The following is a 66,333-nucleotide window of genomic DNA, read 5'->3' on the forward strand; positions in this document are numbered from 1 at the left end:
TCTTTATAAACAAGCATTGAGATTATTCAAGATGTTTTTCTAAAATCTTTTTCATAGGCTTGATAGACTTAGTGAATTTCTATACAATAGCAAAACATCAAACAACGTCCTCAATTGAGATCTAGTTTGTATTTTTGATGCCTCTTCCAAACATTGTTACTACTTCCTATCATCTTCAAGCAATCTTAAAGTTGTACATGCACTTTTAAATATTGGATGGAAAATTCCATGAATAGTCTTTAAGTACTCAAATGATTGTAGACCTTTAACGAGAATTAACAAAAGTCTCAAATAATATCTTTCTTCCTATATCCTTACTATCAACAACCATTCCTCAAATTTCAAATGTTCTTCTTTCATTTTTTTGTCAATATTGAGGATATCCATCAATATTTATTATTGTTTCTCCTATAAATAGCTTTAAATACTTCTTTGTATAATAGCCATCTTCCATGCAAGGCGCTTGAGGATTTTGCATCTCACATTAACCATATACCATGCATTATAGAATGACTTCAAATAGCTCTCAATTTTTATCTTTATTTAGAATTTTTTCAAATATTATATGATTCACATCTCCAATGCATCTAAACTTATTTTTTTTTATCTAAAAAAATCAAAATTTGCATATGAGATAGACTTCTCTTTTGAAACTCAATAATATAAATATGTGCAACAACATAACCAAAGACATCTCCCTTCTTTATATCTTCTATGATTGCACATTTCTTGAATTCAAATATACAAGCAACCAAATTTGGCCAGTCACTTACTCATTGTCCTTGAAGCAATATATTTTGGATTTCAAACTATCTTGGATTTGATGTCATTGTCATAAAAATATCAGGATGTTGATAAAACCTTATAATTACCATATAGTCTTGAAGTATTTCTATCATATGTCTTGCACTTCCAATATATAATGATGGAAGTAAGATCCTACATCCTAAATTATTTAATTCAGATTGTCCATATTATTATTATTTAATAATTATATTATATTTTTATAATATTAAATAATATTATAAAAAATATGTATCACCTTGGAAAATCGAATCTAAAAATAAAATGATAATAGTTATGATAGTATTAATGGTCTTATTTAGTCAATATAATAAAAGGCAGTTTAAAGAATCATTGTCTACTAAATGTGCCTTGATATATTTGGTTCAAGTCATAAACATGATTGACAAGTATCAACATTATACAGATTCAAAATTTTCTTTTAAAAAAAAAAAAAATCATTTTATTGCTTAACAAGAAGGTTTATCAATGAAAGTTGACTCTTTGTATATTTATGATATATCTACATGTTAGTCTTTTGTTTTGTCCAGTATTTGCCTTCAATAACTGCATTTTTGAAGAGCATCAACAAGTTTTTTAAAAACTTATTAAATTACAAGACAAAAGAAAAAAGAAAAGAGAAAAAACAATCATGCTTGTTTCCTATATTTTTGCACTAGTTAAAAAGAAGTAAAAAAACCTCTGGTTATAATTTTAGAAAAATAACCTCTCAAAAGAAGGCACCAAAATCTATGTTGCTATGAAAAAATAAAAAAATAAAAAACAATACATCAATGATGAAAAAAGAACTTTCTGAATTCTGATTTGAATTGTTTTACTGGTGCATCCCTTGTCCTTTTTATTTTTATTTTTATTTTTTATTTTTTTCTTTTTCTTTTTATTTCCTATAAAAATCTCCAAAAACAGTTAGTTGATGATTAATGAGTAAGGCAAAATCCAATTAAAAGTTTCCCACTCTTCAAAAAATACCCAGAAAAGGCAATAAGAAAAACAGACACCATTGCAATCAGTTACCAACAAAAGAAAAGTAAGTGTCACACCTTCATTGATACCCTACCCACAAGTTTTAAAATTTATAAGAAGGCAAGTGAGCACAACAGAGTAAGGCATCCAAAGATGTGACCCCAAACCTGCAATACAGAATACAAGAGCCAGGTGCACAGGATGGTGTTGTTATAAGGGAACAATGTACTTTGCAATAGGGAGGCTAGACTCATCCTTGCTGCCCATGAAGGGAATGTGAGTTTAAATTCCAACAACAGGCTGTGAGGAGCACAAGGGTACAACATACAGTGGGTGGTTCAGGTTCAGCCATAGCCAACCGTGCATTGCTCCTGCACAACTGGGTCTGCTCTACAATTGCAGAGTATGCAAGTGTCCTGGTTTATTTGTTGTCAAATATCCTGCAAATTTCTTGTACCTGGTTGCATGCTCTCTCTGTGGGTGTGTTCATTTCCTGGGTTTTGTGGCTGGTTCATATTGTGCTGTGCAGAGTATTTATATCAATATAAGTACATATATGTATGTATGTATGTAAAAGAAAATGAGGGATGGGGGAAGGGGGAGAAAGTCATTCAAATAAGTTTTTCTCTTTTGAGGAGTTGCAAGTTTGGTCCTCTGTAAGGTATGAATTTATTAAGGGGAAGGAGCATAGTTTGTGGTGGGTGGATTGCATTGAACTGTTTTGGGGACCACTTGTCCTTTGCATGCTTGCTACAACATGTGGTTACTTTTGCTTTACTTCTCTCATATCAAATATTCAACAAACAAATAAAATTGAAACCAGTTTGGATCCATTTGCTCCCTGGGATGAGGTTTCAGAGACATGCATCACTCCAGACATCAGCAATTGAACTGACCCACAAAAGAAAGAGGACCAGTTCATTTTTATTGCTTGCTCTTTGGATGGGATTCCATAGACATACATCAATCCAAACATTGGCAAGCAAACTGACCTAACTATTGAAGGGCAGGAGAAGAAGAAGCAGTGTCTGGATATATTCAAAGTGGAAGGAGAAGTGTGTATGGCTATAGTGTAGGTGCATGGAGTACTTGTATTGTACTTTGAAGTTGACAATGGAAAAATTTCTAATGAAATAATATATTAATTAAACAAATTTAAATATTTTCAAAGAATACTGCAATAAATCACATTAGAAATTAATTGACTCATGCATATATATATTACAACGCTTCCAAGTTTTTTTTTTTTTTTTTTTTTTTTTTCAAACCTTCTCCTGCTACAAAATGTAATATTAACTCTCATGGTACCATTTGAAATAAGTTTTAGGTACATAGAATTGGATTTCTTCTCAAATAATGTTGTAAAAGAGGATTTCATGTTGGCATGTGTCAATTTGTCTAGTAAAGATATATTGCAAAGCTTAACATATGACTGTTATGCTATCCTAATCAAAATGTTTATCAAGCAAGAAGTGATAGTAAGTTGGTATCCAATAGCTTGTAAATAAAATGTTCTTCCATAGTTGATACTTCAAAGGAGACATTCAAACAAAAACCAATAACAAAAATCCAACTTGTTTGTATACTTTAAGTCTTTTCAAGCAATCATGAATAGTAGGTTGCAACATGAGTAAGTCTTTACAAAGAATGGTGAATAGTAGGTTGCAACATAAGTAATAGTTAAATTTGACATGGTGTTAAAAGTCTCAAGTTTGATTTTTAGCACAACAAACCAAAAGGTATTGGACCTGCCTAAATTCATAAATACAATACTATTTGATGATAAGTTTTAGTAATTGATCACAATGCATAGAATTGATTGTAAAATTGATAGTCAATCCTTTGCAACAATCTATTTTAAATGTTTTCATTAAGGATTATACAAATAATAATATTAATTAAAAAAATATGATGCAGAGGCCAACTTTTGCAACATGCATGTTTTTATCATGCTTGTAAACGATCAGCAAAAGAAAGTTAAAGAGTATGTATTACTCTCTCATTTCCAATTATTTTTTATTTTAATATATTTATAATTAATTATATTAATTTTATTTTAATATATTTATAATTAATTATATTAAAAAATTTCATTTTAATTTATTTACATATCTATTGTTGCATATGTCATTGGAAAGACTTCATAATTATTATAGAAATAGAAGCCTCACTACTACACCCCAAAAATGCAATTTGAGATGTATATTACTGCAACTTAATCTACATAATCCTACAAAGATCACAAATGTTTTTCTTCTAAAAGTGTTAAAAAAAATGAAAATTGCATACTTCTAAAAACAACAAAGTAACTTCACAACTGCATTTTTCTTTGTAAAATTGTCACTTGAGAACATATAAGGTAGACAACCCATTTCCAATAAATAAAGTATTTCAACATATATCTAGTAGGTGTAAAAATGGAAAAAATACCTCCATGTAGGAAAATAGAAATTATGTTTTCACACAATTTGGCCCAAAAACAAAATTTATATAAATATTTTAGCTTATCATTCTTTTTGACCCATTTTAGATATATAGGCCTACTTGATTTCGACTAGTGGTGGATTACATAACCAAGAATCCAACTTTTACAAAACTATGATCTATGGCATCTATTAGTGCTACCAAAATTCACCTAATTCCGTGCCACCTATGGATGTAAATGTATGGATGAAGCAACAAATATTCAAATATTTGGCTGCAAGTAATTCACCATGTTTGAGTTGGATTTTTGTCACGATTCTTCCTTGTTTCTACTCATCTCCAAACAATATCTCACACATCTTCTATCTATGATCCTACTCCAACTCTCTAATTTTCTGATACATAATCAATTACCACATATGTGTAACTCCACTAATGTAAAAATTGATTTTTGACAATTCATGCATACCAATTCTAAAAGCAATGAATTGTTTTAGTGCTCATACTTTAATATCATTTTTATTAGACCCTTGACCTATTTCCAACTACAAAATGTCAAAACTAGTCAACAACAAGTCACCAACCTAGCAAAAATACTCCACCTCATAGGATGGAAATGGAGATAGTCAAAAATGGGTCGGCTATCTTAGACCTTCACAGTGAAATGCTTGAAGGGCAAGTTGATACAAATTTTGTTTTCATCAACATATTTTCACCATCTATGCTCTTATGTGGATCTATAATAGATAATGTGTGTATCTATTTTTGAAATTCCCCGAGTGGCTGAATTCCAACTGTTAAAGGGTGACTACTAATTTCAGTCAATCCTCTTTTTAACTAAATTCCAACTTATATATGATTGGTTGAATTTTTCAAATATTTGTATTCATGGTTTTTTGAAATATTTGGGAATTCTTTTGAAGCATTTGGCAAAACTCATGAACATGAATATTTCAAAAAATTATACCACTTATGTATCAATTTTTAACAATTTCTGCAATGATATTGTAGTCTCTATAATAAGGATTTTATAATGATATTTTTCAATATGGATATATTGAATAATTTTGTACAAGTGTTAGCTTTTGGACATAATAATTACTTGGTGATGTTGTGTGTGTATTATTTTATATTATTTTATTTTTACTTCTTATTTGACATGTTTCATTTTTGAGAAAAATCTCTCACAATTGATTATTTTTGAAAGATAAAATTTATATCTTGTATCTACGTTGTAATGAACCAATTAATGATGCACCAATTTGCAGCTACAACCAAGCTTGCAGCACCTTCAAAAGCTTGCAACACTTTCAAACCTTGAAATGATTGTTTTGTACAATACTTGCTCACATTGTCCATGTAAGCACTGCCTTATAGATCTTTTAACAGACTTTAAAGTGGTGATCTGTTCCTCAAACAGTTGTGAGCGATGTGTATACAAACTTATAATGTGCTTGAACTATTTTATTTATTTATTTCTTTTGTTTCAAACCACATGAAACATAATGTTTGCAAAACAAATAATGAAACTCTTCGTCTCCATGCTAACAGCACAATTCAAAGATTCAATTGGACAACGAGGGTCGGGTTACTAGGTGTCAAACCACTGCCAATCCTCTACAAAAATGACAAATGAGGTTTGAGATCTATGTGTAATATATGATCAGAAGACTATCTTACAACTTCAAATCACCCCCACTCCACCAAATTCCATCATGAATTTACGAATCAATAACTTCTTCAAATCCCATTAAAATTTAGAAACTCAAACAGCACATGCTTCAGCTAAGAACAACAAAAATTCTCCAACTTGCCACTGAGACTGAAACCATCTGTATATATCACCCACGGTTAAAACATTTATGCATATGTCAGTTCAAAAAAGTGACCCAAAATTGAACGCCAGATTCTTCCTGCTAAAGAGCAAAAACTATGTTTTTTTTATACGGGGTTTATTATATTAAACTGGCTATGTACATCTGCCAAGAGCCCAACCAATTGCAAGGTTTCTCAAAACTGAACTCCTCAAAAGAGATGGAAATAGACAATGAATGTCTCTCAGCCCATAGACATGACCACCTCCTTCAGATCAACTTCGAAGCCCTTGCCTGTTGCTCTCCAGCGATCCGAGTTGGGGTCCAGCGTCATTCTGGGAATGTCTGCACGATTGTGTTTCCGTGACGAAGACGAAATTCCATACATGGCATCTCGCTTATCAACGCTGTCGTTGGGAATCCTGCCTGGCTCCTCCGCCTGGGGCGACATCATAAGAGCCGGCATCCCCATGGGCAGCACATCACCTGTGGTTCATCAACAAATTTTGGTCACAAAGTACTTTTGAAACCTTTAACCCTTAATTCACTCAGGTTTTAATGGATGATTTGATTTTTGGTCTTCTTCAGCAACAAGTATTAGAGATGATGTGTACCTCGATCGAATTGCCAAGTGCACCAAAACTTTCCGTAGGTGTGCGCCAAGCCCTTGACCTCCTGCTTCTCCACCGTTTCGGGCACGCCGGGATTCACCCATAGCCCCTCTCTGATCTGTTATCATCCCCGTTCACACATCAATTAGTGAGAGCATCTGGAGTGCGATAACGAGCTTTGATTACTACCGGCTGCTCGTGTACCAGATTGGCTTACGGAAACTTCATCGTCTTTAATTATAATCACAATGACTGCATGGTCGCAAAGAAGCTACTTACTTCAAACTCGTGGGAATGCCACAGCTTCTTCTCTTCTGGCGGCAGGTCTTTGAATACATTTTCCGATACAACATACTCCACCCCTGTAATTTATTCAGAGATAGCGGAAGGCCTTAGCTTCTGGGCTGACCAATCAAAACACTCGTGGATGTGATCAAGATCAAGGAAGTACTAAATGACCACAGCGGAGTCAAAACTGGAATAGCCATGGCTTCAGATTTACTAACTTGGAGCTAATGAAACCCGTAGGAATCACAACAAATTTTGAGTATAATTAACTAAGTACCCTGAAAAGTATGCTTAAGAGGGGTCGAGACAGTACCGATCAAGCGAGCATTGGATTGATCGGAGTCGTAAACAGCACACTGCAAGAAATCGTCATTGAGGCGAGCAGCGTGATGGTGTGTCTGAATTTTGCGGTTCATGTCGTGGGAGAAAATCGCCCACGTGCAAACATGCTGTTCAATGTGTTCACACCCATACCCCAAAAATCGTCACAAGCTTTCATGTGTAAATCACAACTAAAATTGTACGACCCTTGGTTGCTACAACATACCCAATTATAGAGCAGAGAAAAGGCATCACCCACAAACAGTGGCGAGTATCGAACAGAACGTTTAGTTTAAAATAACAAAAACGGGACTCACCTGCTGGAAAGCTTTAATCGGTTCCAGGCTCTGCAACATGGCTGCTCCTGCATCTACAGCTTTCGCAGTGAGCGTCTTGGCTCCGCCGGGCACATCCTCCGGTGCAGATGGATGGCATCCATGGGAATGGCTCTCACTCATGGCAATGCCCGACTCTCCACAATCGAAACTCAACCCTCCAATTTCTTCGTCCGTCACCTCCCGCTTCAAGATCACCTGCTACCCACTCACAGAACCAAACATGGTCGATTAGAACTCTTCCAAACAGAGCAATTGCGCGAAGCCAGGAAGAAACATAAAAACATGCATGTCATCAGAGCGCGCAATTGATACAAATCCCACTAAACGAGAAATTCACGGTAGAACAGCAACCTTGAAGACAGAAACAACCTTCGCAAGAAATCCAGAGACTCAGCGAATCCTTCCCGCAAATGTCAGATCGTTCCGCAGGGACTTGAATCAAGTGATTAACTCATGTAGGCTAGAACAGCGCCGTTCTTGGGCGATGCTTCCTTTTGCATTGCGAAGGCTGCATACTAGCTGCCACTTGGACCCTGCCATGTCATGCTTCGCACGGCAAACATGACCGGTTATAAACTGGATATCTTTAAAAGAAAGGGTATTTAGAGACGCAAACAGAATTACGAGTAATTGTTGCATTGTTAGAATTGCATATCATACATGATAATGTCAAATTGTCTGCCAATATTGATTATAGTAGCATATTCATGAACCCAACTTCTGTACGAGCTTAATGTTCAGTCCATGAGCTTCTGTTCAGTTGATTATCTTTGAGATAAGGGGCAGTATGGGTTTCGTGGGATATTCCTCCATAAGATACTTCCAAGTACACAAGTGAGCGGGTAATCGCGTCACTTCCATTCTCTCACTTGCAATTCTAAGCAGAAAATCCTCTCTGCACACCATGATCCTGACCGAATTAATCTTGTGGAAAAACTGCTTTAATTGTTCAGATTCTACACGAGATTCCTGTATGATTTCAGATATGAAGCCCCACTTGTTTCTACTTTATATTTTTATTACTGTGCATGAATTGTACATAACTGGACCTAAAGCCACAGCTGATTTTTGTCTCAAGAGATCATTCTACGTAGACCTCGGGTTTATATACTCTGAAGTGCCCAAGCCAAGCAAGACAGCCACGAAACGCTGCAATGAACACAGTGGTTTTATTTACAGAAATCCACACTAGGATCAGCATATGAGGGCCTTGGGAGATGAAGCAGCTTGCGTAGTCTTTCCGCTCGAATTTTTATTGCCCCGTTTCCGCTCTGGAACAACCAACAAATAGACCATCTATTAGCAGGAAGAACCCTAAATTTTACTTCATACGAAAATGATGACTAAGTAAAGTTCTTTCTAGAAATCTTCCTGTACTTACTTTTGCTTAAGATTGATTGCCGAGTTAGCTCCAGGAACTCCTCCCATCGCAGAAGTTGCAGCTCTTGCTTCTCTGCTTCAGTCAACTCGAAGTTCGGTTCTCTCCCACACAAGTAAGCGGCTCTGTCATACCCAAGTACTCGGCCGTTACAATGTTAACATCGGAATTTCATATAGAAGTTGTATAATCACCTGATATAGTATGGAAACGAACTGATGAGGATGAGATGGATTTGCAAGCGGGGAGAATTTCTAACCGGTCGTACAGACGCGCTGCCTCTTCCTGGGAGCTCACAGTGCCCAAATGGACTTGTTTCTTCTCGACCTTTATGGCAGCTTGCCATTTCATGTTCTTGAAGTATACACCTCGCATGACACACGATTCTTGGTTCATCTGATGTTTTCTCCTTTGCCGTTTCCTCTTTTTCACTTCTCTCTCTGCTTGATCAAACAGTGCAAATTGCACTTCAGAGCTTCAACGACATGAAGTGGAAACTTGACAGCAGAATGCTGCTGAACTTTGCGAGGTTTGAAACCTATGGTACAATTGCATGCTTTGACTTCAACATGTTATGGTACTTCAGAGGCTGAGCAATATGCTCTGAGGACTGCAAAGACGTAGCTCAGGGAAACAACCTTTTGGTAAAGAAACTGGATTGTACAATTGATGCAGCTCCCGAAAGGAAGGTATTGCTGGCAGGGTTGCAAATCTAAATCTTGATACGGTCACCTCCTGCAGGGTATCATCTCCAACACGAAGTATTTAAAAATATGTGTTGAGATTAGTAACTGCAGTTTTTTTGTAGGAGTTGGCGTCGTCATCAAAACCAATCTCGAACGCTTGAAGATGTTGGCATTAGTTGTACCCAAAGTGGTCATTTCAAACTTCAACATTGCTACCGAATGACACATATGAGTGGAACCGTTACGTGTTAATCTAGACATAAGAATGTAGCCTTTCATATTTGTAGACTTCACAAATAGCTGCACACTTTCATGAATACCTGTTTGAGTGATGAATCCTTGTCGGTGTTCAAAGAGCCTGCCGGAATAGCAGTTGGCAAAGGATACGAAGAATTCCTGTAAGCTTGTGATTGACTTTTTTTGTCTGCGAAGAACTTCTGTTAATTTAAGATGCAAATCTCAGAAGAATACATTAAAATTCTTGGCTTCCCGTCTTAGGTTTAGGCATCTTAGGTATCAGGTTTCACGATTCTACTCCAGTTGCTCAATTCATTCTGGTTGCAATTCGTACCTGGAGAAAGTCCACCATGCCGCCGTTTCCTGATGCTGACCATGCTGGATGTCTCGTTTTATTTCACGTAGCCTATCTATTTTTATATTATTGGAAATCGGAGATGAGTGATCTCCTATCACATTTCTCAGATTCTCCTAGCTCACGAAATATACCCTAAATAATGACGCCTCCTTGTCACTCCTTCGTTCAATAGCAACGTATTCTCAAGGGAGAAACTATTTTCATGTATGATCTGCACAGCGCTGCAGCAATTAGATGAGTTCTGGCACAAGATGGGAAGCACAATCTCTACACTCTGCAAATTATATAATCAGCAACAAGCCTTCACTCACAATAACCAGATCATTCCGCAAATGAAGTTGAATGTCCTCAGCCTTGTGAATGTCACAAAAATCAGTGAACTTGTAGCACAACATTCATCGTTTCGTCATAGCGTCACCAGAACTAATCACTTCAGTTGACCGATGATGTTCACTAAGTACAAAATATTCTTCCCCTTCTGAATTGAAAAGATGAAATGTGTAGGGATAATGCGATAATCCAAACAGGATGTGCTATGTAGAATGTATCTGAAGACATTGTCCAATTCACCACAACGAGTAGCAAGCTGAAGAGGTTAACACTGCAGGGATGGCTTCTTGTTGCTATGAGGATAAACATAAAGTTCGGCTTCCTTCGCACAATACCTACGGCGCGAGATTGTCAGGCAGAAAGAGTTTTCAAGTTAATGAGAAGAATCCGAGTTTTTATTTTCGCCTCTAGCTCGCGCAGTCAACCTGCCCGCTGTCATCAGTTTCATGCTCTCATCCCGCAATCTTTTACCGCCAAATCTCTGTAATCATGTCCAATCCACTGAACATATATCACCCTTACTCACGCTCTCAATTCCCTTCTAAGCTACAATCTTCACTTGAACCATGCGCGAAAGAAAAGTTTCAAACTTCGTGGAAAGTCCAATTCAGTCCTGAACTCGCGTGACATCGCTTTGAGCGCATCCAAATTCTAAACCGAGGCAAATTCATTAACCTTACGCGACCAGTACAGCAATCAAGATCAACCCATTTGTGCAAACAAGTTAAAAGACCAACTCACCTCTTAATGTCTGAACAGAGAAACATTCTTTGCCACCTTTCTTGACACGGCGACTTCGTCTTCGCCGCACCTACACGAAACGCTCAACTCAAAACCAATAGTCCCTGTAGAAGCCCCCTACCATCCTCCTGCGGCCTGCTGCTGGAATTCTTCCTCCTCAACCCACTCAGCTTCAGCAAAGATCAACAAAAACTCGATGCAAACGGTGCCCGTACTCAATCTAGAGCCGCGAGGATCTTGCGAGGACAAGCATCATGGGGTCATTCAATGGGTCGGAAGGAGTCACCCGCTCGCCACCAGGGTGGTACAGAAGGTGATAACCGAATCAGCTTGTTAGGGAAGAATTGTTTTTGGATTCGTTTCCATTTCCTCTGCCATTATTGTTAATATGTGCATCAGCAAAGTCGTCAGGAGCATAGATCAACTTGTATCTAACTTGGACCTTTCCGTCAGATCAATACCTTGTTTTAATCCTCAAGGCAAGAACTCATTGCACGCGGTACCTACCATTCCACCTCTTAGAACCAGAGCAACCTAGGTCAATATCTCCCTCTCCACTTCTTCCTCATTGTAGGCATCCTGACGCGGAGATCCCTCTTTGTGGGGCCTCGGTGAACAGTTCCATAGGATTTACTAGAGTCAGTCGATAGGGTGGAATTCGGCGACAAAAACGATGTATTTCGTCCTGCTGCTGGATGTACGAGATAGGTGTGGGGTGCCAGAAGTGGTAGCTCTGGGTGCATGCTTTCAACTGATACCGAGTTGTTGTGTGTGTGAATTCACCAGCTGGGCTTTAACAGGCTTCGCCATTTCAGCACAAGGATTCTCACAGCATCATGCATGGTCGATATACTAAATCATCTCGTGCACGGAGAAGTGGCAGGGTTTGCTTCGCTTCTTAGTTTGATCGTGTGTCATGAACTTGCGGTGGCTTTGCTTGCGGGTGATTTGATGTGCAATTTTGGAGTCGAGGGTTAGTTGCGTCAATTGGGTCAGAACCGTTGCCTGCACTTGCTTCTTGTGGTCGCAGTCTGAGCTGCCGCTGTTCTTTAACATAACTTCCACAAGGGTTTTTCTCGCTAGGTTTTCCAACCATGTCGCCAAGTATTCTGTCTCGTGAGGAGCTTTGAGCTGAAGACACTGTCACTCTTCGATCATTGGACGAACTCTTTGTAAGAGAATTGGATAGCTGTGAGTTGTTTACTTTGTTTCTTTCACTGCGTGTTCGTCCTACAATCTTCCGCAGAACGTCCTTTTCTCCGAGGGCTCTTGATGGTTTTTGTTCATCTTTTTTCAAGAAATAATTTTAAATCAAACGAGATTTTACATGAATCTTTGTCTTCAGACTGTGGTGTCCTAAAAGTTATCATTCATTGTACAACGTGTCCGGCTTTAAAAAATGCACGGGAAAAAGGAGTCAATTCACATGTTACATACTTTCTGCAATATGCGCTCGAAATTCTCTCAAATTAATGACAAAGTGCGACGTTGCACTTGTTTTTTACCATCCTCCTGAGTACTCTGAATGTGTACTCTGAATGTTATTTGTTGGTTAGTAGCTTCTACGTTTTGGAATCTAGAAACGAATGTCCCAATCCAACCTGTACCCTTGCTGCAGTAAAGCTCAGTCACTCAGGTTCGGTTTGAAGTTGAAATTCTGACTTCTCGTGGCTTTTCAAGTATAGAAACGAGGTCTTAGCTCTTAATGAAGGGTGGAAGCTGTTATGACGTTAGTATCGTGTACAATTATCGTGCGCATGGAAATTCCTGAGGTGCAGTGATGGGAGAAACGTGTTCTTGTGAAGAACAAAGAATTGCGGCGGGGGTTAGAGAAGTGAGCTTTGTCATCTCAAAGCTAAGGTTCGTAAATGGCGACAGCCTGCTTCGCTACTTCTAGGTGACCACAGCTCGAGTGACTTGTCCAGCTCGTCGCAGTACTTTTATACTCCGGCAGTCTTCACCGCAGGAGAATAGGGACTTCACTCATGGTCGTCCGCAAGGGCGATGGTTATTTCGATGTGTGCGCAACGGTTTTACACGGGTATGGTGAAGAGTCAACTCCTGGTAAAAAGACGCAATCGAGAACGCCTGAAGGAACATAGATGGGACAATCGTGTCCTCTCTAGGACAGCACCCTCGCTGCAACCGCCGACAACGAAAAACAACTTTCTGAAACCTTACACTGTTGAATTTAACCAGTCATAGAGAAAATAGTAGAAATGAAGACCTTCAGAGAAAAACGATGAGATACGGGATGTGGGAGGCATGAAATGACCATCGAAGATAGACCAAAAATAGCAGTCACAAGCGATGATTGTTTGGTTTTGGGTCATGAAGGCAGAGTCAGGCTGATCATTCGTTGAGGTACGGAACTCTCACAGCAGCATGGACTCTTGATAACCACTAGTCAGTAGTACGTTCCCAAATGTGACTCGCACTCGCATCAGTTAAGGATAGAGATTGATTCTTGCCGCACGTACATAAGCTTCACCATTATGCTTCGTAAAGAAATAATACTACCCAAATGAGACCTAATGTCAAACTCTGTACCTCGTCAAGAAACAGTTCTTCTTAAGATGGAGTTCGTCATTTATGATCAAGAGCGGCGCCACATTGCTGATAAATCAAGACAAGGCAACTGGAGACAGGGGTCTTAGGTCGGCGATTCGTGTATGTTACCGAAACTAGTAGTGACAGAAAACCTGAACTCACAACTATTAATCAAAATCCGCACACTGAACATTCAGAGTACTAGGTCTAGGAGGGGCAGTGGAAAAAAAGGAGGAGAAGGGGTCTATGACAAAATCAGTGAGCAACTCCAAATACAAAATCAGACGGTAGAATTCCCCAACCAACCACGTCTTCCAACATTCAAAACCCGGTGTTCAAGATAAGAAAATAGTACTATAAGAGTACGAAATGCGAATTGCGGAATGAACCCACCCCGTTTAATGTGAAATAGTAGTGGATCTTAAACAGAAAACATGAACACATCTTTTCTGTTGCGAAGAAATGTGATAGACACGAAACAGAAACAATCATAGATCATCGCGCTTGCGAAAGGCTTCCATGTGTGGCACACTGTATTCCTTTTCATCCAAAGTGGGCCATAGTTCATCCTTTTCTATTGTAACCCTAAATGTCGCTCCGATTCCACAGATGGTCACTTGGGTTTGGAAATTTTCTGTGTCCTGGTGGTTCTGGGTTGTTTGGATCATTGGCTGACGAGATCAGTCTTAACTAGGGAGAGGGAGAGATTTGTGGGTACAGGTTTGCCGGAAGCGGGGTGGGTAGCGGTGAGTGAGGTTTGGTAGAGCCATGGAAGACGACAAGTATGCCCGCATGGATCCAGACGAGCTTCGAAACCTAGGGGAGTATGACACTGTCGCGTTCAGGACGGCCAGTGCGGCCGGGTCGAGTGGTTTGGTGGGCATGATTTTGGGCGCCATTACGGCAACATGGCAGGATGTGCCAGCCGTGGAGAGAAACGTTGCATTGCCAGCGTTGAAGAAAACTGGAAAGATTATGGGCAACTACGGGTTGACTTTTGCAGCAATTGGAGGTCTCTTTGCGTTTACGGATGCGGTGGCGGCATCGATCCGCGGCAAGAAGGATATCTGGAACTCTGCATTGGGAGGAGCTGCCGCTGGGAGTGTTATCGGTCTTCGAGGTTAGTTAGCTGTCTACTTTACTTCCGAGAAACCCGAAAGTGCTTTTAATTAGGGATGCTTTGTAATGCAATCTATTGTAGTTTTTGGGATGTTCGTGACAAGGCTGGTCAAACAATTTTTTTGTTTTTTTGTTTTTTGGGCTTCCTCCTAAATCCCTCTTCCTGTCTCGTATCTTTACATCATCATAGACTTAGACGCAAATACAGGATGGCTTTTCGGTGATTGGAGAAAATAGTAGTATTTGAGGTGGAGATGGCCACGGTCATGAACACACCTTTAAACGATCGAACTAGAATTTTTGGTCGGAAAACAGGTGAAGAGATGGAACTGCACGCATAGAACTAGTTTCTTTCTGTAGAATTGGTTGCGAAATCTTTGAGCATATTCTTGATAGATAATTTATTCTACTAGGACGGTAATGGAATTGCGTGTCTATATGCTGAGTAAGCAAGTCCAATTAATGTAGGGTTGATTGCGTACTATTTGTTTGTACTGCCTTGGATTTCTCTGAGGTATACAGATCTGTAGGGGTGAACCTAACGTTTGTGAACAGAATAAACTGTCCTGAGTGTAGAGTGTGCAACTGTGAACCTGATGACTATTGCCCCATTTTCTAAGATGATAATCTACAATCCAATGATGTAATGCTAGAATTCAGTAACGAGTGGTCTTCAGGATGGCTTGTCTTTCTTCGAGCTGGCTTATTTTGAAGGTTGTTGCCGGCCTATCATGTTGTGGACATCGCATGGATTATCCTGTAGTGAAAGAGTCAGGTTGATATGCAGTAATCCCCTGTTTTGATGTTGTAGTTAACTCGTGTTGTGCTGATTATTGGTATTGCACTTGCAGCTGGGAAGTTGCCTGTGGGTATTGGAGCAGCGGCAGCTCTCGCAGCCTGCGCTGTAATTGTTGATGCTGGAGGTCAAACTGTGAGGACACCCACCGGACGAGAATACTTGCCGTATCCGAGGATCAACCCAGATCTTTAGATGTTGATTATATTCTCTTTTGTTTTCAAGAAGAGGGGATGTTCATGGGCAAGCAAATGGGACATCTTTCTGCAGCTGGTGATGCATCCGTACCCTACTTGAAGCGTTTTCTCTTTCTCAGGGGTGACGTTATAAGCTTGCTTAATAATGTAGGGCAACCAATCGTCTCAATGGTGAAAGCATTGAGGTGATCATCTTGTTGAATAGGTTCAAATTCAGAGTTCTCTTGTAGATATTAGTTGATGCGTTGTGTACTTGTGACGTGGTGGGTCAACTATTTCCAACTGTTGGTAGAAATGTCTGCAAGATATTTTCCTTTGACAACTTTCAAGTTTTGAGAGGCTGGTTGGCTCTGGTGAGTACGATCTGTTTTCGAGCTGGTGATTAGAGCCAAACAATACTGTATAAGTTACATTCTGGATGAGCCAGTATGTTTGAATGGCACTAGTTAGAGCAATCACTGCTTCCGCCGCTTCAAAACAGTCTTCCTTTTGCGGGGAATGTAAGATTTTAGGCGTGTGTGGTGGCAGTTTTGTTTTGAAATATTTGGTGTTGCCAAGGCAATGAAGTTGGTAAGTAGTGAGGTGCTACTTATGCAAGAGAGGTGGATAACTAGTGCTCATCTGCATTGTTCATCACCAAACAACGGAGGGCACGAAAGTGATAAAGTCGTTTGCTGCTACTTACAAACCGTGCTGCAAGAAACTCGAAATGGATTGCAACAGTTCTTCTTGTCGTGGTCGGGGGTGTTATCTGGATATGTTATTGAACAAATGAAGGCTGATTTTAGATTTATGATTTCCAGGTTGTCTGGATTAGTTATGAGAGAAGTTTGCTTTGTCAAAACAAGTATATAAATACCCAGTTCTTGAAATCAACTGGTGGCATCAAACGTTTTTCAGAACATCTTTTGGAGAAACTTTTGACAGAGATGGCTCAAACCCACGAAGGCACGTCTGCCAAGTAAACTCCAAGTTTGCGTGACGTTGTACAATAATGAGATCCAAAATTTACATGGTAAATGTTGGTATACCAGTGTGTACAATGTTACCGCAGCTTCTGCTATGTTGAGACGGCTAGGCCTGCAGAACCTTCTAACGAGCTCAAAACAACGAGTTGTAGGTCCACATGGTGCTCACAACGGCGAAGATACAAATGATCAAGGTGGGAAACATCGTAGCATTCAAAAGCACGTCTTGCCCAAGGTATCCTGTAAGAGTGATGGCGCAATCAGCAACAACACGTGCTAACGTCCCTGCCTCCGTTGACAGGAGGCCCCCGTTATAAGTTCCTCGCGACAAGCGTGACGACATGACTTTGGATAGTAGTGACAAGTTCACTCCTGGAAATCAGAACTCAATCAGAACAAAGAAATTTAACATAAGTCCTACTTCAGGAAAGTGAATTGGCATCGAGCATTTGAAACTTGACAGAAAGCTTCAGATTTTTGATAATACATTGATAGCTAGGGAGCCACTCAAAGTGCATTTATGTGACCTACCTTCGAGAACTTCGGCAGACACAAACAAAATGAAGGCTCCAGTCACGTATTGAGTGACAGAGTAAGGCAGGATCCCGAAGTCAAAGCTGATAATTACGCCAACGCAAGTCAAAATTTCTGAACCAACAAGAAGTTGTCTGCATACAAGAAAACAGTGTGGTCTCCTCAGTTTAGTAATAGAATCCTCCAATACCAGAGAACACTTCAAATCAGTTCACCGTTAATGCATCCGCGAAGACTGTCGTCTATTGTTCTGGAGATATATCTAATCGGTTTGCAATTGACAAAAAGTAGTGAGTCGTACCGGTCTTCGAAAATATTGCTCGCGTAGCTCCCGACCACCCAGTTGACAGGTAAGACGGTGAGTCCTAGAAGAGCCAGGAAAAAGGCCACGGAACGCGTACCCCAGCCAAAATAGTACTGGGTGACAACACTGGATTCTGACAACAAAATCTCCATTGCGAATTTTAACATGAAGTAAACATAAAGCTGGACCTGAAATGAGAAATCTCAATGACGATTAGTGACGAGAGAACAATTCGGTTCAGTTCTTCAGACTTGACAGACACAACATCATATAGGAGAACTCAAATCTTTGAATCATCTAGCTATTGCATTTTGACCGCACTTCAAATGTTGCACATGCCCATACTCGTGTTAACCATTCTGTGCGCTAGTGGGTTGATTCCAGTCCGAATGTGAAACTGAGGTAGCCCATTTCGTTCTTCGGCGTCTACCTTCGCCAAGAAAAAGGTCAATATGCGCAAATAATTAAAAGTATTCTTACCTTCAGAGGTCTTGCAAGTAATCTGGAAGCTTCCAGAAAAGACGTTGCTGGTTTTTTGGACTGTTTATCATTGCTGCTGTCCGATTTTAAGTCTACAGGAATCAAGTAAAAAAATCAGTAAAATTTGGTCAACAGTACATTGACAAAATACGATTTTCTTTTCTTTTCTTTTCGACTGAATGTGAAACAAACTGCATCTCTCCAAAATGAGAATATTGTGAGTCTTTTCGTATACGATTGATTACCTGCTCTTTCAGCATTAAAGTTGGAAGGTTTTAAGGATACAGACAAAAGTGGTTCCAAGGCGTCGTGTCGATCTGTACCCTTTTGGCTCTCTTTTTTTCCCAGTTGATTGTCTGTAGTTTCAAGAAATGTTTTACTGAGGTAATAAATGGCTACTCCAGTAACTACAAGTTAAACAAAGCTCGAAGGAATAAACTCAAACGTGAGCTGGTGTGAATATCATCAAGTTAAATTCAACAAAACATTACCTATTAATCACTTTGGACATTAACTAACATGAATTTTTCTATTACGTTCAATAACCTGCAAAAGAACTTGATCGTAGCTTAAACGATCAAAATTCACTCGGATGATGAAATCGCTGACCTTTTGAGGTCAGATTACAAGAGGTCCTGGAAGTGACAAACAATATGCTAGTAAAGAAATGCTTTCCCCCAACATGCCATACCTTGAGATGCTGACGAGCTGGCTTCATCAACTATCAGATGTTCGTGGGAAGGCTCTTTGAAGCCAATGACAACCCAAATGAGGTAGAGAAACCAAGCAACTGCCATAATCCATCCTGGCAACGTATTTGCATTAAAAGTAACCCCGAATGCTGTGTACTTGAACTCAAGCAGACCTGCCAACGCAGGGCCAGAGGCCATGCCTAATGCGCTTGCACTCACAAATGCAGCTGATGCTTGCAGTCGAGATTTCTGAGGAACACAATCGCTGATGTATCGTCTGTTGACTGCTCTGGCTGATCCCAACCTGACCACAAACCCTTTATTAGTCAGTTCTGTAATGGTTCAGAAGTAAAGTTCCAATGAAAGATCGTATTATGGTCGAAAGGTCAGGAGATGCAAGGACCAAATTCCTCAAATCATACAGAGAAATTAAGTCAACTAAAAATCATATATTATATTACTAAGATCAATTTTTTTTATGTTAGTCGTAATCGTCTTACCCACATAACAAGCGACCAATGAGGAGAATGGTGACGGAGTTGAAGTTATAGGCAACGGCATAGAGAAGATTCCCAATCCAAAGAATAAGGCTACTGAAAATTAAGGGTCCGTAATAGGACTTGTTAGACCAAGCACTCAAGTAAACAGATGAAACTAATTGAGCCACGGCCATTGAGCCAATTATCAATCCACAGAGTGTTGGTGCAGCCCCCAAACTCATAGCGTACTTGTCCGCTGTTGGGACGATAATGTATGTGTTTACCTGAACAGACATTCCAATCAAGTTCAACATGGTAGTGCTCCACAGTATAAAAAAAAGGTTTATTAAATATCACACAGTACTGTCAACACACAACTGACTCTGTGAAATCGATGCAAACGTCTAAGTACAATAAGGATCGTGAGCTTGTAATTTTATATGGTCATGCTGGATATAGCTGACAGGAGGAGCTCTCTTAGATTTTCAATTAATCATCAAGTACTTGTAGTGAAGAAAAGGTCTGAAACTTCACGTCATTATAGCTCAGCTTACTTAACGAAATCGATTAGTTTGTATAAGGCTATTAAGCTCACCATATAAAGGTACGTGTTCACAAGGTTAAGCACAAGCGACACGAAATGATAATTTTCCTCTTCGCGTTTTTCTTCTTCCGGCAATTCCTCTTCCTCATTAATGAATTGCTGACCGAGGAAACGTAAAAAGCTAGCTGAATTAGTGAGTCTGTCCTCTGCCCTTTTTATCGACTCAATAATCGGATCCTGCACAATGGATCAAGGGAGAGAGGTTCTTGCATCACCTTTTCCATAAAGGACGATATCAAACCCATACATTCAATACTTGTATGATAACTTCATGTGAGCATTACAACCTTGTTGTGGGGGTGTCAAGTCCCACGTACAGCCACAACAGGGAGATATGATTTGCTAGTCTCTAAAAATAACAGAATCGGCTTACTTGAATTCCTAATTTTGACCTTTGCTCATATATGGAAGTAACAGGCTGTCCTTTGTTTTCAAGCTCAGCAAGATTCCGAGAGATTGTAGCGACCATCGATCCGATACCCTACACAGGTATGGCAGAGAGGTTTAGTATGAATGTACCATCATTTGTCTAAGTCAAACAAGACTGTGCTGGACACGGCAAATTAGCATTCTATTCAGTCAACGTGCTTGAGCGGTTAGTATCAACAAAAAATCTGGAGCTAGCATTCAAACTGTCAGAAAGACTAATGAAACAGAGGAATCTTTATGCACTAACCACATGGCGGAAGATGTGTTGGAGCTGAGAGAAAGGATGATTCGAGCGGGTTGCGACATACTCGTCACTCAGGCGGTACCCAACACGTTTGTCGAATTTTTTCAGAATTTTACGCAGCCCCGTAGCATTTAAATCCACAAATTGCAGAAGTGCCAGTAAGTCCTCTCCAACTGCATGGTAAGCGTCGCGCAGCCTGCTGATGCGCGCGGCTTCATTAGCGCCTTCAAGCTCGGTATCTTCAGCTTCACGTTCATCTGCCAATTTTGAGAGTTGGAGGGCTAGCTGCCCTTGCTTGATCAGCAAAAATAGAACCATCTTCTCAACCTGAAAGCAGAGGAGGTACTCATGGTGGTAAGCAACCGCAGGTAACCTGAGATCACTACATGTAGACATTTAAGAAATTTGGAACCTAGTTCAACAGACCTGACGATCTAGCATATCCGAAAACTCCTTGAGGATTCGCTTGCGTTCTACTTTGGAGCCGCTCTTCAACTCCTGGCCAAAAACGTTGACCTTCTCCTTCATCATCTTGTAAGAGATATAATACCTGAATCAAAAAAGAATAACAAGATCTGATCACCGATGTCGGAAGGCCAGGAGTATGCAGGCTAGAAAAATGTATTGATACTCGGATAATTCAAGACAGGAAATGCACAATGTTCGATTACACTTATATTCTCAGCAATCCCTTGGTGATTTTGGGATGAAACGTTAATTCTAATTCCCTTAACAGCCTGTCAAACATGAATAAGATTTGTGCTTCAAAACACAAAAATTGTCTGTTGATGTAAGCCGTGGAATTGAACAAAAATTGAACTTACACTTCCCATGTTGGGACTCGTGCCTTCTGCAGCTTCTTTCCAAATCCTACCATTGCTGACCACCACATCAAAACGAAAAAGAACACTCAGATGTGACATAAATCATCTTCAAAGCAACTAATTAGTTTAATGTCAAGGATTGGGGTATGGGTGTCCAAGCAGCTATCATACACCCTGGCATTGATGATCACGAACAAAGTAACCATCAATTGGAAATACAGGAAAAATTTCAACATGAAAGCATTGATTTACACCTTATCACTTTTATAATCGTTCTTTGCAGTCAAGCTTGAAACAAACCTCGAAGAAGAACTCATACATTAGAGTACATTGAGTACCCTACAGAGGACCTCATTGACATTGGTAGCGTTAGTACAAAAACAAGCCAGTATCTTTTCACCAGTAGTTTGTAAAAAGTGCGTAACTTGCTCATTTTATCACCACAGGTTGAGATCCAAGATGACCTTGAATTGCACAAATTTTCTGAAATATTTCACATCATGATCCGAGTTTTCAAAACCCAACATAAAGAGGTTCAAAACTCCAAATTCTTTGGATGAGATTCTAACGCTTAAAGGAGCATTACGACTGGACTTTCCCATATTATTCAAAGCCAGACGTCCCTCCAGCGGCAATTACTCAATTCAAGCCAAACAACGCGGAAAAAGCAGAGCAGATGAAAATAAAATCAACAGTACATGTCTTTCACATTACCAACAAAGTAATGAGGTTCCACAAATCGTCAAGTATCTTCAAAACAACGCCCGTAAAACAACCGCACACAAAAAGGAAAAAACAGAAAAAAAAGAAGAAAGAAAACAACAACAACCACACCACCACCACTTCAAACCACCAACCAAGTCCCACCACCAATCAGTTGAATGCAAAAGCAGCCGGACCCTTCCCAAGCAAGATCGAAAACCACCATCACAAAAACACCAGTTTCTCTCTCTAGCAAAGAAAGTGCCAACAAACCCACCTAAGCATGGCGACAGCAGCAAAGAGCGACCCACCTGTAGATTACGACTTAATCTGCTCCCCTTCTCGAGTCTGATTCGCAGAATTGTCAGAACAAACCAGACACAGTGAAGCATTTCGACCTCTGCATCTCTATCTCTCTCTCTCTCATTACACAAACTTATAACCTCAGTCCCATCAACAGCAGCGACTCATCACCACTCCTCCCTTCTTCTTCTTCTTCTCCTTCTTCTACTTCTTTTTCTCCTGCTGCTGCTGCTGCTTCTTCTTCTTCTTCTTCTTCTTCTTCTGTTTCTGTTTCACATCTCCCTCGGTGACTGCCGGCTGCGAAGGATGATTCCAGCTGCCATGAAGGAAAGGGAAGAGAATCGGCCCCTCGGAGATCCTGATGTGGGGCACCCTGATCTCCCTGGCTCCACCACGATTCCTGCACTTGCTAGGACTCCATAACAAGTGTCACCCTTCTACCGTTCCACTTGGCTGTGCTCTGTAGATCGCAGGCCCTGGGTTGCAGGCCCTGATCCGAATCCTTCACTGTTGTGATTGCTTTGTCAAGATCAGATGGGTCCCATGATTCCTCTCAGGCTTGTTGAATGCTTCAAAAGCTAAAGTATAGCAACGTTGACACCTGTCATTGATTTTACGCCCCTGCAAATTAATTTACATGCTTTGTGAACCGTAAGAAGCAGTAACTTCTATAAAAAGGTCTAGGGATCAGGTTTAGGGTCCACAAATCAGGCAAATATTTTCGTAAAATAAAATAAAAATCTTAAGAACACATGCAGAACTGAAGAAGACATATGGATTCTTGGTTTCAAAGATATCGTGTTAATGGCCACGATGCAAATTCATGCAGAGTACACAATAGACTGTAGAATAACTACGTTTGATAAAAGACAAAGAAAGGAATGGAAACTGATTGCAAGCAATTGAATCACCTGCAAATGTCAAGTGGCGCTCACGTGTAGCAATTTTAAAAGCTATGCATCAGTTTTAAGCAAGTGACATTGGTCTGGTTGCCACCTCCAGAATAGTTACCTCCCATGAGACCATCCATTTGTCAAGGAATTCTTGTGTTGAATAAATTTGCAAGCACAGTCGGTACATTGCGGTAGACATGTGCCAGGAACCCAGCTACCTTAAAACAAGTCACAGACCTCCGCAGTACATGCATGAAAGTAGTTCGTTGGAGAGGCGTAAGAAATGGGATAGACATCTCTTTCAGAAAGCAAAAAACTGATTTAGAAATCAGAACCACCATACTATTTACGAGGGTCACTTCCTGAACCAGAAAAACAACACAAGGCATGCACTTCACGTAACCCTCATTGTTATCACATCAGAGTATTTTATGAACAGACACCAGTAGCTTGTGTATGCCACCAATGTTTAGGGTCTAGGGTATGGGTATATTAAGATAGAGAGTACCAACATCTACTTTCCAGGTTTGTGGCATTGGTGAGCTTCGGACCCTCCACTGGAATGACCCTTGGTTCACATTGTTGAACATCCAAAGTACCATCTGAACTCTGCTCATTCTCGACAGGTGAGGCATTTATATGTAGAGGACTTGAGTTCATAAACTCGACCAGTACGTCACTAGCATCGTCTTGCTGAGGACTCTCCAAAGCACTTGTTTCGCCAGCAAATGCACCAGTTTCTACGTCGGACCACCTCTTCCACCTTCTCACCCTTGGCTATGGCTTCTGTGCTTTCTTTTGCGGAACTCCTGTCAAGGTTTTCGCTGACGTCCTCAGAATCTTCTGCTTTTCCGTTCAACTTGAGAATTGTTTACAATGTACCAATGCTTGATAAAGATGTCTTCTTACCTCCCTGTAGGGATGCCCACCCACATGCAAGTTTATCAAACAATGACCTTTAATTTGCGTGCTTTGTTCGAAGCCTTCAAAAATGAATTCGGCGTGCGACATGCGGCATACCTCGAGAGTTAAAAGACTCGACAAGGGCTTTTATGTGAATAACAAATCATGCAATCTCTTGAAGAATCTGTAGTGTTAGAGTAGATGTAGGGAAGGAAAATCTGGGGAGGTACAATGCAATGTGTGGTTTGAAGAAGTACGTGGCAAGAATATTCTACATTTGCTATTGTTGATGAATAGACTTTTGAAAGACTAGATCAAAACATTGTCAACATAAATTTTGAGTTTCATAAAAAGAAAAGAAGGAGATATCTTTTTGAGGTATAGTTCATAAATCAATTTGTGCTAAATCCTTAATTTTAATGGTTCAAGACAACTTGCATTAGTAGAGTTGTTAGAAAAACTTGTGATTAGACTTTGGTATATAGGATACCATACTTAAGGCATTATACATCAAGAGTTGTATTGCATAGAATGTTAGCAAAGTTTCAATAATAGAAAGAAATATAGGTTATTTGTTTTACAAGAATTTTTCAAATATAAAGTTTAAGGCAATAGATTTAAAATCTAGCTTCAAAACAATTGTATTTAAAATTTTCACTTATCTCACAATTTTAAACAATCAAGGTTATAACACTATAAATAATACAAGTTGATTTTATCTTAATAATTTTTTTATTTTTTTATGTAAAAAAGAAAAAAGAAAAGAAGAAGAAGAAGTATAATGATGCCTTATATTAAAGAAAGAGTATGTGTAGTACAATAGTGCAAGTGTATCATAACAACACATTTGATATAGACAAATTAAACCTTGTAAATTTTCAAAGTATATTAGTTATAATAAGTAAAGATCAACTTTTTTTTATTGCAGCATTTTCTGATGATGTAACACACAAAACATACCATCATGTTAACATTTATATTTTATAGCATTCTAAATACCACATGTAGTCAGATTTAATAATATTAATACCACTTGGTTTTTTATATCCTAACCTTCTAAATTATTTATCAATACAAGCTTTCACATAGAAAAATATCTTATTTTTTCCATTTATTTTTATTCAGTGAATTAAACAAAAAGCTACACCATTGCTTGCTTATTCTTTCATAATTTTTTTTTTGTATTATTTTTATTATTATTTTTTTTTTGTTTTTAAGTTTTAATGAAAAAAAGTTGCATACAAAAGAAAACCTACATCTAAAAACTAATTGTTCAAATCAGTGTGATATAATCAAATCATATACATATATATATATATATATATATATTACTCTATTCTTTTAGTTTTTTTTATAGAATATCAGGCTGCATTAAAGCAGTACAAAATCCTATTTAATTATCAGATCAAAAGATTCTTTAAGTAGAATTTTTATAATAATTTATTTCAATTCTTTAAAAATGTAGTCTTGTTTTTTGGTTGTTTTTCCATCTTCTTACAAGTCTCTCTTCAAATTATTTGGCTATCTTATACTAAACCAAATTAGATCAACGCCTATTATAGAGGTCACTCTATAATTTTTTCTTCAAAGTTAAAAAAACACATTTTCTTCAAAACATATATTTACAAGCATAAGATTTGCCAAAAAAATTAAATAAAACAAAGACACTTAAACAAAGGTAGGATAGAGCATGCAAAAATTGTTTGTTCCTGTAAAAAGATATTCCAAGCTCCTAATTCTTAGAGCTAGAGATTAGCTTATAATATATATAAATATATATATATAAATATATATATATAAATATATATATATAAATATATATATATATATATATATATATATAGTCCAATTCCATATAAAAAAAGCTTAGAAGTATTTTTAAAATTTATATAAGTTATTTTTTAGATTGTATAGCATGTACATTTAATAATGGATGTCAATATTTAAACATGATTTTTTTTTCCATGCATTTACTACTACACCTTTACATCACATGAAATAATTAAATATAGATTCTTTAAGTGCACAAGATTTGGTTAATGGATCATGTCATTTGAACAAGAAGTTTGATTCTAAAATAGAATTCTACTTAATAGTACTTAAATTTAATGCACAAGACGTTTGATATACCATACTTTTGCTGATTTTTGCTAAAAAATTATTATTTCTTATTGAATTAAGCAATCATGAGATTTATTAATTAAACTAAAGAAAAGATTGATTTTTTCATTATTTTTTAAAATTTTTGATTTAAAAAATCTCTTATATATTTTTAAAAAACGTTTTAACTTAAATTCAAAGAAATCAAATTGATAATGTTTTATATTGAATATTATTTTTTATAAAAAAACATTATAAATTAAGTGCCAATGTAATAAATTTTGATTTTGAATATTTAAGGAGGTAAATCAAAAATCTTATTTTATCTCTAAATATTGATTATATGATTAGAAATCTATTTTGGAAGGTTTATTATTTTATGATGTGTATAGCCAAACCTATTTATAAAATTCAAATAAAAAAGCTTTGTTATATAATAATAATTTCTATAGTTTTAGAAAATAGTAGTAAATTATATTTCAAAATTAGCCACTATATGTATGAAATTTTAATAGTAGTTTTTTATTGTTTAATGGTAAAACATAAAAATAATCTTTAAATAATTTTTTAATTCTTTAAAGAAAAATTGGATACAAGATGGTTGTTTTTTCAAAATCAATGTAACAATCAATGAATGGAAATTTTAGATACTACCACATGAATCTATTCTATACTTCATAAAATAATTTGAGAGATTTAAAGTATATGAATAATAGTATTAAGTTTCAAATAAAATATTTTTTTCTAAATTTAGAAATATATGTGATCCAATTATTATTAAAAATAAGAGCTTAATTATAGTTAAAATATAATTTTCTTATAGAAATTATTTTAAAAAATATTAGTTTATACCTAAGAAATTATTATATTTTGGCATATCTATATTACAAAGTATACATGACTTCTTTTGCTAAAATTTTTTTTTAGCTTAATTAGGATTAATAATTCTAATGCTTCTTTTTTCTTTAAATTAACAATATATTGACTTTACTACTATAAAGTATATTAAATATATCATTTTATTTTATAAAAAATTCTTTATTATAGTCTTGATTATACAAGTATCTTTTAAAAGGCCAATTTATATAACAAGAAAAAAAATAAAAGAAATATATTACTAACTATAATAAATTATCTTATTATGTTAAATTTAATAGAATACAAATTCTTAAGATTCAATTCTATTCTATCTCTCAAAATTTTATCTAAATCTTATAATTGTAAGAATGACCTAAAAGAAGTACCTAAGAATCAATTTATATTTGTAGGTAAATTTTATGTATATCCAAATATTTTTAATCCATACTAGTATAAATTTAGGAATATGTTAAGTGATCCATCTATTTACAAAATCAATCCACTCTATTGTAACCATCATTAAAAAAATATTATCTTAAAAAATCATCATTACAATCATAGCTTTTATCTCAACTTCTTTTGTTCTTAGGCCCTACTGCCTCCATTCCTAGCATTCATCATTCCAATGCTCATATTTCCCTCCTTTGTTCCTAGTTCTCATCCCAACCTCCTAATTCTTCTTCGTTTCTCACAATAAGATGGATCAATTTAATAAATAAGTGGGTCATTTTAACATCTTTCATATTCTTATAGTACTAATAAGAAATTAATTTAGACCAATTTATTTCTAAATCACCTAGTAAATTGAATTGCATAAGGATTTATATTTTATAGTTGGAATAGATAACCTCTATTGATACAAATTAAAATCTTTTTTGAAGTAATTTTATGTAGATTTTATAAGAATTATTTAATAAATTGATTAAACTCCATTTTTATTTTTTGTTTATTTTATTTTATTTTTAAGGAATCAATAAAAAAAGATTCACAAGTGTTTGTTTGTTTTTAATGTTTCTTTTTTTTCTTTTTCTTTTTTTTTTCTTTTTGCGAAATACAACCTGTTATTGAACTATGTAGAAAATAACCATTAATAATATCTTAATTGATTATCTTCATGTAACCTTTGTACATGCTGTTACAAAATATTTTGAAGATATGCTACCAATGTCAATGAGGTCCTCTGTAGGGTACTCAATGTACTCTAATGTATGAGTTCTTCTTCGAGGTTTGTTTCAAGCTTGACTGCAAAGAACGATTATAAAAGTGATAAGGTGTAAATCAATGCTTTCATGTTGAAATTTTTCCTGTATTTCCAATTGATGGTTACTTTGTTCGTGATCATCAATGCCAGGGTGTATGATAGCTGCTTGGACACCCATACCCCAATCCTTGACATTAAACTAATTAGTTGCTTTGAAGATGATTTATGTCACATCTGAGTGTTCTTTTTCGTTTTGATGTGGTGGTCAGCAATGGTAGGATTTGGAAAGAAGCTGCAGAAGGCACGAGTCCCAACATGGGAAGTGTAAGTTCAATTTTTGTTCAATTCCACGGCTTACATCAACAGACAATTTTTGTGTTTTGAAGCACAAATCTTATTCATGTTTGACAGGCTGTTAAGGGAATTAGAATTAACGTTTCATCCCAAAATCACCAAGGGATTGCTGAGAATATAAGTGTAATCGAACATTGTGCATTTCCTGTCTTGAATTATCCGAGTATCAATACATTTTTCTAGCCTGCATACTCCTGGCCTTCCGACATCGGTGATCAGATCTTGTTATTCTTTTTTGATTCAGGTATTATATCTCTTACAAGATGATGAAGGAGAAGGTCAACGTTTTTGGCCAGGAGTTGAAGAGCGGCTCCAAAGTAGAACGCAAGCGAATCCTCAAGGAGTTTAAGAAATTCTAAAGAAACCACAAATAGAGTTAAAGAAACCTTGAATAAATTCTAGTTGAATCTAACAAAATCTTAGGTAAATCTTGAAGATATTCTAAATAAATTCAAATTGATTTCTAATCAAATTGCAAATAAAATTTAAAAAATTCTAATCAAATCCTTAAGATATTCTAAGTAAATTCTATTGAAATTTTGATAAAATCTTAGTTAATTTTAAACAATGCTAATCAAATCTTATTGCATATTTAGAAACATCAATAGTTATTAATTTAAGTATTGATCTTGCTTTAAAATATTTTTGATTTTCAATATACTAAGTAACAATAAGGGTACTAAATTTGAAGAAATCTAAATTTATAAATTGAAAGGAAAAGCTCTTAATTGGCTTGGACATTGACCAATCTCATTTTTTAATCTTGATGTCAATCTTTTAAGGTGAACATTTTTTTTTTTTTTTTTTTTTACTTGTTTTAAAACTTTGAAAAAATATTAAAAACTAACTCAAATATTATTTTACAAAAAAAAATTTCAATCTAGATTGCTTAAAATTATAGAAATCCATATTAGCTTTCAAAATCCAGTTTCAAGATTTTAATCTACTTGAATTTAAATACAAATTTATTTCATAATTTTATGAAGTTTAAATTTACAAAAAACTTCAAGTATAATTATATTCACATATCCACAAATTTTCATTTATAGATCTATTACAAAATTCACAAAATCATCTAAAATATAAATCTTTTTTATTTCACAAAATCTACAGTGATCTATAATAATTTTAACTTTGCAAAGATTTCACAAAGCCATTTTTCATTAAAATATTTTAAAACCAATGCTCAAAGAAACATTATCTTTTTCTTTTCCTATCTCACTTTTTAATCAACAAAAAAATTCCAAAATTGCCATAGATGCATTGTTTTATATCTCAAGATCTTATTTCAATCCCTTTTCACAACTAGTCCTTTTCAAGTATTAGCCTAAAGATTTTTCATATAATTTTTATTGAAAGATACTCTTTATTATTACCTAAAGATGCATATAATATTATTTTTTCTAATCTATCTTATTTTTTCTTGTTTATGGCCCTAAAAAATATTATATATATATATATATAATAAAAATATAAAATTGTTATTAAATTCTATACTATTTCTTTATCTATTATTTATATATTTTTTAAAGTAATATTTTACTATTTTTTAATCATGCTCTTTTATAAAATAATTATATATATATATATATATATATATAATTTATCTAAAAGCCATATTATAACATAATATCTATTCCTTCTAAACTTGTTATATTCATCTATTTTTTTTAAACTTGTTTACAACATAACATCTATTCCTTCTAAACTTATTACATTTTCTTTTGGATTGTAAGCAATAATAATCAATGATAACTTAACATAAATATTCTATAGAAATCATGAGTTTCTTATATATTTAATTCTCTACAATTTGCAATGATATTTTTTATATATCCATAGTCACAAAATTATCTTTAAGAAAAAATCTAGTATAATTTTTCTTAATACTCTATCTTCTACTTGATTTATTAAATCCTTTCAAGTCAAGGCTAAATACATCATTTTTTGTAATTCAACACATATAATAACTAGTTAATAAAAAAATATAACATCTTATCTACTTATTGTCATTCTATTTTAAACAATTAGATTTGTAATGTATAAAAAGAATTTATATAAAAATTAGAAAAAAAAATATTATATTTTTAAAAAATCTATAAAACTTATACACCTTTAAATTTTTTGAAATAAAAACTAGAAATTCTAATAATTTTATGTTTTTAAAAAATGCACAAAAAATTAAACTATCTTAATTTTTATTTTGTTGTAAAAAAATAAATACAATCTATTATTCTTGTCTTTATACAAGCATGTATTGAAACATTGCACACATCTAAATATAAGAAAATATACAAATTATAACTAAAGATTTTATATAAATTATAATATTATCAAAAATATACATCTACTACTATAAAAGAGATTTGGAAGAATTTTTTTCTTTTTTTACATGTATGAATATATTTGTATTCTAGAAAGCCCAGATGAATTGAGAAATTTAATAACAAAGCTCAAAACTTAAAAAATTCCCCTCAATGAAGTTTTGACATCTAGAGAGCATGAAGGAATTCTAATATCCACCATTAACTTTGCTTTTATCCACTCAAAGCTAACATTGTGCAAAGTGGGACTGTGGTACATCAGATGACGTTGTTGAAGTAAGTCACTTAATAAAAGATATTACCTTAGGTAAGTTGTTAGTAGTCAAAAGGTAGCAAAGAATATAAGGAAGTTACTATGGTGGCTTCTAGGATTTGTAGGTGGCGGCTAAGTTAAGAAAGAACCTAGGGTTTAATTGGATGAAGTAGAAATGGATGTAACGTTGATGGAAGTTGTCTTGTTGGTTGGCAACCACCACTTATAAGTAACAAGTGTATGAAATAAGAGTTATTTTATTCCATACTTCCTTTTGTGTGCAACCTTACTGATACTAAGTGTTGTGACTTCAAAGTGCTTGTTCTTTAATAGATTATGGGCCCACATACCTTTAGTTCTGAGTTTTGAAGTTCTTTGAAGTCTTTGTTGGTGTTAAGAGTAGATCTTATGGTTGTTACTGATGTTAGGATTTGGTATCTTCTAAATCTCTTTTTGCATCTACTTGTTGATGTAGTTATGCTCTTACTTGTTGTTAAGTGCATTCATAATCTTGGAGGTTGTTAGATACCTTAGATTGATGTTTAAAGATACTTATGTTGTGTTTCTTTGCTCAGTTTCATCATTGGTGTTCTAACTTTGTACTTTTATGTATTAATCTCCTTAAGAGATCCACTTATTGTGATAAGAGGTGCTTTGTGAAATTAGAAGTATTTTGTGAAAGAAGAGAGGTGATTAAAGAGAGGCAAAGCTTATTCAAGAGGTTATTAGACTTGTGAAAAGTCTTATAAGTAAAGTTGAGAGTGATTGAAGAGTGTAAACAATAGTTTATTCATTAAGAGGGCATTCTGGGTTTCTAAGGCATCAACATCTTTTTGTTGATTTTGAGAGTTCATTCTTTCTTTTTCTTGATTTTCTTTGATACATCCCTTCTTTAGACATGGCTGCAAGTGAGGGTGAGGGTTTGAGAGTAATTGAGAAATTTAGGAGTGACAACTTCTACCATTGGAAGAAAAAAATGGAGCTCTTGTTGCCTTCATTAAATCTTTGGGACATTGTTGATGAAAGTGAAGACCTTCTAAGTGACGATGCTGATATGAAAATGAAGAAGGAATACAAACGATGTGAAAGGAAGGCTTTTGGAATGATTGTAACAAATCTTAATGATGCCAACTTTTTACATATAATTGCTTGTACTGGACCAGTGGAAGCATGGAAGACTCTTTGTAATATCTATAAGAGTAGAAACCTTATTAATATTATATAGATAAGAAGGAAGTTCTTAACAGTAAAGATGGAAGAAAGAGATGACCTCATGGCTCATGTCAACAAGGTAAAAGTACTTCCAAATCAACTAGCAATTATTGACACACTAGTTGATGATAGAAAAATTGTATTGACATTATTCATGAGCCTTCTCGAATCCTAAAACTACCTCATTGTGGCATTAGAGTCAATCAACATGAAGGAACTTACTATGAACTATGTCATGTCAAGACTTACCCATGAAGTAACTAAGAGAAAAGAAAAAGAGCATCAAAATAAGGATTCGGTTCTATTCTCAAAAGAAGGCAAAGATAGCTATTTTCACTATCATGATAGTTCAAAGAATAAAATGAAAAATTGCTATATTTATAGAAATCAAGTCACTTTGCTAGGAATTGCTACAAAATCATGAAAAGAGATAGAGAGAATACAAACAGTGTTTGTGATAACTTTGGTAAAAATGACTATGCTTTTATGGCAAGTAAAAGAGCCTCTATGGCTGCGATGTCTAAGTGGATTATAGATTCAAATGCTACTAAACACATAACACCATATAAGTATTTATTTAAAACTTATGAAGAAATTTCAGCAAGTAAAGTTTGGTTGAGAGACAACGGCATGGTACAAGCCATTGAAATTGGCTCAATTGTTGTGGAGATTATTGTGAAGGACCAAATCAAGAGGATCAGATTGAAAGAAGTCATACATGTGCCAAAGATAAAAAAGAACCTCTTTTTGGTGAAAAAACTTATATCACATGGTTGTAAGGTTCAATTTGACATGAATGGATGCTTTGTGAAGACAATGGGTGGACAACATGTTGCCAAAGGCCTTAGAAATGGAAATCTCTACTTCATCAATTGTAAGAAGGTGAATGGAGTTGAAGTAGCTGCATTTGCTGATTTTCCACAAGACCAAGACAAGTTTGGAATCTGGCATCAACGACTTGGTCATTTAAATGCCAAATGCATGAAAGAGCTTTAATCCATGGTAAATGGCTTAGATCTTAGTCCTTTCAGCCACAATGCCATGACACTTACTTGTGAAGGTTGTATACAATGCAAATAATAAAGAAATTTATTTCCAAATAGAGTTGCAATACGTGCAATCAAATTATTGGAGATTGTGCATTTTGATATTTGTAGACCAATGAAGACACCATCAGGGAGGAGCAAAGTACTTTGTCACATTCATTGATGATTTTTTAAGAAAAGTGTGGATTTACATCATTAAAGCTAAGAGTGAGTACTTTTCAAGATTTAAGGAGTTTAAAGCTCTTGTAGAGAAAAAATGTGAGTGCAAGATCAAAGTATTGTGTACAGAAAATGGAGATGAATATATGTCAAAGCATTTTGATGAATTCTTGAAAGATCAAGGTGTTACAAGACCAACCTCTACTCCTTACATTCTACAACAAAATGGAGTTGTTGAAAGAGCAAATTGCACTATTGTGGAGATGCCAAGGAGTATGCTTCATGTACAACTTCTTACGCATGAGTATTGGGCTGAAGCCGTAGTTACTTTAGTGTACACAAAGAATAGGTGCCTTACAAGTGCACTCACATCAATGACTCTAGAAGAAGCTTAGAGTGGCAAAAAATCTTGTGTTTCATACATAAGGATCTTTGGATGCATTGCTTGTGCAAAGGTACGAGATTGCATGAGGTCCAAACTTGATGCAAAGAGTACAAAATGTGTATTTGTTGGATATTGTGAAGGTACAAAGGCATGTAGGCTAATGTGTTTAGAAACTAAGAAGATCATGAAAAGTCGTGATGTTGAATTTTTGAAGCATAAGAGTGCTTTTGAGCACTTGGAGATATTTTCAAGTAGGAGTAATGGTGTGTTTGTGGACACATCATCAATTTTAGTAAAGAAAGAAGAAAAAGATGTTGTTGACAATGAAGATGGAAGAAATGCAAATCAAGGTAAAGTGCCAAAGAAGGTAAACTATAATATGCCTTCAATTGTTAGAACCAACAATAAATACAATGAAAATATCGATGATGATGATGATGATGAGGACCATATTTTTCCTCAAGTAAGCGAAGAACATGCCAATGTTGCTCTTTTTGCTAATTCATTGAATTTGTGTGATGCAATGAAGTCCACGAATGCTATGAAGTGGGAGAATGTTATAGAAGAAGAATACAAATCACTCATGGACAATGGAACATGGAAATTTACTCAACTTCCATCAAATTGATCTTCAATTGGTTGTAAGTAGGTGTTTAGAACCAAAAAGGATGTAATGGATAATGTTGTGAGATATAAGGCTAGATTGATTGTCAAAGGATATTCACAAGTTGCTAAAATTGATTTCAATGAGACATTTGCTCTTGTGGCCAAATTCACCACCATTAGAACCATTGTGATAATTGGGGCAGCAATGGACTTAGAGATGCATCGAAGGAATGTAAAGACGGCATTCTTGAATGGAAGCTTGAAAGTAGACATCTACATGGATCAACCTCAAGGATTTGTACAAAAAGGCAATCAACATCTTGTTTGTAAGTTGAAGAAATCTTTGTATGAACTAAAGCAATCTCCAAGAACATGGTACCAACGTATTGATACATTCTTTGTAACTGAATGATTTGTAAGGAGTGAGGCTCATCATTCCTTGTATGTGATGTAATCAAACGAGTTCATATTGATTGTCATCTTATATATTGATGATCTAATTATTTTAACCAATATTATAAAGCTGATGGATTGGTTGAAGATAAAGTTAGAAAGAGAGTATGAAATTAGTGATTTGGGAGAGCTTCACTATTATTTAGGAGTGGAGTTTGTAAGAAATCATACTAAGAAGACCATTACAATGAGCCAAAGCAAGTACATTGAAGAGGTGTTGAAACGATTCAACATGGAAGAATGTAAGCCTATTGATACAGCTTTGGAAGCCAATTTGAAGTTGATGAAGCTCACACTTAAAGAATTTGTTGAAGTTGAAGTTTAAATGCAAGGAATTCTATACAAGGTAGTAGTGGATTCACTAATGTATGCAATGGTTGGCACAATGGTGGATCTTACACATGCGGTGAGTGTTGTGAGCCAACACATGTCAAAGGCTGGACCAATCCATTGGGCAGCCATCAAAAAGATCATGAAGTACTTAAAAGGCACTTTGAACTTCAAATTGTGCCTTGGAGGTGATAACATTACTTTGCATAGTTATTGTGATGCGGATTGGGCTAGAGATGCAAATGATAGAAGATCAATAATAAGATATGTGTTCTTTGTTGGAGTGGGAGCTATATCATGGAATTGCAAGAGACAACCAATAATTGCAAGGTCAACAATGGAGGCGGAGTATATGACAGCAAGCCATGGTGCAATGGAGGCAATATGGCTAAGACAACTTTTGGAGGACATTAGAGATGTGCAAATGGAAGGAACTCCAATGGAGTGTAACAATCAAAGATGTCTTGCATTTATAAAGTATCTGAAGCATCATGCAACAACAAAATATATTGACATTCAACATCACTTCATAAGAAAGAAGATTGAAATGGGAGTGATTGATATGAAGTATTGTGCAATAGAAGACATGCTTGGTGATTTGTTGACAAAGACATTAGTAAAGGATAGACAACATATGTTAACAAAGGCATTAGGATTGAAAGCCCTTTGACCAATAGCAAAGTAGGAGTGTTGAAGTAAGTCACTTAGTAAAAGGTATTACTTTAGATAAGTTGCTAGTGGTCAAAAGGCAGCAAAGAGTATAAGAAAGTTACTATGGTGGCTTCTAGGATTTGTAGGTGGCGGCTAGGGCTTGTAGGTGGCGGCTAAGTTAAAAAAGAACCTAGGATTTAGTTGGATGAAGTAGAAATAGATGTAACGTTGATGGAAGTTGCCGCGTTGGTTGGCGACCACTACCTATAAGTAACAAGTGTATGAAGTAAGAGTTATCTTATTCCTTACTCCCTTTTGTGTGCAACCTCACTAATGCTAAGTGTTGTGACTTCAAGTCCTTGTTCTTCAATAGACCTTATGCTACGTCACAAAAAATTGAATGAATTAGAAATGGCTAATAGAGAGATAAAGTTCTATATAAACAAATTGTACAGAAAAAGAATCAAGTAAGACCCTGTTAATAACTACCTAATAACTACCCTGTTACCAAGATCACATGTGATTAACAATTTCGGCTTAGGTACTAGCTCAGCAATGACGTTAGCTGTGGCATCCGTATCTGTGAAGCAGCCCTTGCCCTCCTCATTGGATCAGTAGTATTGTCGGATATTCTTGAAGAATGATGTCTATTCTATGAAAATAAAAACCAAGCAAGAAGCTAAGTAAGGGTCTCATCGTCAACTATGCAACCAGGACTTCAACAACATTCTTGAACAAAGATCCCCGATTCACGTGGAACATTTTCTATGTTTTAAAAACATCGTATACATGTGAACGGATGCTTTCGGTTCGAACTGAAATGGAGGTTCCACTGATGTTCTAACCAGCACAAGTATTTGGGTGGTGATATGTGTTGTACTCAAACTGCTTCAACTGTTCTGCAAAGTTGATGCCGAGCGGACCATTGGTGCTATCTGAAATCCTGTCACTGTCCTCGTTTGTGGATGAGGTTTGTATAGAAGGAACATGAGAGAAAAGTTGAGAATAACTCCCAGCCGAAGCTGATCTCCTTATAGCGGAAAGCCTAGGAAATTCACTGGATGTTAGAGAGGATTGCATGTGCATGAAAGTCTGCAAGGGCACTTTCTTCAATCTTGTACGCAGCATTATGAATGCGGCGCTTTGCTGTGAATGGAATATTGTAACTTAATGAGGAGACAAGCAGTTGAACCCAAACTATAGTATCAAGTAAAATGGAAAAATGTAAAAAAAATAATATCAGAGATAACAATGGTGTACCAGTGGAAGAAGCATAAGAAGACCATACAGGGTTTTAAGCAAACTTGGATAGCGACATGGCTCCAATAACTGCAACACATATCACCACCCAGCAATTTTTTTCAACATTCAAAAACATTCAAATCAACAAAGTCCAGTTTACAGATAAATATTATTGAATAGCTTGATTTAAAAAGCTATTTCAAACAAATCACCCAAGGAATTAAACCAGGTTATGAAAACGAGCTCCATGAAATCCCAAGTAACAACAAGGTCTCAGATCAAACTGAAACGTTCAAAATACAGATGTGCCATCGGCCCAGCACGACATGACGCTTTGACGCAATCGATAATGAACATGGAAATATGATTTTTATGTTTTGATACATAAGCTACATCCCTTCCGAATAGAAAGGCCTCACAGAAGTGTAATATCACAGCTAATGTTGTCGCAAGGATCACCTGTAATCTCAAGTTGGCAACTTGTACAAGCAAATTCTCGTTTAAGTCGGATTTAGCAAGTGCCTGAATGATGGCACTCGCATGCTGATAGGCCTGCGTAGCGGATGATCTCACTATCAGTCCGAAGATTGCATTATGCAACATTTTGTTTTCAGGAACAGATGACGTGGCATAACTAGCTCCACACCAGACCACCTGCACCAAATTCCAACTCATATTTTCGTACAATTAATAAAAGATCTCTTTTGGTTTTGAAGGGAAAGATTTTTTTTTTAATCTGTGCCAGCAAACACACCAGCTAACAGTAGCGATTGATGAGTGACACCACGAGGAAGACAAGGAGACAAACTTCACCTACTAGCTTTTTATTCAAGAAATAGTTTAGCAAATGAAATCAACTACTATATGTATAACAAAGAGCTTCTTAAAATTATAAATTCATTCCAAGAATGGTGCTATTATGTAGAAGATGCTTCAAGTCTAGTGACTATTTATACAAATTACAAGAAACTCAAGTATTTTATGCCAATATATATTTTAAATTCTTATCAAGCATGTTTGAGCATAACTTTATTGAGATTTGAATTCAAAATTACTTATCAATTAAAAATACAACAAGATTTGTTAGATGCTCTTTTTAGACATTTTTATCTTGGAGCAAAAAAAAAAAATGCAACTTTTGATCAATAACATATAATTCTATTGAAGCTAAAGAAATTTCATCTTTAAGTAATAAAATCAATATTAACCACTAATTTAATCTTTTTTAATCAAATTAAATTAAGCATGTCTTCAAATCTTTTTATTTATGATATTAAAAATAATCTATCTAACTCTTATGATATTTTTAAATTTGAATATAAAAAAAACCTATTCTATTTCAATGGATACTTACATGTTCTAGATGGCCAAGTACAATTATGTACTTTTTAAATTCCTTACAATTTTATAGATGTAAGATATTTTGGATACAACAAGATTTTGAAGTTAATATCAAGAGATTTTTAGTAGCTTCAAATGTGAAAGATAATTAAAAACTTTGTACAATTGTACGATGTTTGTTCAACATCAATTTTTTTTGCATAATTAACCTTATAGACTTCTTCATCCAATATCTATACCGAAACAATATAATCTTTAGTTTCTATGGATTTTATTACAAAACTTTTAATTTCAAGTTCTTATGACTTTATATTTATGATAGTAGATTTTTTCACTAAGATGATATATTTTTTATTATGTACAAAAATTATTACAAGTAAAAAAATAACTAATAATTTTTTAATAATTTTTTTGCTATTATAGATTATCAAAGGATATTATATTGAATAAAGGGACTTAATTTGTATCAAGGTTTTTGAAAATCTTTTTTAAGATATTAAAAATTGACATAAAACTATCTTTAACTTTCTATCATCAAATTTATAGAAAAATAAAATAGGTAAATTAAATTTTTAAGCAATATTTGAAATATACTGTTAACTACTACAAAGATGGTTGGACAATTTCTTTTCTATTTATAAAGTTTTTTTATAATAATATTCTTTTATTTAACAATCATCTTCTATATTAATTATAGTTATCATACATAATTTGATATTTTTGACTTCTCAAAAGTTGATAATCTTATAGTAAAAGACGTAGCAATTTTTTTTATTAGAGCTACATACAATAGTGAAGGCTTAATTACAAGAAGCCCAATAGTAATAAAAAATCAATGGAGATGTCTATGGAAAGGAACAACCTCAATACCACATTGTCTTTGTAATAAGTTGGATTAATGTAGACTTAGAATATATTTTTCTATAAATAAATCAATCTATTTATTTATTTATTATATCTATTAGAGTTTATAAAGAACCATTCCATTGTTGTATTATAACATGTCTATTAGGTGAAAGAAAAAAAAAAAAAAAAAAGATTATATTATAGAAGGTCTTAATTGAAAATATTTTAGAAAATTATTTTAGAAGTATAGATAATAGTTAAGGAGATAATAAAACTAGTAAGTACTACTGTTGCTCCTTTACAAAATAAAATTCTACTTACTTTGTATAGTCATAAATGAGACAAATCAAAGTAGATAAAAAAAAAATTTAAAAAAAATAATATAAGCATCTTTAAGAAGAAGTTGATAGTAGCTTGTAAGAAAAGTTATCTTAAGAAATCAAGAATTGATATCTAGAGAGGATCGATTAAGAATCATTTTGAAATCAAATCCGGAGATACAAAAATACACATTTACAATACTTTGAGATTCTTTGGTTGTTTAAAAAGCAGTGATTGAAAACAGACTAGAGCAAGATTCTTAAAGTAGTAATTAAGAGTGATTTGAATTTATAATGACTTTGTAAGGGCTTTGCAAAGTTAAGGTTGTTTTTTGATAACTTTGGTTTTTTTAAAAATATAAAGAATTTATACTTAGAATAATTTTGTGAGATTGGTAGTTGATCTAAAAATATAATTTTGTGGTTTAGTGATCATGATTATATTAAATGAAGATCCTCAAGATAAAGATCTTCAAACATGTAGGTTCTTTAAATAGATAGCAAGATACAATGCATTGTTGTGTGACATGAATTCTTGATTGAAAATGCATCAAGTATGTAGGTATGAAAGGTAAATAGAAAATAAAATAACAAAACCCTATCATATTTAATAGAATATTAAATAAACTCTAAGTAATCTTTAAAAGTACTAATAAAATTTCAATAAATTCAAAATAAATTTAAAAGAAATTACAAACAAAATATAAAAAAATCACAAATTAATGAAAAAAAAATGAAAAAATCATTAAAAACATTAAAAAAATCTTAAAAAATCATAAAAATAAAAATATTAAAATTATAAAAATTCTAAATAAATATGAAATATAAAATTCTAAATTTAATTTTAAATAAATATTAGATAAATCCTCATTAAATATTAATATATATCTAACTAAATTCTAATTAAATCATAATCAAGTCTTAATAAAATCCTAATCAAATTCTAATCAAATTTTAACCAAATTCTAATCAAATCTTAATCTAATTTTAGACCAAACCTTAATCAAATATTAAATAAAATATTAATTATTTTCTAATAAAATCCTAGATCAAATCTTAATCAAATCTCAAATTCTAACCAAATTCTAAATAAATCCTAAATAACCTCTAAAAAATCTTAAGTAAATTTTAATCAATTATAATAGTTCTTTAAAGTTTTAATAAATATTAATTGAATTATTGATCTTAATTATTGATCTTAAAAATTATTAATCTTAAAAATTTATTCACATCTTAATTTACAAATAATTAATAAATATATAAATATTGAGGAAAATTGATTTTTCAATTTGAAAAAAAAAATGCTCTTAAATTGCTTGGATATTAGCCACCTTTATTCTTCAACCTAGATGTTGATATTTTTACAGCAATTTCTCATTTTTGAGCCATTCCATTTCTTCAAAAATTATCTAATATATAGAATTTTAAATCCAAATTGCTTTTATTAATTTTTTCTTCAATCAAATTAATACATGTTAAAAGATTGTAAAATTTTCACACTGATTCTAAATTTCAATTATTCAAGACTATAATCACAAAAATTCTTATAATTATGAATCTAACCATTCAATAAGCATCAAATTTTACAAATACATTTAAACCAAATAAAATAATAGATTGATAAAATTTCATCTATAAATTTGCTACAACACTCATAAAATTCTCAAAATTATAAACTTCTTTTTATTCTTTAAAATCTAAATATATTAAATACATCTCTCTTTTTAGAAAGCCTCAAAACCTCAATGTGCCTTCAAATTATATAAAGTCAACTCTCAAAAATTCTTTCATAAGTCTGCTCTCAAATTATGCTCTTTGATTAATCCAAAGACCCGTAGAGTTATTATATGTATAAAATTTTGTGCCTTGAGGTTTGATTTTGACCTTGGTTTATAACCAATCCTTACTAGACATCATTTCTTGGTATTTTGAGATAATTTTTATTAAAATCTATTCTTAACTTCTTTCTAAAGATATCTATATTAACTAATTAATTAATTTATTTATTTTTATTTGGCTTATTTATGCCTCTATAAAATAAATAGAAGTTTTTTTTTTAAGAAGGTAGTATTAGCACTTATTAATTTTTACTACTTGATTGTCTATTATTGATAATTTTAAGATAATTTTTTAAAATATTTTTATTTAAGCTCTTTTATAATAAAAATATTTTTTTATTCTTTTACTTAATGGCCAGTGTTGTGATGTAACATGGCTAATGAATGAAAGAGAGAAAAAAAAATTATATTATGGAAGATCTTATTTTAAAATATTTTAGAAAATTATCTTTAAAATATAGATAATAGTCAAAAGGATAGTAAAATTAAAAAGTGCTAATGCTGTTTTTTTGCAAAATAGGCTTCTACTTACTTTGTGGACCATAAATAAGGCAAAACAAAGTAGATTGAAAAATTAAATGATACAAGTATATGTAAGAAGGACTTAAGAGTAGATTGTAGCAAAATATACCTCAAGAAGCCAAGAATTGATATTTGAAGAGGAGTGGTTGTCAACTAGGGTTGAAATTAGATCCTAAGGTACAAAACCACCCATCTACAATGATTTCAAGGTTCTTTGGAAAGATAAAAATATGAAATTTGAAAGAAGACTTAAAGAGAGATTTTTGGACATTAGTTTTATGTCGAATGAATCAATATTGAATTTTTGAGAGATTTTCAAAGTTAGTAATATTCTTGATTGGTTTAGATTTTGAGAAATAAAAATGTGTTTACGAATTTGAAGATTTCTTGGATTTTTTGGTATGTGTATAAGTGAATTTTGGAAATTGAGTTGATGTACTAGTTATAAATGTGTATGAAATTTTAAAGTCAATTGAACAATTATATTGAAGTATGTGACGGTTTTTGTGGGTTGAGATCTTAGAAATTGGAGTTTGAAGGTTAATGAGTATTTCTAAGATCTTTAGCAATGTATCAATTGGATTGAAGTGATTTTTTTTTATATAGATACTAGACTCAATTTCCAATGTTTGGGTGAAATTTGAGAGTAATTAAATTCTTCAAAAAAGAAGTATCATTGTTGGAAGTTAAGCATTTAGATTGGAGTAGGAAGTTGACTAATATTAGATTGGATTATCTTGCATTTCTTTCAATTAAAAAGTACAGTTATTTTCATCTTTCTTATACTTATATCTAACTAAGATATTCAAAAGCATGCAAATTTTGACTTGATATCAATGATTTGATTATTAGTTGTTGAAGTTCTAATTTGCTATAGGATTTTGTTTTGGATTTGTCTGCAATTTAATAAGGACTTAGAATTTGGTCTGGAATTTGATTAGGATTAGAATTTTCTTGAGATTTGGTTTAAAACTTGACTATGAATTGATTAGGGTTTTATTAGGATTTATTTAGACTTTAAGATTTTATTATGATTTTATTAGGATTTGAATTAGAATTTGATTAAGATTTAATTAGGATTTGAATTAATATTATATTAGATTTTTTATTTTTAGTATTTGAAATATTTCTTTATTATTTCTTTAAAAAAATATTTCTAGTATTTCTTTAAAATTATTATTATTTCTTTTAAGATTTATTTTTATATTTTTTAAAGATTTTTTATTATTTTTTTTTAAGTTTAATTTAGAACTTCTTTATATTTCTTTTATAATTTCTTCTAGATTTATTTTAAATTGGTCAAATTTCAATCAAGATTATTAAGATCTATTTAAGATTATTTAAGATTTTATTAGACTTAGTAGGATTGTTCTTGCATTTCTACTTACGTCCAAAAACTAGGCTATTTGTGTATTCTCAAGTAAGAATATACGCAATACAACACCAAGTTATTATATGAAAATATTTGGTATCACAACCTTGGAAGAGATTCTTAATGTTTAGTAATATTATTAGAGGTATTAACCACATTTGATGGTGTCTAAAGAATTTTGTTCAAAGAAAGTTATATAAAAATAAATAAATTTGATAATATATTATAAAAAAAGTTTTTAGAAGTTTTATAAATGGAGATTCCACTTTGTACATATTTATTGATAATTGGTAGGTTGAAAACTTGGCCAACAAGTTAACCATGTGTTGCATATGTTGGTGACTTATGGTATAAGTTGGCTAAATTATAAAAATGTAAGAAACTTATCTTATAAGGTAGACATGTGTTAGAGGTCTTATAAAACATGGCGACATAGCTCTTAGTTAAATAATGTATATGGAAGTAAGAATAAATTCTTTCTTGTTCTAATCAACACCTTTCTTGTTTTTAGTCTTTTTCAAGAGATTTTAGTCTTCTTGTCTTTGGCAATAGCAATTTTTGTCTGAATATTATACCATCTTTGAATGATTATTTATTCTTTTCTAGTAACACAAGAGTCTATAAGATCTTTGGTTTTTTGTAATTCATATTTTTAATAAACTGTAATAGTAGTTTTTAACAATGCTCTCAATTCATCTTTTATTTTTTGCATTGTAGAAATTGTAATAGACCAAAATCCACTTAATCCTATATTTTTGTTAAAGTCATTGTCCACCTTCACACAATAACTTACAAATTCTAGTATTTAAATCTCAAGTACTACTATATGATTTTGAATCAAGGCTTTTATACTTTTTTTAATAAAGTTGGTTTAAAGAAAAAATTATGTATACTTCAATATCATTTTATGATTTTTTAAATATATATATATATATATATATATATATATATATATATTGTACCATTTCAATGAATTTATTATAATCTTTTTAAAAATAAGAAACATTATCACACAAAAACTATCTTTACATATATTTTTGTTCATAATTAGCCTTTAAATTATTTGTAGAAGTCTTCTTTTCAATCCTTGCAACATTGATTTAAAGATCTTACATTCTATATATAATATTTTCAATTCTTGTATCTTTTTTATTTGATGTATCTATTAGAAGTTGAAAAATAAGCATTGTTGATTGTATAGAATATATTTGAGTTTTAAATACCTATACTATTTTTTGAATAATAGTTCAATATTTTTTCTTTTCTTATTTTGCAAGAAATTCCACAACATCTTCAATATCCCTCTACTTCATCTTTTTCTTTTTATCCTTAAGAAGAATCTCCAATTTTTCTTATGATTCTCTATTAGTAGCTTAAAGAAATAGTTCAATATTCATAATAAAATTGTAATCAATTTCTAATAAAATATTTAATTAAATAAAATAAATAAATAATAATAATAATTTAAAAAAAAAGAATCATGTAAAAAATCATATTAAAAAAAGTTTAATTTTTTTTAAAATATCACAAAAAATTATAAAAAAATATTTAAAAAATCTTAAATAAGTAATAAATAAATTTAATCAAATCCTAAGTAAATTATAATTGAATCTTGATCAAATGTTAAATAGATTTTTAAAAATCTAAATAAATCCTAAAAATATTTTAAGTAAATTTTAATAAAATTCTAATCAAATCCTAATTAATTTTAGTCAACATTATTTAAATCCTATAGAAAATTTATAACCTCAAGAATTATTAGTTTGAGTATTTATCTTGATTTAAAAGAGAATTACTTCTAAATTTATTAAGTAATAATAAAAAAAATTGAAGAAAATTAAACCTATGTATTACAAAGAACAGCTCTAAATTTGCTTAGATATTAGCTATATTTCTTATTTAGCCTTGATGTCAATCTTTCAACATTAATAATTCTTTTTTGCATTAAAATTTTATAAAAATATTAGAAACTAAGTAAATTATTATCTTATGAAAAAGTCATTCCAATTTAGATTGCTTAAAATTATAAAAACTCTTGTTAACCTTCAAATTCTAATTTTGAAGATCTTTATCTACTTGAATTGCAATAATCTTTGATTTAACTATTTGATTGAATTTAAATTTAAAACACACATCTATCATAAATATTTTTATAAATCCATAAAATCTTATTTATAGATTTATCACAAAAAATATAAAATTCTATAAAATATAAATATTTTTTTTTATTTCACAAAAACAAGAACCACTCAATACAACCTTGACTCTGCAAAGCTCTCACAAAGTCATTATTCATTCAAATTTCTTTAAAAATAGTACTCAAAGAAATCTTGTCTAGCTTATTCTTTAATTCTAATTTTTGAACGACAAAAGAAATCCTTAATAGTTGTAGATTCTTGGTTTTGTGCCTCAAGATTTGGTTTCAATTCAAGTTTAAAATAAGTCTTTTTTAGATTTCAATTTGAAGGTTTGTAAAACAATTTTTATTGAAAAAAATATTTATTTTTATATTAATTCTCTTTATTTACTTGTAGAGTCATAGTCTACAATAGTATATTTTTTAATTTGACTTGTTTTGACTTGTCTATAGCTCTCAAGTAAGTAAAAATATTTTTAATATTAAAGCAATATTAATCATTAATATAACATAACATTTTTTTAGAGTCTAATTTCAGATATTGCTTTTTGATTGACTAAAGAATCGTTTATTTTCCTTAAGCACTTATTTTTGTACCTTAAGATCTATTTTTGACCTTGATTCACAAATATTCTTTCCAAGTCTTAATCTAAGTATATTTTTGGTAATTTATTTTAAAAATTACCTTAATTTTTACTTAAAGATTTCTATAATATTTGAATATCTAAAATACCTTGTCTTATCTTATTTTCTTCCATATAAGATAAGTAGAAATGTTATTAACAAAAAATGCAATATGAAAATTAAATTTTTTACTTCTTCCTATCTATTGTATAAGATTTTTATAATAACTTTTTACTAAATCTTTATTTATGCTCTTCTAAAATTTAGGTCTTCAGTTACTCTTTCACCTAATAACTATATTACAACACAATAGTTTCATTTGAAGTAGGCTAATTGCATTAATTTTCAGCCATTATTTTTTTTTTTCTACTTCAATCTAACAATGGATTGGAATGTCTTATCTATTAGTTAAAATATTAAACATTGATCAAATCTAAATTTATACTCTCCTTTGTATTGACAACATGCATCTAATCTAATTAAATAATTATAATTATAGAATTTAAAATTTAATTAAAACCGTTGTATTATCCAATTGTCAATTTCTTGATATTATATTTGTTTGCTCAATATTAGCATTGAGTGTTACTAAGCTCATGATTCCCTTGCTTCTTATTAACAAAATCTTGTAATTATCTTTTGTATGATATTGTTATAAATTATGCTCTAATTCTTTAAGATTATTGTGTTTATTGCCAAAAAAAATACTACAAAAATATAACACTTATTATGTTTTAAAACTTGTTTTTAAATAAAAATATCTCTATCCACTATTTTTATCAAATATAAAAATATCCTCTATTATTTATTCAAACATTGTTTTCCATTTGGTGAGGCTTGATATTTAATCTTAGTTGTGATAAAGTGAATTAAGATAGCAATGACCATATTCTAACATCACTTCTCTACTACACTTTGTTAATGTCTTTATAAACTTTAATTTCTTTTGGTTTTGTGTTCAATAAGAAATCAAAAAAATTACTCAAAAAAATTACTCAAAAAAATTATAAGGTACAAACTCACCTAAGATGTCTTTAGTTGGGTACAGATGTCTTTTATTGATATGTTCCGTAACAAGGTACCATATCCCATTCACCCGTAGCTCAACTCTGGAGTAGTATTAATATGCATTAAGAATTTTAGTCCTAACCATTACTCTATTGAGGTAGATAACAAAGAGTTTTTTATTAGTTGTATATGTATATATATATATATATATATATATATATAAGGCAGCCAACCCATTTTCAACTACTCTTTCATTTCCAACCTATAGAAAAGGATATTTTTGTAAGTGTGGTATTTTATTTATGACCAGTTGTGATACCCTACTTGTCAAAAATAAATCTAGTGCTTATTAAGTTTATAGTGTTTCTGATCATGGAAAAGTATTAGGAGATGGAGTAGATGTGTTTTCATTTAGATGGCAATTGTTGATTGGTTGAGGTGGAATTCAAGTTCAAGAAGAGCTAATTGAATTTCATTTTCCTCATCCACACATCAACATCCTTAGGTAGTATAAAAGTAGGTGAAGCTTGATAGCATAATTAGGTACCATACTTCTTGATTATGAAAAAGCAAAATTTTCAATTTTGTAACCCACCATTGATCAAAATTAAATTGGCCTACATGTGAGATTTGGATCAAAGAAAATCATTAACAAAAATATTTAAATAAATTTCATTTTTTAGCCAAATTGTGCAAAAACACTTGGAATCCTCCTAATTTCTATTTCCCTACACGAGGATATTTTCTTTCATTTTTACACTTATTGCATATATACTGAAATGCATATGTTATCAAAAATGGGTTGGCTTCCTTAACCATCTTGTTCAAGAGATTCCACTGATCAGTTAACCCCAAAACTAACCACCACTAAAGAACAATGCCGGCTCTTAAACTACGAAGCAGCTTTGAGTGCATGTCAGATCACGTCTATCCGTTGATACTGTGGAACACAGTTCCATGCCCAACCGAAACCCTATCTCTCAATACGACATGCAGTAGCTTCCGGGTGCATCCCGCTTTCAGCTGTCTCGGGTTTGACCATCTGAGCGCCAGTTTGAACATTGATTTGGCAAGCCCGATGCGCACAGGGTAAAATTTAGATTCGGTCTTTTTAACATCCTAATGACTGCATACTCTTATTGCAGTTCATGAATTCAAAATGAAGGCTTGCCATGTCCAACATTCGTGGACACATGTCAGAGCTTCTTTGCTGGATCATGGTCATCATTGTCATGTCAAACTGCAGCTATGTTTGAGGATCCAGTAAGAAGACAAGGCGAAAGTGAAATGGATTCGTGACAGTCGGTATAGGGGCATTTAGAGATCGAGCGATTCGGCAGCTGCACCATTGAAGTCCTAATTTCGCCACGGCTTTCAAGATTTTGGGTATTCTGTTAAAACTTCGTGATTTTAACAGAATATCAAGATGTCTGCGCAAAATGATGATGATTGGGTTAGATCTAACCAGTGTATTGATAAACTGTTTCATTGACCAATGTATCGTGCAGTATGGAATGTCAGAGGCATATTGGACAATGAAATAATTCACTTTTATAACCTCGTCCAGTATCATGACACCGAAATTTTTATTTTTTATCTTACAAGTTTCATCCTAATGTCTCCCCTGACTTTCACTCCCACAACCAGCATTCTCTGCACTTCTCGGTACTTGGACTAGTTGCAACTCAGCACATGGAAGTGCAGAAGAAGCTGACGGTCATCTTATTGCGAACAGGCAACTATCTCCAGCATGGGCAACTTACAATGAAATTACATGACAGCCTCTTCGCATTCTTTGCACTGAGTCCATCACTTGGTATCAACCTAAAGCTCATGCAAACTATTCACCGTGAATCGCATACCCAGACTGCAGAAGGTTTTCAATAGCCATCTCCACCAACTGATAATGCATCACCGTCACGTACTCCCCTGCAAGGTGCTTCCAAGTTCCCCTGCAAGTTTTCCAGTCCAGGAGTCGTCTTAATAAGTTGTCCTGGCTACCTAAAATTTCGTACCATCGGAATTCACCGTACCTAGACTAGCATAAAACCTGCGATTCAGTGAACCATCAATAACACATGTGAGATGTATTGCTTGATGACTGGCATTACGTAAGTCTGATATTTCTATACGCTTCATGATTCCAAGCTCTGATGTTGACACGAATCTTTTTCAAAGTCAAATAGGTTCTTCACTTCATGACGACGGGCCGGACTGAGCAGGTACCTTTTTACCGCCAAGATTCTTCTAAACTGTTAGCAGAAAGCACTTCAAAATTCACTTCCCGACTGTCTCTGCAGTGTAGACGAAGTTTACAAAGAGAACTATTTGAGCCATTACTGATCTGTTTGTAGAAGTAAGAGAATGGAGATGTTCTGCACGCACTCTTTGCCGAAATTAGAAGTAAATCCACAGCTGCAATAGATGCACATCTCCCCGACTCATCCCGATACCAACTCACCATATTGCCAGAGTCTTCCTTCCTTAACCAACAGTTAACCAACAGTTAACTGTACCTGATTTACATTAAGACCCCCTGCGAACGCTGGTCGTCGTTTTCGAAAGCCACAGGCAAATATTCCTCAAGCAGGTAGCCGCAGTACTAGAAAAGTACCATGTTTGTTTTATGTCTAGTTTTGAAATTCATTATGCTGTTTACAGAGAATGTTGTCATTGCAAAAAACAAAAACAATTCGCGTAGATACATTATACGTTACTGGAGCGCTGCCTTCATGTTCTGAAAAGGATGTGGACGACCACATAAGAAACCACAGAAACGTTACAGCGAAGCTTGATCCAGCCACAGCTCGTTGGAACATCTCCCTTCAGTCCCTTTATCCACGATGACTGCTAAATAACTCCCTCGCATTCTTTAGGAATTCAGCGGTAGTTCAGCGTTGCAGTCTAACTACAGCCAGCACTACAGCCAGCTCCATCACCAGAGTGTAGCAATTGAAAGGTAAGTACATCATACAGTTTCATCTCTAATGGCTGTCTTGAATGGGGACCTCCACACTCAACAACTTCCATCACTTCCAACCTTTCTCAACCGCGCATTGTTCCGATTTCTCACACCAAAGTGACAGCTGCTGATGAGTGCCGGATGCAGGCCACGAGATGCACCTCCCTTCAGTCTGATCAATTGACTCACTTGCAGACATTTTTTTGTCAGCTGGGTTTGTGTAAATCTTTTCTTCTCTTGTGAGGATCATCCACTTGTTCGGCTACCACCTGCCAAACTGCGACTAGATACTTCTCATTACAGTGTCTGATAGATCTCAAGCTATGATGTGAACTTTATGTTATGAAAACCAGATGTGTTATGAAAACATGGACATCATTCATTGCAAACAAAATGTTCTTGGAGCCAAGAAGAAGGCTCTTCCAATGTCTTAGTTAAAAGCTAGATAAGTCACAACTTTTGGTACATAAAATATGGGACATTCAACACTCCTTTTCCAAAAGTAGGACTTAATTTTCCACTAAAACAAGATCTAATATATTCCTAAAAGTTAGAAACTTATCTTTAGAGATGGGTTTTGTGAAGATGTCTACTGCAATCTGTTCCATGGGACAATATTCCAAACTAATTTTTCTTTTTTCCACACATTGCCTAATAAAATGATGTTCTATATTCTAATATTTTGTAAAACTATGGTAAGTTGGATTCTTGACAATAGTAGTGGCAATTTGGTTATTTTTATAAATAAAAATCATTTTTGATTTAGAAATGTCATAATACCTAAGTACTTTATGAAGCCACAAAGTTTCTTTTATTGCAAGTGCCAAAGTTGCTTATTTTGCCTCCATTGACAAAAAAAAAAATTAAAGATTGCTTCTTGTTTGACTTAGTGATAATTGTTTTGTCTAATATAGATGCATAACCTCCTATTGAATGTTGAGTCTCTACACAACCTACTCCATTTACATCACTATAGCCTACAAGTTGTAAAGTTGTCTCCTTTCCTTTAGACTGTAATAGAAAATATTTTGTTCTTTACAAATAACAAACTATTTGTTTGATTCCTTGTCAATGTAAAACATATGGATGTGCCATGTATTGAGTAAAGTATTGACAAGGAAATGTAATATCATAACTTGTACCATTTGCAAGGTATAATAACAAATCTAAAGTTTTTTGATAAAGCTTTATATCTTCTGTATTCAAAAGATCATCATTGTCATACTTAGTAACATGAATTTGTGTCAAGGACTAGAATTCAATGAAAAATAAATAAACAAGTGAGACTTTCTCAAAGAAGTACAACAAAATAGAAATTACAAAGTATATATATTAAAATAAAAATAAATAAATAAATAAATAAAATAGAATGGCTATTGCCAACAGACAAAAAAACTAAAGACTTCTTGAAACTGAACTAGAAGTAAAAAAATAAAAAAATAAAAAAATAAAAATGTTAAGACTAAAGAAAGCTTCACTCTGGCTTCTATATTACTATCTACCTAGGAACTACATAACAATATTCTATAGAACCTCCAAAATGTGTTGACTTTACATAACATATATCTTGACTTGCAAGGTAAGTTTTCTATATGGGCACCATATAGTTAGTTTATTTTGCAAGCTACCAATATATGTAGTATGTTGTTAACTTGTTCACCAAGTTTTTAATCTATCAATCAACTATAAATACATGTAAAATCAAAGGAGCATCTATGAAGTTTTGAAAAAACTTCTTTAGAATATATTATGAAATTAATGTATTTTAATTTATTTCTACTTATTCATATCACCTAGGATACAATTACAATAAATATATTTGTAACAATCTGCCTTCTTTTAGAGACGAGTTTCACAAAGAGCGATAATTACATGTTGAAGAAGTCTAAAATGTGGCAAATTGTATATGCCATGTACTTTGATCTTTGTTTCTTTTAAAGGTAGTTGATAAGTCTTCTCACTCATTGGTAATGTTTTATTCTATGTCGAAAAGACCACTTTGTTATTTAATCATTATTAAGACCTTTATAACTTTTTTCAAATAAAATATTTGTAACAACATCAAGAATTGTTCTTACCTCCAATAAAATCACCAAATATTGACACTCTTTTCATAGGTCATAATACCAAATGCATTGTATCTTGCCATCTATTCAAGGAAGAATATGTTGCTCATGAAGGTCTTCATTCCTACTACGTCATCTTAAAAGTTGTCATAATTGCAATGTCACATCTGATAAGTCAACAAATAGTGGCTCTTGAATTGAATTTTTTAGCTATTGATCCTTCATGTCTTTAATGCCATAATTATATAGAAATTACAAATAGTGATTAAAGGTAGAATACAATCTTTCATAAATTATGTTTCTTTTATAGCAAAGATTTGCTATCTTTCATCTTGGTTTTGATAGATGTTATTGATGAAAAGCTTTGAAATTTTTTACTATATTTATAAGATTTTTTGTTGGCTCTCATGTACATTTGATAATATTGTATCTATGCTAATAAATAAGATATTCCAATCTAAATTGGCACCACCTCAAGTCTAAGACTCCTTCTACTTCAAATTCTTGATTATTATCCACTTCTATAAGAGGCGATGATATTTGTCTTCTTTCCAAGATATTTACTGTCTTGTATGGCTCCAAAAGAAATACATGAAATATGGAATGGATTTTTATAGACTCCAATTGATATAATTGATAAGCAATTAGATTGACTTATTTACAAATAGAAAATGGTCCAAGTCTATGGTAATCCAACTTACCACAAAGGCAAACAGTTTTAATATTACGACAAAGTAATCATATCTTATCACCAACATAGAAATGTGGTTGTTGCTTGCAATAGGCATCTGAATTATTTTTTTGTTATTCTTGAGCTTCTTTTAGTTATGCCTTCATTGTTCTAAATATCTCAAATAAATGATTTGCCAAATCTTCCACCATAGGATTATCTAATTTTAAAAAATCAAAAGCATCAAATTCTAGATGATAATCATAATCATCAAAGAAAAATGTTTGTTATATAAAGAAATGTATGTTCTATTATAAGTAAGCTTTGCCAATGGCAAAAGAGTTATCCAATCATCTTATTAGTAGTTGATGGTACACCATAAATACTATTCCAAAATAAGATTTATATGCTATATTTATCTATTAGTTTGAAGATAAAAAAATCAAAGATAGTTTTACAACTACCATTAAAATCTTGAAATGTGTTTTTTAAAATCTTGATAAAAATTGAATTTCTTTATTTGATATAATATCCTTAAATAATCTATGATACAAATAGATGTTGTCAATGAAAAGTTTAATTGTTTCTTCACATATGATAAATTTTGTACATAATATAAAATATGCCATCTTAGTAAAATAATCTACTATCATGAATATAGAATCATAAGAACTTGAGATTGGAAGATCCATAATGAAATCCATAGAAACAAAAGACCATGGTTTTTCTAGAATAGATAATGGTTGAAGAAGTTTGTAAGGTCAATGATGACAAGTATTTGATTTTGAGCAAATATTACATGATTGTACAAAATCTTTGACCACCTTCTATATTTAAGGCCACAAAAAATCCTTAAATATTAATTCCAAAGTTTTATTGTATCCAAAATATCTTATTGGTGGAAAGTTGTAATGAGCTTCAAGAATATATAATCAAGCTTCATCTTCGAGAATATGTAACTATCTTTTAAAATATAATAGATTATTCTTGAATTCAAATTTGAAAGTATCATGAGAGTTTGAAGGATTTTTATAAACATCATAAATAAAAGGATTCAAAGACATATTTGACTGAACTTGCTTGATGAAAGTCAAATCAATAGTTAGTGTTACTTTTATTGCTTAAAGATAAAGATGCTTTAGTTTCAAGAGAATTGTTTGTTATTCATTAAAAGCAACATCTCATTCTTTTGATACAAGATAAGATTATCTTAAAAGTGTTTTTGATAAACCTTATTATTTTTTAATCAATAAGTAAACTTGAAGTCAAATCTTGACAATGACATACTCTAGCAAACTTAGCGACAATTCAAAATACAAACTCACATAAAATATTTAAGATTCTTGTAATCTGATTACATGATGATTAGACTAAGAATACCTTCTAGATAATGGCACCATTCTTCAAAAAAATCTATAATTGTAAAAATTTCTTTGTCATAGATCTTATAACTGATCTTGGCTACTACAAATTTTCTGAAATAAAAAGCTACTAGTTGAAGTTTATCATTTGTTCCTATTTGTGACAATATGATACCTAAAGCAAAGTCTAATGCATCTACTTTCCTAAAAAATATTATAATTTATAAATCCAAAAGGCATGACATTATATTCAAAATATCTATATTTGGTTCAAAATCAAATCTTTCATTCATCTCTTTCTTTGATGTGTATCATATTGTATGCCCCTTATAAATTTATATTTATATAGATCTTAGCTTGATTCTATTGATTAAAAAGTCTAAATATGAAAGATATCATGTATCTATTTTTGATGATGATCTTGTTGAATCCTTAATAATTGACTGTCATAGACATACATTGGAAGATTCTTCGAATATTCTTCTAGAATATTCTCTAAAGATTCTTTTAGAAGGTTCTAGAAGATTCTTAGAATATTCCCTAAAGATTCTCTTAAAAGGTTCTAGAATATTCTTAGAAGGTTCTAGAATATTCTGATAGATTCTAGGAAGTTGCTCGAGAAGTTTCCTAATTAGTAGAAGTTGTTGGAGAAGCGTCCTAGTTAGCGGAAGTAGCTCGAGAAGCTTCCTATTCAGTAGTATATATAGGAGTCGAGGCTGAAGGGTTCTTCAGTCTCGACAACACATCTCTTGGAGTTCTAGCTCACCTTTCTGGTGTTGTTCTTGTACTCATCTGTTTAATCTAGTTCTGCCACTTCTTCTTGAACTTCTTGTTAGATTTCAAGTCTGTATTTTGTGTCCGTGACAGTTTGTCGAGACTACATTTTCACTGGTATCAGAGCTAGTTCCTTTTTGTTAGAGAGTGGATTACCCCTCTTCTTGAAGGTGTGCTAGTGTTTTAGAGGTTGCGGATTACCCTCCTCTAAACTGATATCTCTTCTTTCTCAATATTGGAGCCTTATTCTTCTTGGAGAGAGTGGATTACCCCTCATCTTGGAGTCTTAAGGCGTTTTAGAGGTTGCGGAGTACTCTCCTCTGAACCAATATTGTCCTCTTGTCAAAACTCTTTTTTCTTCTTTCTGAAGGTTAGCCGAAGGTTAAGACGTTAAAATGGCTGAAAGTTTGGAATCGAAACTAGACGCCATCATAAATGCTCTTACCTCGTTGTCACATAGGACAACAGAGATCGAAGGAGTCATGGTAGGACTCCATAACAATGGAGCATCTGGGATAGCGCCATCTAAACCATATCAGCCTCAAACTTCTGCGCCAGAAGAAGCAGTTCTACCTCCATTTCAACAAGATCGAGTAGTCCTACAACGAAAGGAGCCTCGAGTTAGTCTTCCGGATAAGTTTGATGGAACTCGTTCCAAGTTTCGAGGTTTTGTCAACCAAATCAGGTTGATAACAATTTTACAGCCCGAACGTTATCCGACGGAGGAAGCGCGTGTTGGGCTTGTTGGAACCTTGCTTACAGCACAAGCTCTGTCTTGGTTTACTCCCTTGTTTGAGAAGCGATCGCCAATCCTGAGCAACTTTGAAACGTTCTTGGAGGCGTTTGCAGAAGCATTTGGCGAGCATGATAAAGTTCGATGGGCTACAACAAAGATCCGATCGCTACGACAAGGAACACGCTCTGCATCAGTCTATGCCTCGGATTTCAGACAATTGGCAAGTGACATTAATTGGGGTGAAGAGGCGTTGGTGAGTCAGTTTTATTGGGGCTTGAAGGATGATGTGAAGGACTTGCTGTTATCTCTTCCTGATCCTCAAACGCTCAACGAAGCTATTAGCCAAGCTGTAAAGTGTGACAACCGCCTATTCCAGCGTCGCCAAGACCAACGTCCAAGACACCAAATGACTCGTTACGACGTGACTATGTCTGCAAATAGCTTAAACTCACATTCGGAGGCAACAGACATGCAAATCGACACGGCGCGTGTCCGATCTCTTACTCCAACAGAGAAGAAACGGCGTATGGAGGAAGGGTTATGTTTGTACTGTGGAGAAGAAGGTCACAAGGTTGGAAATTGCCCAAAGAAGCAAAATTGGCACCCTGTCAAGACTAGAAGTGCGATGATTCCGAAAAACGACGACGCCCAGCCACAGTAGGAACCGTGCGGCTGGACAATCTAATATCACGACAACAATTAGGTTCCTCCTTCTCTGTCCAACCTGCCCGTTGTTTTACAATTCCTTTGTTTTTAGGCCCTCAAAAACAAAAAACTTTAGCTTTATTGGATTCGGGGGCATCTACTTGTTTTTTAGATGAAGAGTTTGCTAAACGCCACAAGATCCGTTTAGTACAGAAGTCCAAACCTGTTCACATAGAGGTGATAGATGGACGACCCTTATTGTCAAGCAACGTTACCCACGAATCAGAACCTATAGAAGTGGTGTTTAAGGACCATAGTAGTCACGTTATTTTTAATATTATCAGAACCCCATCAAGCCTTGTTATCCTTGGTCTTTCTTGGTTAGAAGATCATAATCCGTCCATTGATTGGAGGCTACGAAGGATAACATTTCCTGAAAAAAATAATAATAAACCTGTTGGTAGAACCTACATGAAGAAATCCATGTTTATTGGAGCGAGAGCGTTCCTAAGATCGTCCAAGGAAGGCGCACCATTTGTCATTTATGCAGCTTCAACTAGCGGCGAGAATATCTCAACATCGAATATACCAGAGCAATATAGGGATTTTGAAGACGTATTTCAGAAGAAGAACGCCGATATACTGCCGGAACATCGACCATATGATTGCGCCATAGACTTAGAGGAAGGAGCGCAACCACCTTTTGGTCCAATATACAACCTATCGCAGACGGAGTTGGCAGAATTGCGGAAGTACATCGATGAGAATCTAGCCAAGAATTTTATTCGACATTCAAAGTCGCCAGCTGGAGCACCAATCCTATTCGTGAAGAAAAAGGATGGCTCACTGCGGATGTACGTGGACTACCGAGGACTCAACAAGGTGACCAAGAAAAATCGCTATCCCTTACCTTTGATCTCCGGCCTCTTAGATCAACTTGGACGTGCAAGAATTTTTACAAAGATTGATTTAAGAGGAGCCTACAACCTTGTGCGAATCAAAGAAGGAGATGAATGGAAGACAGCCTTTCGTACAAGGTATGGCCATTTTGAGTACAATGTCATGCCTTTTGGTCTTACCAATGCTCCAGCGATCTTTCAGCATATGATGAACGACATCTTTCGGGAGTACCTCGATGACTTTGTTGTCATCTATCTGGATGATATTTTGATATTTTCCAAGAATGAAGAAGAACATGAGAAGCACGTTTGTTTGGTTCTTGAAAAATTACGCGAACGAGGACTCTACGCCAAGTTGGAGAAGTGTCAATTTCACCAGAATGAGATGGAATTTTTGGGCTTCATTGCGACTACAGAGGGCTTGAAGATGGATCCAAAAAAGGTAGAAGCAATTATATCTTGGGAAGTTCCGAAGACGGTTAGAGATGTTCAGTGTTTTCTTGGATTTGCTAACTTCTATCGGATCTTCATCAAGAATTATTCTCAAGTTGCTGCACCACTCACGCGTCTAACAAGCAAAGACAAGCTCGAATGGGGATTACAAGCAGCAAAAGCATTTCAAGATCTCAAGACGGCATTCACTACGGCTCCAATCTTGGTACACCCTGACTTTGCAAAGGCTTTCTATTTAGAGACCGATGCTTCAGATTTTGCTTTGGGAGCTGTGCTTTCACAGATGGGCATAGACAAGAAGCTTCACCCAGTTGCGTTCTATTCACGAAAGTTCTCTGCTGCTAAGATCAACTACGAGATCCACGACAAAGAGCTGCTTGCTATAGTGGATGCCTTCCAAGAGTGGCGTCACTTCCTCGAAGGAGCTGCACATCCAGTGACTGTTTATACGGACCACAAGAATTTGGAGTACTTCATGACAGCTCGAATTTTGAATCGTCGTCAAGCTCGATGGAATATGTCTCTATCACGATTTGACTTTATTATCACCTACCGCCCTGGAAAACAGCAAGGATTATCTGACGCATTATCGAGGAGATCGTATCTTGCGCCAAAGGCTGGAGAAGCAGCGTTTGATCAACAATGTACAACATTGTTGAAACCAGAAAAATTCAGGATTTTTGCTACTGTTGCAACTATTGATGATGGCTTCCTCAGCGAGGTACGTACTGTGACCATTGAGGATTCTATAGCTCTTGACATCAAACAACGTGTCGATAATGACAAGTTTAAGGTGGAGGGAGATCTTCTGTATTTTGAGGAGCGGTTGTATATCCCAAAAGGACCAACTCGACTCCGAGTACTTCAATCTCGCCACGACTTTCCAGCTGCGGGACATTTTGGATTCAACAAGACTTTGGAGCTCATTTCACGAGATTTTTGGTGGCCCCAAATGTGAAAGGATGTGAAGGAATTTGTCCTTTCTTGTGATGTTTGTTCAAGATCCAAGATCCCTCGACATCGTCCATATGGACTTCTCCAGCCATTGCCTATTTCGCACCGACCATGGTCTTCAGTTTCTATGGACTTCATTACGGACCTACCGCCATCGAATTCATTTGACAGCATCTTTGTTGTGATGGATCGATTTACAAAGATGGCGCATTTCATGCCTTGCAAGAAAACATCGTCAAGTGAAGACACCGCAAGACTCTTTCTTGATAACATATATCGTTATCATGGCCTACCAGATGATATCGTGTCGGATCGAGGTACTCAGTTTGTATCCAAGTTTTGGAGGTCCCTCTTTGAGATATTAAAGGTGGATATTAAGCTCTCTTCGGCTTTTCATCCTCAAACTGACGGTCAAACGGAGCGGGTGAATCAAGTTTTGGAGCAATATTTACGATGCACCATCAACTATCAACAAGATGATTGGATTGCATATCTACCGCTTGCTGAGTTTGCATACAACAACACTCTTCATGCGTCAACTCAACAAACACCATTCTTCTCCAACTACGGATACCACCCCAAGCTCGATTTATTGAGTTCTTCAGTAAATAACAACCCAGCAGCTGAAGGATTTGTGAAGCAACTATCGGAGCTTCAAGCGACGTTGAAGCTTCAATTGCAATCTGTCCAAGAGAGTTACAAGGCATCTGCAGATAAATATCAAAATGAGGCGCCTACTTTTAAAGTTGGAAGTAAAGTATGGCTTCTTCGACGGAATATCAAGACCAAGCGGCCATGTGACAAATTGGACTATCGGAGATTAGGGCCATTTGTTATCGGGAAGCAGATCAATCCGGTGGCATATCGTCTGGAGTTACCAGCTACTATGAAGGTACATCCAGTCTTTCACGTGTCTTTGTTGGAACCTTATCGAGAGTCAGCTTTTCCCCAAAGAGTACAAAGTCCGCCACCAAGTATCGAAATTGAAAACCATGAGGAATACGAGGTGGAAAAGGTACTAGATTCACGGCGTAATAGAAGAAAATTGGAGTATTTAGTGCATTGGAGTGGATACGACATCAATGAACAAACGTGAGAGCGTGCCGAAAATCTTGCCAATGCGCCAAAAAAGGTACAAGAATTTCATCAACGATATCCTCATAAACCTAAGCCGATTCAACGATAGCTTCTTGTTGAAGCTTGCTCATCAAGTAGCATAAAAAGGGAGGAGGGCACCTCCAAAACCCATAGTTCGATAGTGTAGAACTTTGTTAGCAACTATAGTTTGCTCTCATCATTTTAGCCTTTAGACATGGATAGTCAAGATACTACACTTGTTATGTCATCTCAAGCGACTAGCTCACGAAGACGACCGCGAGATGAAGAACCGCCTGCACCACGACGACGTCGGAGGATACCGAGCAACAGATCGCTAGTAATTGTATTTGAGGTCGAGCCTGCCTACGACGGTCAGCCAGAAGGTGTGTTTGGAGGACAGTTTCACAATGAAGACACAGAAGTCCACGCTTGGTCAGAGGTTGAAGGTGTTGGTCACTACCGTTGGCTCCAAGGGCCGATGAATCATTTGCCTCGCGAACAACAATTGGAATTCATAGCGGATGTGATGCGACAGATTTTCATTTTCTTTCGTTGGTATTGACTGATAACAACATTGCTTCTCGGAGACCTCGAAGCTAGAAGAGGAGGTGATGTCATGGACATACATTGGAAGATTCTTCGAATATTCTTCTAGAATATTCTCTAAAGATTCTTTTAGAAGGTTCTAGAAGATTCTTAGAATATTCCCTAAAGATTCTCTTAAAAGGTTCTAGAATATTCTTAGAAGGTTCTAGAATATTCTGATAGATTCTAGGAAGTTGCTCGAGAAGTTTCCTAATTAGTAGAAGTTGTTGGAGAAGCGTCCTAGTTAGCGGAAGTAGCTCGAGAAGCTTCCTATTCAGTAGTATATATAGGAGTCAAGGCTGAAGGGTTCTTCAGTCTCGACAACACATCTCTTGGAGTTTTAGCTCACCTTTCTGGTGTTGTTCTTGTACTCATCTGTTTAATCTAGTTCTGCCACTTCTTCTTGAACTTCTTGTTAGATTTCAAGTCTGTATTTTGTGTCCGTGACATTGACACATATTCACAATAATTCATCTTTTTTCTTCACAAATAAAATTTGAGATCTTGCTAGAAATTTGGAATAGCGTATAAAATTCTTGGCAAATTTTTTTTCAATATACTCTTTGAATTCACCCAGCTCATTTTGTAATAAACTATAAATTGGTCCACGTGGCAGTTGAACTCTTTCTTAAAGATCAATTAAGAAGTTATAAAAATAATTTTTTGAAAAAATATATGCATTTTTTTTTAAATACATCTTGAAAAACTTGATATTGGCTAGGAATGCCATTTGAAGTCTTTCCACTATTAGAAATAGGTGTGGCATAAATGACACAAGGTGATTTTTTTTTTTGCAACATGCAAGAAAGATCTTGCACCTACAAATATGGATTTGGTTGTATTAGATTTATGACTTTATATTTGATTAATTACACTCTTGGTTATATTTTCAAAAAAATCAAGACTATAAGAAATCCCATCTATTCAAGGATTTTATTTTTTTAATGATAATAAACCTCAAATAAGTAGTTTAAAAAGAGATCTAATGATATTAAATACCACAAAGCTATTATGACCATTAGTTACTACTTTTAGAAGAAATATTTCATAAACAATATCTCTAGAAGACAATTGACAACTATCTATGACTTTTATATGAATATATATATATATATATATATATATATATATTATTAAAGATATATTATGTCTATTAACAAATTCTTCATCTAAAAAAAATTGAAGCTCTTAAATCTAATAAGACAAAGGCTTTGTAATATTTACATCTTAAACTAATATCTATCATAAAACAAGAAGAGGGTCTTGAAGAGAAAATAAGACTCTTCATTAGGTATTGTGCAAGGTTCAAGCCTCATGATCCTTATTGTAGTTAGACAAACTTATTTTTTAACATACTATCTTCTCTATCAATCATACTTCTTATTTTATAATTATATCACTTATTTGGACAATATTAATCCATATTATTTGATTTTCTATAATTTAAACGTAAACATTCTTAATGATGATAAGTCTTTTCTTACTGAATAAGGAGTTTGAAACATATTGCATCAATTTACATATCTTCTACTTTTAAAGATATGTGTTGAAAAGATGGTGTTGCCATTGAATTTTAATAAAATTGAGGCCTACTTTTGTGATTTTTAAATCAAAATTTAAAAGTTGATTGTCATACTTTACAGCAAAATTAATTGCTTGACTCAATATTTAAGGATTACATAAATTGAGCATTGATTTCTTTATTTCATATTGTAATCCAAAAAAAATTGGTTGATGAATGTACATCATTCTATTTGATATGAATCACAAGTTGTCTAAATTATAAAGCACATAATGTTATAGATTAATTTTCTTATCACAAAATATAGATCTTATTTATTACAATATGAACTATATCATGTTCTCTATACATAGATTGAAACTCCGCCAAGAAAGCTTTCAAATTATCCATTATTACCTCATATTATTCAAAAAAAGATAAAAACTATAATAATGCAGATTCAAAAAGTAGTATTCTAATAAACTTGACTTAAGATCTTAAAGTTTGATAGCTTAAGGCTTGAAGTTCAATTACCAATTGTACTTGATTGATGAATCTTCAAAACTTTGATCTTATACCATAAAAAATTAATCAAAAAAAGACAAAATTCTAATATTATAACTCTTGTCAATTTATTAAGGACAAGAATTCAATGAAAAATAAACAAACAAAAAAAATTCAAAAAATTATAACAAAAAAAAATAAAGAAGTATGTATATTAAAAAAAAATGAAATAGCTATTGCCAAAAGATAAGAAAACTAAAGACTTCTTGAAACTAGAATAAAAGAAGAAAAAAAATTAACAAGACTGAAAAAAACTTCATTTTGGCCTTTATATATACTATCTATATAAAAGCTATATGGCAATGTTTTATAGGACCTCTTAAATATGTTAATTTTTCACAACACGTATTTTGACTTACAATGCAAGTTTTCTATATAGGCACTACATAATTAGTTTGTTTTGTAAGCTACCAACATATGTAATATGAGGTTAACTTGTTGATCAAGTTTCTAACCTATCAATCAATTACAAATACATATAAAGACAAAGTAGCATCTAAAAAGCTTCTAAGAAGCTTCTTCAGAATATATTATGAAATTAATGTACTTTTAATTACTTCTTTCTAAGATTCAACTAAGATTTATCTAAACTTTTATTCTATCTATGTCCAAATTGCTTCAAACCATATAAAGTCTTTAGCAATTCCAACACCTTGCTTGTGTGTTTTGATAGAACTTCCAAATATTCTAAAATCTTCATATAAATATCTTCTTCTTCAAGTTTGTCATTTAAATAAGTTGAAACAATATCCAATTACAACATATTCTAATTAAAGTTGATAGCAATTACAATAAATATGTAAATTATTGTAAAGCAAGTAATTAATATAAAAGGTTTTTGGTAATCAAGACCTTTTATTTAAATAAAATCCTTTGCAATAAATCATGCTTTAAAATATTTAATGAAGCCATTGTTAATAAGTTATTTCTTAAAAATTCATTTTAAATCTACAACCTTCTTATCATTGGATAAAAATAAAAATTTCCATGTAGTATGATCTTTCAAAGAATCAAGTTCTTCCTCCATGGCATAACTCCACTCTTTGCAAAAAAATGAAGTCATAGCTTATTCAATAGTCTTTGGTTTTGTATATTCATCAATATGAATTACATCCATTGTTTCAATCTATAAGTCATAATTTTTTCAAATAAAATTGTTGGATTTTTCCAAGGTATGTAATGCATTTTACTGCTATTTATAATATTTGTCGAGTCAATACCACGTACATAACAACATCTTGATAGTAAAGCTTAAATGGGTGCCTCTACTTTTGGTTGATGAAATTCCACTACTTTTTTTGGTATAGGATTTACTTTTACTTCAACCATTTTTTCATCTAATCTATTATGCATATGTAATTTTGAAGCTTGAGATTGAAATATTTCTAATTCACTTAAATGTTAAAAATCTAGCATATCAAGATTATTTCCATAATCTATATCTTCACCAATTTTTTCTTAAGAGATCAGTGACTTATCAAATAATTCATTTTTGTCATTGAAAAAAATCACATCTTGAATAAAGATCATCTTCTTTTTTTCAAATAAAAAAATTTCATATTCTATTTCCACTTCTAAATATTCAATAAAAATACCCTTCTTTACCTTTGCATCAAGCTTTAAATATTTTTCCTTTGATATGTGATACCAAGCAAGAGACCCAAAGCAATCAGCATTTTGAAGAAAAGGTTTTTCACAATAAAAAAATTTGTATGATATCTTACCATTGGATCTTGTAAGTGGATAGCAATTATGAGTTTAAGTCACAAATTTTGCCAAAAACGTTCAATACTAACAATACAACATGGCATCATCCAAAAGTATTTATACACCTTCAAAAATAGTCAATATCATATGCTTTTCTAAGCCAATAATTTCATGTGTATATGCAAGAGTGATCACATATCAAATACCTTCAGCTTTGAAGTGAGAATCAAGATTATTATTCAAGAATTAAATACCTTGATCAATAAAAAAAAAATCTTACCTTTCTTCTACTTCTTCTTTATGCTTTTGCGTTTTAGGTCTTACTAGCAATATGTACTTGGTCCTTAATTTGAAGAAATGCAAGGCTACAATAGCCAAAATATTTATCAATCTAGACAGCTAATCATTTGATACAACCATAGCTAGCTGTATTAGAATAACCAAGGTTGGATACTATTACATCTAAAATATCATTGGCATACTTATGGTTATATGAAAAAGATTTCCTATAGATCTTATCAACAATGCATGATTTATATATAGGTATTTTATCCTTCTTCTCTTTGATTTTTAATCCTTCAATAAAATTCATCTACTCTGCCTCTTGTATTATATGTATTGAAGCATGTGTTAATACTTGATGTCATTTAATAAGGGTATAATCCAAATTAGATGAGCTAAAAATTGTGACAACTTCTTCAATTTCACAAGGCATAAGAAAAGTTTGATTGGCTAGCATGCCTTGTGTAAGTATGTGACATCAAGATAGAATCTAATTGATTCTATTGGCATGCAAGTTAAATTTTTAATTTTTCTTGTACTAAAATGCAACTGATAATAAAATATTATATGCTCCAGGTATCCAATGGACATTCTTTATAACCACAAGATTATATTTTTCTATGGGATCTACAATGGAGAGATGCATTTCATCTGAGCCTTGTGATCTGTTAATACCACCATCAAAGCCTTTGAGTTGGATAGTTACATTTTCATCAAAATTAAAAAGTTTACTCCTGTCTCCTTAGATATATAAATCTGCTATACTATCAATGCATACATAATATTATAATTGAGACAATAATATAATTATTATTTTTAAATTAAACAATAACTCTTAAGTTGAAAAAATAATAATAATTCTAGCATTACTACACCATTACTATTTATTTTAGGAAATTTTGCATCACCTTATTAATGTTTCTTTTGTCCAAAAGTTCTGTAAGTATTTTTAGACTTTTCAATTTTAGGCTTTTATTTTTTTGTGGATGGTACTTCTTTAAGACTTTTTTTCTTCTTGCATGCCCTATCAAAGTAAAAAAAAAAAAAAAAAAAAAAAAAAAAGTCTTTTCCTTCCTTTATATCTCTTTTTTAAAGACAATAGATTGCACTACCTCTTTCTTTATCTCTTATCTTTTCTTTGATATAATTGATTAAATAAGTGGATTCTAAGATTCTAGTAATGTGGTAAATATAAGAAATTCTATACTCTATTTTCCTATTTCACCACCAACTTCAATATATTAATCCCTAAGATTAAAAATCTCTCCAAAAAAAATCTCCATAGATTTTTTATCCACATATTGAAGATTATACAATGTCATCATTAAAAATAACTTAATAATAATTCTTGCGAGCTTGTAGATTTTAGCCAATATATTCCACATCTCCTTTGCAATATCATATTTGCATATATGAGTTAATTACAAAGGCTTAACATTAAGTGTAATCAATGCTTGTGCTTCTAATTTTTCATCAATACTCATAGGATAGTTTAATATCCCATCCACATATATATATAGCTTACAAATGTGCATCAAGTGTTTCATAACAAATGTCCATGTACTATAGTTTTTTTCATC

At 33.5% G+C, this 66,333-nt stretch overlaps 6 protein-coding genes across 14 annotated transcripts; 3 read left to right on the top strand and 3 right to left on the bottom strand.

Moving 5' to 3' along the window:
* Nucleotides 1-5,992: 5,992 nt before the first annotated feature.
* LOC112283315 (oil body-associated protein 2B) lies at nt 5,993-8,018 on the bottom strand. 2 transcript variants are annotated; one of them, XM_024521867.3, is made up of 6 exons: nt 7,933-8,018; nt 7,543-7,758; nt 7,218-7,353; nt 6,896-6,978; nt 6,620-6,734; nt 5,993-6,491 (listed from the first exon to the last, which is right to left on the bottom strand). In XM_024521867.3, exons 2-6 carry the CDS (start codon nt 7,681-7,683, stop codon nt 6,250-6,252), a joined length of 717 nt encoding a protein of 238 aa, XP_024377635.1. In that variant the 5' UTR covers nt 7,684-7,758; nt 7,933-8,018; the 3' UTR covers nt 5,993-6,249. The 2 variants fall into 2 exon arrangements, with proteins under 2 accessions (XP_024377635.1, XP_024377634.1); XM_024521866.3 differs by having other exon boundaries at nt 7,915-8,018.
* A 542-nt stretch (nt 8,019-8,560) lies between these two features.
* LOC112283316 (ethylene-responsive transcription factor-like protein At4g13040) lies at nt 8,561-11,812 on the bottom strand. Of its 4 annotated transcripts, none has more exons than XM_090251108.1 (8): nt 11,294-11,626; nt 10,888-11,033; nt 10,199-10,433; nt 9,948-10,051; nt 9,580-9,676; nt 9,201-9,381; nt 8,945-9,066; nt 8,561-8,834 (listed from the first exon to the last, which is right to left on the bottom strand). In XM_090251108.1, exons 3-8 carry the CDS (start codon nt 10,239-10,241, stop codon nt 8,758-8,760), a joined length of 624 nt encoding a protein of 207 aa, XP_090107234.1. In that variant the 5' UTR covers nt 10,242-10,433; nt 10,888-11,033; nt 11,294-11,626; the 3' UTR covers nt 8,561-8,757. The 4 variants fall into 4 exon arrangements, with proteins under 4 accessions (XP_090107234.1, XP_090107233.1, XP_024377639.1 ...); XM_090251107.1 differs by having other exon boundaries at nt 10,199-10,443; nt 11,294-11,589; XM_024521871.3 differs by lacking the exon at nt 10,888-11,033 and having other exon boundaries at nt 11,294-11,812.
* LOC141045511 (uncharacterized) lies at nt 11,485-13,212 on the top strand. Of its 4 annotated transcripts, none has more exons than XR_012217692.2 (4): nt 11,485-11,606; nt 12,080-12,177; nt 12,377-12,484; nt 13,072-13,212. XR_012217692.2 is itself a non-coding variant. In XM_073534736.2 (4 exons), exons 1-3 carry the CDS (start codon nt 11,490-11,492, stop codon nt 12,467-12,469), a joined length of 267 nt encoding a protein of 88 aa, XP_073390837.1. In that variant the 5' UTR covers nt 11,485-11,489; the 3' UTR covers nt 12,470-12,484; nt 13,072-13,212. The 4 variants fall into 4 exon arrangements, 3 of the variants coding, with proteins under 3 accessions (XP_073390837.1, XP_073390838.1, XP_073390835.1); XM_073534736.2 differs by having other exon boundaries at nt 12,080-12,136; XM_073534737.2 differs by lacking the exon at nt 13,072-13,212 and having other exon boundaries at nt 12,377-12,625.
* Nucleotides 13,213-14,469: 1,257 nt separating this feature from the next.
* Nucleotides 14,470-16,433, top strand: LOC112283319 (outer envelope pore protein 16-3, chloroplastic/mitochondrial). The gene is made up of 2 exons (XM_024521872.3): nt 14,470-14,963; nt 15,814-16,433. The coding sequence occupies exons 1-2, from the start codon at nt 14,612-14,614 to the stop codon at nt 15,951-15,953; spliced, it is 492 nt and encodes a 163-aa protein (XP_024377640.1). The 5' UTR covers nt 14,470-14,611; the 3' UTR covers nt 15,954-16,433.
* A 477-nt stretch (nt 16,434-16,910) lies between these two features.
* LOC112283314 (SPX domain-containing membrane protein OsI_21475) lies at nt 16,911-22,841 on the bottom strand. 2 transcript variants are annotated; one of them, XM_024521863.3, is made up of 14 exons: nt 22,527-22,800; nt 21,768-21,852; nt 21,514-21,568; nt 21,116-21,239; nt 20,693-21,016; nt 20,390-20,497; nt 20,008-20,193; nt 19,434-19,696; nt 18,933-19,237; nt 18,487-18,597; nt 18,242-18,333; nt 17,759-17,949; nt 17,455-17,591; nt 16,911-17,295 (listed from the first exon to the last, which is right to left on the bottom strand). In XM_024521863.3, the coding sequence occupies exons 3-14, from the start codon at nt 21,564-21,566 to the stop codon at nt 17,057-17,059; spliced, it is 2,133 nt and encodes a 710-aa protein (XP_024377631.1). In that variant the 5' UTR covers nt 21,567-21,568; nt 21,768-21,852; nt 22,527-22,800; the 3' UTR covers nt 16,911-17,056. The 2 variants fall into 2 exon arrangements, with proteins under 2 accessions (XP_024377631.1, XP_024377630.1); XM_024521862.3 differs by lacking the exon at nt 21,768-21,852 and having other exon boundaries at nt 22,527-22,841.
* A 5,448-nt stretch (nt 22,842-28,289) lies between these two features.
* Nucleotides 28,290-30,023, top strand: LOC112283977 (SPX domain-containing membrane protein OsI_21475-like). The gene is made up of 3 exons (XM_090251581.1): nt 28,290-28,543; nt 28,743-28,797; nt 29,072-30,023. The coding sequence occupies exons 2-3, from the start codon at nt 28,745-28,747 to the stop codon at nt 29,184-29,186; spliced, it is 168 nt and encodes a 55-aa protein (XP_090107707.1). The 5' UTR covers nt 28,290-28,543; nt 28,743-28,744; the 3' UTR covers nt 29,187-30,023.
* Nucleotides 30,024-66,333: the final 36,310 nt, after the last annotated feature.

Source organism: Physcomitrium patens, chromosome 6 (genome assembly GCF_059467195.1).
Source record: "Physcomitrium patens ecotype Gransden chromosome 6, ASM5946719v1, whole genome shotgun sequence".
In the NCBI taxonomy this organism is placed as follows: Eukaryota; Viridiplantae; Streptophyta; class Bryopsida; order Funariales; family Funariaceae; genus Physcomitrium; species Physcomitrium patens.

Coding starts and splice junctions, on each gene's coding strand:
- LOC112283977 (XM_090251581.1), top strand. CDS start 28,745: ATGGTAGGATTTGGAAAGAAGCTGCAGAAGGCACGAGTCCCAACATGG. Junction 28,798..29,071: donor CGAGTCCCAACATGGGAAGT/GTAAGTTCAATT, acceptor TTTTTGATTCAG/GTATTATATCTCTTACAAGA.
- LOC112283315 (XM_024521867.3), bottom strand. CDS start 7,683: ATGAGTGAGAGCCATTCCCATGGATGCCATCCATCTGCACCGGAGGAT. Junction 6,735..6,895: donor GGCATTCCCACGAGTTTGAA/GTAAGTAGCTTC, acceptor GGATGATAACAG/ATCAGAGAGGGGCTATGGGT. Junction 6,492..6,619: donor CACTTGGCAATTCGATCGAG/GTACACATCATC, acceptor GATGAACCACAG/GTGATGTGCTGCCCATGGGG.
- LOC141045511 (XM_073534734.2), top strand. CDS start 11,490: ATGCAAACGGTGCCCGTACTCAATCTAGAGCCGCGAGGATCTTGCGAG. Junction 11,607..12,079: donor CCACCAGGGTGGTACAGAAG/GTGATAACCGAA, acceptor TGAATTCACCAG/CTGGGCTTTAACAGGCTTCG.
- LOC112283316 (XM_024521871.3), bottom strand. CDS start 10,241: ATGGTCAGCATCAGGAAACGGCGGCATGGTGGACTTTCTCCAG. Junction 10,052..10,198: donor GCATGGTGGACTTTCTCCAG/GTACGAATTGCA, acceptor AGTTCTTCGCAG/ACAAAAAAAGTCAATCACAA. Junction 9,382..9,579: donor TCCAGTTTCTTTACCAAAAG/GTTGTTTCCCTG, acceptor TTGATCAAGCAG/AGAGAGAAGTGAAAAAGAGG.
- LOC112283314 (XM_024521862.3), bottom strand. CDS start 21,566: ATGGTAGGATTTGGAAAGAAGCTGCAGAAGGCACGAGTCCCAACATGG. Junction 20,194..20,389: donor GGTCAAAATTAGGAATTCAA/GTAAGCCGATTC, acceptor TCCATTGTGCAG/GATCCGATTATTGAGTCGAT. Junction 17,296..17,454: donor GTCTGCCGAAGTTCTCGAAG/GTAGGTCACATA, acceptor TCTGATTTCCAG/GAGTGAACTTGTCACTACTA.
- LOC112283319 (XM_024521872.3), top strand. CDS start 14,612: ATGGAAGACGACAAGTATGCCCGCATGGATCCAGACGAGCTTCGAAAC. Junction 14,964..15,813: donor GAGTGTTATCGGTCTTCGAG/GTTAGTTAGCTG, acceptor TTGCACTTGCAG/CTGGGAAGTTGCCTGTGGGT.